The sequence below is a fragment of the Nothobranchius furzeri genome, chromosome 2 (genome assembly GCF_043380555.1).
Source record: "Nothobranchius furzeri strain GRZ-AD chromosome 2, NfurGRZ-RIMD1, whole genome shotgun sequence".
Lineage (NCBI taxonomy): Eukaryota > Metazoa > Chordata > Actinopteri > Cyprinodontiformes > Nothobranchiidae > Nothobranchius > Nothobranchius furzeri.
The window spans coordinates 65,989,040-66,049,987 of record NC_091742.1 but is presented as its reverse complement, the minus strand read 5'-3'; the positions used below and the strand labels follow the sequence as shown (position 1 = coordinate 66,049,987).

The 60,948-nt window shown below is 46.1% G+C and overlaps 1 protein-coding gene across 10 annotated transcripts; it reads left to right on the top strand.

Moving 5' to 3' along the window:
• Positions 1-4,072: 4,072 nt before the first annotated feature.
• LOC107373486 (NACHT, LRR and PYD domains-containing protein 12) lies at positions 4,073-39,800 on the top strand. Of its 10 annotated transcripts, none has more exons than XR_008560691.2 (11): positions 4,073-4,181; positions 4,304-4,515; positions 11,423-11,539; positions 11,763-11,866; positions 11,952-13,812; positions 14,546-14,728; positions 21,571-21,744; positions 26,160-26,333; positions 28,519-28,692; positions 28,787-28,860; positions 29,181-29,307. XR_008560691.2 is itself a non-coding variant. In XM_054736754.2 (11 exons), the coding sequence occupies exons 2-11, from the start codon at positions 4,391-4,393 to the stop codon at positions 38,314-38,316; spliced, it is 3,093 nt and encodes a 1,030-aa protein (XP_054592729.2). In that variant the 5' UTR covers positions 4,073-4,181; positions 4,304-4,390; the 3' UTR covers positions 38,317-39,800. The 10 variants fall into 10 exon arrangements, 7 of the variants coding, with proteins under 7 accessions (XP_054592729.2, XP_054592728.2, XP_054592730.2 ...); XM_054736754.2 differs by lacking the exon at positions 28,787-28,860 and adding an exon at positions 38,307-39,800 and having other exon boundaries at positions 11,955-13,812; positions 29,181-29,354; XM_054736753.2 differs by lacking the exon at positions 28,787-28,860 and adding an exon at positions 38,307-39,800 and having other exon boundaries at positions 29,181-29,354.
• The last annotated feature ends 21,148 nt before the right edge of the window (positions 39,801-60,948 follow it).

Sequence of the window (60,948 nt, the reverse complement as noted above, 5' to 3'; positions counted from 1 at the left end):
AAAACAAGTATCCTCTGCCTCTGTTATCCTCCACTTTTGATCCTGTCCAGAAAGCCACCATTTTCACAAAACTAGATCTCCGTAATGCTTATCACCTGGTCCGTATCCGAGAGGGTGACGAGTGGAAGACGGCATTCAAGACACCCTTGGGCCACTATGAATATCTGGTAATGCCCTTTGGCCTCACCAACGCCCCTGCTGTTTTCCAGTCACTAGTCAACTCAGTTCTCCACGATTTCATTGATAAGTTCGTTACAGTTTACCTCGACGATATCCTGATATTCTCCAGCAACCTCTCAGAACACCGCCATCACGTCCGAGCTGTACTGCAACGTCTTTTGGAAAACCTCCTCTTTGTTAAAGCCGAGAAATGCGAATTCCATGCCTCATCCGTGAAGTTTCTTGGATTCGTCTTGGAGAGCGGGCGGTTGAAGACAGATCCCGAGAAGATCCAAGCAGTTCGTGATTGGCCCACTCCCACCACCCGTAAACAGTTACAACGGTTCCTAGGGTTCGCTAATTTTTACAGAAGGTTCATCCGCAACTACAGCCAAATAGCATCACCTCTCACCAAATTAACATCCACTAAGAGAACTTTTGTATGGACCCCTGAGGCAGACACCGCTTTTCTGGAGTTAAAGACTCGTTTTTCACAAGCTCCTGTCCTGTCTCGTCCCGATCCCACTCTTCAATTCACAGTTGAAGTGGACGCTTCAGACTCCGGGGTGGGGGCTGTTCTCTCCCAGAGGTCTCCTTCCGATAACTTGCTTCACCCCTGTGCTTTTTTTTCCAAGAAACTCTCGCCTGCAGAACAGAATTATGATGTGGGTGACCGGGAGTTGCTGGCAGTGAAACTCGCACTGGAGGAATGGCGCCATTGGCTGGAGGGAGCTGAGTACCCCATCATAATCTGGACAGATCACAAGAACCTCGCTTATCTGAAGGAAGCCAAAAGACTTAACCCCAGACAGTCCCGTTGGTCTCTGTTTTTCACTCGGTTCAACTTCACTATCTCTTTCAGACCCAGAACCAAAAATGTGAAACCAGATGCCCTGTCCCGTCAGTACTCCACAGACAAAGACCAGGAACCCGCTACCATACTTCCTCCATCCTGTGTTCTGGCATCAATCACCTGGGATATCTCACAAAAGGTAATAGAGGCGCAACGAACTGACCCGGACCCAGGGAACGGTCCTCCCCAGAAGCTCTATGTTCCACAACAGGTCCGAGGGTCAGTCATCCACTGGGCACATACAGCCAGATTTTCAATACATCCCGGAGTTGGCCGTACCCTTGCTCTGGTTCGTCGGTCCTTCTGGTGGCCCTCCATGTACAGAGACATAAAGGAATACATCAGCGCCTGTCAGGTATGTGCCCGCAATAAAGGTACTAACCAACCTCCCTCTGGATTACTTAAACCTCTGCCAATTCCTTCTCGCCCTTGGTCCCACATAGCCCTGGATTTTGTCACCGGTCTGCCTCCCTCTAAGGGTTTTTCAGTTATTCTATCCATCATCGATAGGTTTTCTAAGGCCTGTCATTTCGTCCCCTTAAAGTCTCTTCCTTCCTCCGCCGTCACCGCCGAACTTCTCATAAAACACGTTTTCCGCCTACATGGCATCCCAACAGAAATCCTCTCAGATCGTGGTCCCCAATTCCTCTCCAGGGTCTGGAAGGAATTTGCTACCTCTCTAGGAGCCAGCGTCTCCCTGAGTTCCGGATATCACCCCCAAACCAACGGCCAATGTGAGCGACAACCAGGAGTTGGAGGCCATGCTTCGTTGTGTGTGCTCCTCAAATCCAACTAGCTGGAGCACCCAACTTCCCTGGACTGAGTACGCTCACAACACCCATGTTTCCTCTGCTACTGGTCAATCCCCGTTCGAATCTTCTTTAGGCTATCAACCTCCACTCTTCCCGTCTGATCTCCCTACAACAACCACCGTGCCACAGTTCATTCGACGAGCAAGAAGAACCTGGACCCAGACTCGTGCCGCTTTGCACCGCACAGCCGAACGGAATCGGCGACTGGCGGACCGCCATCGTCGTCCGGCTCCTCCTTATGCTTGTGGACAACAAGTGTGTCTTTCGACCAAGGACATCAAGCTCAAAGACACCAGCAAGAAACTCTCCCCCCGGTTCATAGGTCCTTATACCATATGTGAGGTCATCAGTCCCTGGTCTGTTCGTCTCTCTTTGCCTCCCTCGCTCAAGGTCCATCCAGTCTTCCATGTCTCTCTCATCAAGCCTGTGTCATCCAGTTCCCTGTGTCCCGCTTCTGCCTCTGATCCTCCGCCGCCTGTCCGTCTTGCTGATGGTAGTATGGGTTACCGGGTTCGTCGCCTGTTGGATGCCAGACCCCGTGGCCGAGGTCGCCAGTTCTTGGTTGATTGGGTGGGTTATGGCCCGGAGCACCGTCAATGGATCCCCGGTTCTTGGATTGACGACCCATCCCTCATCCGGGAGTTTGACGCTTCTCGTGCCTCCTCCGCCTCCGCCTCCTCCTCCTCTTCGCCGCCGGGTGGCGGCCCTTGAGGGGGGGGGGTACTGTCATGGTTTGCTGAATCTAACTGTGTTGTGCTGAGTCTTCTGTGTGCAGGTGGGTGTGTCTGGAGAGCAGCTGGAGAGCAGCTGCTACCTATCTGTTCATCAGTGGTCAGGGGATTTAAGGAGCGTTGGGACAACTCATCAGTACCGGATGATACTCAGCATTGGGTAGAACTTTGCCAGCACCTAGCTCATGTCTGAAAACTTGTTATTTTGTGTATCTCGCCGTCCTGAGATTATCTGTCCTGTTCTCCTCCGACCTCCTCAGGAAACTTCTCCTCCACCAACCAAGCCTCCATCAGCTGCAAGAAAACTCATCGGATTCCAACCCTGTCTGCCAGTCCCGTCGCTCACCCCTGACCGCCTGCTCTCCAAATCCCCACCTGCCAACTCGGACACCTCCAACTCTGGTACTCAGCTCCCAGCCTCACCTGACTCTCGCTCTACCAGCTCAGCCAGCCGTGACTTGCCCACCCCTCTCAGCCTTACCAACAACCAGGAAACTGTAAGCTACAAACTCATTTCTTTCACAGTCAAACCTGCATATACTCACTCCAGTCTCTGTTCTAGAACCCCACCGGAACCATCGAATCTCAGACCATCATCTCCTTCGTACATTATAATAAACCTTTTTTACTTACCTTTGTCTCCGTGCATGATTCTGCATGTCGTGGGTCAAAAAGCTGCAGCCCAGCATGACAACTTCAGCTTCATCTGTGTTTTATCTACTTATTATTATTTGTAATAATTTAATATCTTGTTTTTCAGTCAAAGAAATAGGCTAAATGGGCACTTACATCCATAACCACGTCTGAGCTGATACACGAAGAGGTGGTGCACCTTCACACCTGATTTGGCTTCCTCAAGTACCAAATGTTGGTTTGCGGAAGAAGTTTGAGCTCATGGAGGCTGCAGCTCTGTGAGATGATCAGAGCGTGGCGTGTGCGAGCTAACGAGCACGTGTGTTTTTGCCGCTTGGGCGGTGTGGAGCAGGTGTGGTGAAAACACACATCAACTACAGAACCGACGGCTAAACCGAGGGGAAACTGATGTGACACAGGTGTGCAAAGGTGCAAGTTTCAGTCACCAAAGGGGGAGGGGCTAACAGCCAGCACCTCTCAGAGGGACCAGACTGATGATGCAGTTTATGAGCAAAGTGCATTAAAAGTGTGGGCGTTAAAACCCTCACAACCCATGGCTGTGGTGTTCGATTCTTCAGTATGAGATATCAGAGGTGTGGCGTGAGAGCGTGTGGACAGAGTCAGATGCTTGTGTTTCACACTCAGTGTGTGAGAGTTGCAGCCGTACTTATTAGTAACAATATGAATAGAAACACTATACAGTGTTCAGCTGCACCAACAGCCTGTGCTCGTGGATTCAGTTCTGTCATTCTGGAATCCAGGGCCACAAAAATCTCTCTGAGGACCACAAATGGCCCACGGACCAGACTTTAGACTCCCTGAGCTTTGAGACTTTGACACGATTCTTATCTCTGATGGCTGACTGTAACTGGTTTATGGTTGAGACTTTGGGTTGTTTATCAGTTCTCACCAGATGAAGAAGAAACCTAAACCGGTTGAGACTGGATCTAATGTGGACAGAAGAGAAGAAACAAACTAAAGTGTGTGAATCAGGTGAGTTGTTCTTGTTCTCCTGTCAGAGAGAACTTTCCTCTCTGGATTGTTGCTTTGATCCACCTTCAGATCAAACTGCTGCGTCACGTCTCACCGTCTCACTTCCTGTTGTTTCTCACTAGAAAACACACTGGCTGTTGTTTTCTTTGGTGGAGAATCCCAGTCTGTCTAACTGGTTCATGTCTGGCTCTGACTGACTGAAGAGGAAGATGGACGTTTATGCAGAAGGAGAGGAGAACAGAGCAGAACCTTCAGGATCCAGCTGTCCTATGAAGAGCAGTTCCTCCCAGCCCAGACCTCCAGACCTCAGTGGACCTGGACCTTCAGACACAAAGTAAGAAACGTGTTGATGAAGCTAACTGACCTTCTTTAGGGTTCTCCTCTCTGATGTCCATCATCTAGAGAAGCTTTCATCTGACCTCAGTTACAAATATGAAACCTTCTGATTCTCTGCAGCAGTTTGTGTGTTCAGAGCTTCTGAGATGGTTTCATCAGATCTTCTCACTGACTGATGTGATCTGAGTTACAACATGTTTGTGTTTCAGAGGAATGCTTACTGTGTGAAGAGCCTTGAGACGACTCGTGTCGTGATTTGGCGCTATATAAACAACCTTGAATTGAATTGTGGAGTTGCTAATGTTAGCCATTAGCTTCTACTAGCAGAGATGTTGCCTGCTGTTTCCTGGACTTTAAACCAACAGCTTTTTACGTCGTGAGTCAGGATGGGTGAGTCCATGAACGTTGGGTGACAGGGTCACCATCCATTTTCTATCAGAAGCTAATGCAGAAGACAGGTGTAGGAGACTATTGTCATGTTCAGCCTGCACAGTGACTGATTATCAGAAATAATCATTAAAATATATGTTTTCAGTGAACCACAGCTGTATTTATTATAGCCTTATACCATTTTGAGTTGCTGTAAAATGACTAAACTGTTTAACTGACAGCAGGACAGGGCACCGAAGGATGGAGACACCTTCATGAATGAAGATGCTAAAGTCCTACTACCCACTGTGCAACGACCTAGTCTGAATGTTCTTCAGGCGTGGTCTGGACCAACGGACTCAGTTTAGACATGATCTGCTCGTCCATTTGACGTTGATTGTTTGCAGGGTAGTGCAGTTGTTATTATAAATATTACTTATTACCTAAATGTTATTTCTACTTGTTCATATATTTTCTAATTTCATTAGTAAGAATATTATTAGGACAAAGATAAATGTTATTATTGTTATGTAGAACAGGAATCACAGAGAGGTGTTGCTGATTAAATATTAAAATGGCTTGCCGTTCCAGCTTGTTGTAGACAGATACGGGTTAATCCTTACAACCCTAGTTGGGACCGATACGATATTAATGTGGGATCTCTAATTTTAGCTGCTAAAATAAAAGATTGTGATTTTATTCTAGAGAACTGTGATGATTGTAGCGTCCAAGTGAACTTGATAATGATTGATATCATCACTACATATTAATTATGACCAATAAGATGTGATGAGTCCATATAAATATGAAATATCAACCTGATTGATCTTTGAATGTTTAGTCAGAAGATTCTAGTTTCTTTGCTTCTTCAGAGGCCATAAACACACTTCGTATTAATTCAGACAGTCAGTAAATAGTTAATAAAATAATTTAATTGTTTTTCATAAACTATTAATTATACATGACAATATATGTATAATGAGATGTGGTGTAGTGGATATGGAGAGATTTAATGTGATGTGTGCAATGTGATGGAAGCTAGATGTTTAGCAAAACCATTCTTTGTATCTGAGAAAGTTGTGAAGTCTGGGTTTTAAAAAAAATTTGTTGTTGTTTATACCTAGAGAGTTGTTTATTTAAACACCATCTGACACAACCTGTGCCAAGTCTACATGTCACAGAGTGGTAATGTTGCACTTATGTTATATTTTATATTGCATGTTTTACTTGTTTTTATTCTGATGTGCATGTTTTTATTGATGGTGTGTTTTTAGTTTGTTTGGAGCAACATTGCGTGTTCATTCTGTGTAATCACCCCGATCATCTACACCTGTGGCAGAGTGTTGCCTGGACTGCCAATTAATGAACAGACGCAGGCAGGGCAGGTTTTATTTAAAGGGAGGAACGCGTGGACCAGGGAGACAACCAGGATGGCAGACAGAGCCAGCTAACAGGCAGAGACGTACCCCGGATGGTGTGCCTGAACACCCACCCCAAACCCCCCCCCCCCCCCCCCCCCCGCCGAAACAGAGGAGCACCCGGAGTACGGTCCTGGAGGATGGACGGCGGCCGAGTGCGGAGGAGCGTGGGTGTCCCTCCCTCCACACATGTGCGGCGCTCGTACAGGTGCCACTGAGTCCGGTCGGAGTCTTGGACAGAGGAGGGGGTTCACCAGCGGCACGGACAGCAGCAGCAGCGGAAAGCAAGATCTGCGGCCGGAGAAGCCAGGGCACGGAGCACAACACGGCAGGCGGGCAGAGTTACTCTGCCCCAGGGGAGGCGTTAGGCCCGGCTACTTGGGCTGAAGCCCCGGATGTTTTATGAAAAGCTCTGGATCTAAATCGCGGAAGTAACATGCAGTACCAAAGTCCAACAGAGAGGGACTAGCTAGCAGTAGTTTGTATATACAGCCTGCCTGAGCCTCCACCACTGAAGAAGAAGCCCTTTAGCAGCCGGGTTCTTCTACAGTCTCTGCCTGAAACGCATGAGTGAAGATGGACATAAGGACATTTTTTAGACCAAAAGTACAACGACAGAACCCCAGCTTTGATGAGACTGGTGTTGACTCAGGTTTGTGAGTCTTATTTGAAAATATTTGTTGTGCTGCTGGTTTGCCTAAAGTTAGCTTATTATCAGGTAAAGTTGATGGAGAAAGAAAGGGAACATTTACTATCATCTCACTCTAAACACCAACAGGAACAATACTCTGCCCTGAAAATGCTCAATATGGAGCTTCAGATTAAAAATTATGTGGTACAAGACATATATATGATGATGACTAGTGCGTGGCATGTGTGTGTGTGTGCGCATGTGTGTGTGTTAAGCCCCGGATCTTCTTCAGTCCTAAATCCGCCCCTGCTCTGCCCCTGCGCGTAAGTAACTGAGCAGTGCCTGGCAGTGTTTGGAGTTTGCTGTCTCTCTGTGCGTGGTCTGGTGTCGGGGACCTTTTACTGCCGGAGTTTTGGTGTGCCACAGGGGCCGGCCCGAGGAGGAAGAGGATTGGATCCACCTTGCAGTGACCCTGTGGTTCCCTTGAGGATGACGCGCACCGCAGGAGGGCGGGGTCGTAAAGGCTTCCCTGTCGCGCTCTACAGGGCCGGACTGGACTGCTTTGTCCCCCGAGGCCCAGCACAGATTTATTTTAGTTTTATTTTGGGCATCATCATCCGTGAACTTTCGGAATAAATTCCCTTTATAATTTGCTTTTGTGGTTGCACTGCTTGCCTTGTTTTAGAACCTATTTTATTCTTTTAATATTAGTGGCATCATCCAGTCCACCTCGATCGTGTCACATACGCACCCTTTGTGTGGAGGTTCTGGTTGGGTCCAGGGGGTCGTGCTGGTCACTGCCGGTGGAGTGGACCTCTGATATCAGGAACCTGTAGATAGCTCCGATAGGACCCGTCCAGTCTGAGAACCCTCCAGGTGAAGGCAGGAAGCTGGAATGCTTGTTTGCGTCTAAGGTGGAAGTTTGCTTGGCTCAGAAAAGAGCTGCTTGGCTGTATCAGCTGCAGCGTCGCAGAGAGGCTTTTGACTGGAGGTCAAAGGAGTTTGTTTCAAAAGAGGCTTCTTTCCTGATGTGGCCAAATCAGGAGTCAGCTGGAAACTGAATTAATCGGGAAGTAATTCTTGTTTTAATAAACAATGATGTTGTGTGTTTTGGCCAATCAGGATTTGACATGTTTTTTACTATTTACCAACATCCCTCAGAAAGTCACGCCTTCTTCAGATACAAGATGTTGTAACACTTTGTGAATGAGAATGTTTAAAACGCTTATGTGAGGTGAATATTAACCCTAATGATTATCTTATTGTAATGTGTGTGAGTGTAGACAATGATTAACTTGTTAAATCAACACACACTGATCATAAGATCTGAAATGGATCATTGTAAGAACAATATTCATTTCTAAGCCATCATTGGTTAAAGCACACATTATTCAAACATTTGATTGAAACATCTTGTTCATTCATCATACATGATAATTGTAACCTATGAGTTGTAAAAGTCCTGCAGGCTTCGAGTAGATAGTGAGGAATCCAGCAGTCTGACTTTTACGCAGAGAGTACAGGACCTTGGGAGAGAATGTTTATGCCTGGATGTTTTGTCTTCTGGTATGTAAACAAGCACTGAGCAGAACCTTCTGGATTTGGAGCCCAAATAGAAAGTGGATTTATATTTGTAGATGAAAGGTTGTCCTGTGGTCAGGTAGATGGTGAAAATGGACCCTTCTGGTACGTTACATGATGACACTGGTTGTTGTCTGCATGAGAACCCTAACCTTAACATCTTAGAGGCTTTATGGTGGAGCCATGCATGGACTCTGTTGTGTTACCAAATTCTGATGGATCAAGCAGAAACTGAGAGGGACAGGATGAAATGAGGAAACATAAACAAATGACTTATTTGCTGATGTAAGAACAAAATGATCCCTCATGGATGTTAAACTGAGTTAAACTCCCAGAGATGTTTCTGAGCAGAAGTCCGAGACTTTCTACAGACACCATGTTTTCAAACAGCCCAAGTCCCCAAACCAGCCTCTTCAAGCTAGCTAGCCGGTCTCCACCCTGGACCACAACTCCCAGCATGCTTCTCGCGGGGATTCCCTCTACGTCACACTTACGTCACTAACCGTGACTATATACGGAAGTCGCCTCTCCAGCTTACAACTCAGTCATCGTTTGTTCAGATCCATGATCAGAGTATCCAGTCAACCTATCCATCCGACGAACTGTCTACTCACAGTAAGAGCTCTTACTTACCTCTGGAAAAACCCAGCATCTCCGTGTCACTTCACTGACGCTCGGGGATTCCTAGATCAAACCGCGAACAGGTGTTGTGCCATAAATCGACTGTCTGTCAAAAAATGATTAGCCACCGAGGGGTCGCGCACGGTTAGGGTAATTGCATTTCTAGACGAAATTCCCCAGGATTTCGCTTTAAAATTCAGCATATCTAGCAATATGGACATTGAGAAGGCAGAGATTTAACCTCTTCCGGTACTTAAACAGATGTTTATCGCGAATATTAGTTTTTCCAGTTCGGAAGTTGTTTTAAGTGTTGCTATTTGTCTTAAACGTTCACAATGAGGATATATTAATCATTTTTGCAATATTTGTGATTGAAAGATGGTTTGTGGTAAGAACTAGCTATCTTTATGTTACAGCCTTGATACTAAAAATAAATAAACAATGTAAAATGGCGCCCTGTATTGAATGTAAACGTTGTATAAATGGAAATAAACAATTCTCCAGCTATTTGATTTTCCCCCCTTCCTTTTAGTCCACTTGACATGGAGCCACAGTTAACTAGTTTGGGGCACATTTTTACTTGAAAAATAGTATTTTTTTTTGGCAGCCAGTCGATTTATGGCACAACACCGGCGTATCACCGACGCTAGAATTTCCGCGTCTGTAAAGCCACGTTCGCTACAGCTCAACTCCCTGTATCCAGCCGGCCAGTCTGACAAGCCATGGATGGAGAGATGCTGGGAATGTGATCCTACAAAATAAAAGCATGTGACTTGTCCCTATTTGACACCAAGTCGTCTGAAGGTGAATTTTGATCTCAGGAACATTTACCAGAAACCAGCAGCTTTACTTTATTTATAAACCAAACAGTCAGAGGCTGAAGATGATGGAGTTTAGATTTCTGATTCTGAATAGTTGAATCTCAGATAGAGGAGGAGCAATGCGGTTTTCGTCCTGGCCGTGGAACTGTGGACCAGCTCTTTGCCCTTGCAAGGGTGATGGAGGGGGCATGGGAGTTTGCCCAACCAATCCACATGTGGTTAGTGGATTTGGAGAAGGCTTATGACCGTGTCCCCAGGGGCACCCTGTGGGGGACGCTCCAGGAGTATGGGGTGGGTGGCTTTCTGTTAAGGGCCATTCAGTCCCTTTACCAGAGGAGCGTGAGTTTGGTCCGCATAGCCGGTAGTAAGTCAGACCTGTTCCCGGTGAGGGTTGGACTCCACCAGGGCTGCCCTTTATCACCGGTTCTGTTCATTACCTTTATGGACAGAATTTCTAGGCACAGCCGTGGTGTGGAGTGTGTCGAGTTTGGTGGCAGGAGAATCTCATCTCTGCATTTTGTGGATGATGTGGTCCTCCTAGCTTCATCCAGCTCTGACCTTCAGCTCTTGCTGGGTAGGTTCGCGGCCGAATGTGAAGCGGCTGGGATGAGGATCAGCACCTCCAAATCTGAGACCATGGTTCTCGACCGGAAAAGGGTGGCTTGCCAACTCCGGGTCGGGAGAGAGGTCCTACCTCAAGTGGAGGAGTTTAAGTATCTCGGGATCTTGTTCACGAGTGAGGGTAGGAGGGATCGGGACATCGACAGGCGGATTGGTTCGGCGTCTGCAGTGATGCGGACGCTGAGCCGATCTGTCGTGGTGAAGAGGGAGCTGAGCCAGAAAGCCAGGCTCTCGATTTACCGGTCGATCTACGTCCCAACCCTCACCTATGGTCATGAGCTTTGGGTAATGACCGAAAGAACGAGATCGCGGATACAAGCGGCCGAAATGAGTTTCCTCCGTAGGGTGGCCGGGCTCAGCCTTAGAGATAGGGTGAGGAGCTCGGACATTCGGGAGGGACTCGGAGTAGAACCGCTGCTCCTCCGGATCAAAAGGAGTCAGTTGAGGTGGTTTGGGCATCTGGTAAGGATGCCTCCTGGACGCCTCCCTGCGGAGGTGTTTCGGGCACGTCCTGACGGCAGGAGGCCCCCGGGTCGACCCAGGACACGTTGGAGAGGTTACATCTCCAATCTGGTCCGGGAACGCCTTGGGGTCCTGCCGGAGGAGCTGGTGAAGGTGGCCGGGGTGAGGACGGTCTGGAGCTCCCTAGATGGGATACTGCCCCCGCGACCCGGACCCGGATAAGTGGAGGAAGACGACGACGACAATTCTGATCATCTGAGAGGATGTTACAGACATTAAAGGTCCAGTGTGGAGAATTCACTGACCTTCATCGGCGATGGTTTCATCAGACATCTTCTCACTGACTGATGTGATCTGAGTTACAACATGTTTGTGTTTCAGAGGTCGGAACCACAGATGGAGAGCAGAACCTCCAGGACCCAGCTGTCTGTCTATGAAGAGTGACCGGTCCATCGGTCTTCCTGTAAACCTCAGTGGACCTGGACATTCAGACCCAAAGTAAGAAAACAGTTCTAACTGGTTCTTCTGACTCCTCAGACAGAAAAACAGGATTTCTGGTAGAACTGATGAACTAGTGGAGCTCTGACCAAGTAGAGCAGGTGAACATGCAGCTGTTATCAGAGCATCAGAGCTTTTATTGTTTAGTCTGAAGATGTTTTTCCGGAATCACAGCAGGATGAATGTTTCATGTGAAAAGTCCCACATCTGGAGCTCTATGCAGGCTGTTTGCTGCCAACAAGAAGCTTCCAGAACATCAGGAAGAGTCCAGCTGTTTGTCGGTGATGAAAAGAGGGCTGATTAGAGGGAGGAAGAGAAATTCTGTTGGTGAGAAGGACCAGCTGTCCTGCTGTTTTTGTTCCAATGAGGTTCTGCTGCAGCATTCAGATCTGCTCTGTGCCTCATGTCTCAGCAGATGTTGGTCTGCAGGAGGTTCTAGAAGAACACCGGCTCAGTCTGAGGAGCAGATGTGAACATGTGACTGAAGGAAGTGATGAACCAGGAAGTAGAACCCTCCTGAACAGGATCTACGCTGAGCTCTACATCACAGAGGGACAGAGTGAAGAGGTTAATACCCAACATGAGGTGAGACAGCTGGAGACCACTTCCAGGACCAAGAGGCTCCATGATGCTCCAATCAGGTGCCAGGACATCTTTAAAGCCTCACCTGATGAAGACGAAGACACAGACAAAGACCAACATAAAGATAAAGTTAAAGCCATCAGAGTGGTTCTGACCAACGGCGTCGCTGGAGCTGGAAAAACCTTCTCAGTGCTGAAGTTCACTCTGGACTGGGCTGAGGGCTTGGAGAACCAGGATGTCCATGTGGTGCTTCTGCTTTCCTTCAGGGAGCTGAACTTGATCAGAGATGAGCAGCACAGTCTTCTCACGCTGCTCCGTGTTTTCTATCCAACACTCCAGAAGCTCCCAGCAAAGAAGCTGGCTGTCTGGAAACTTCTCTTCATCTTTGATGGTCTGGATGAAAGCAGACTTTTACTGGACTTCAGCAGCAGTCAGCTGCTTTCTGAGGTCACACAGAGGTCATCAGTCCAGGTGCTGCTGACAAGCCTCATCAAGGGGAACCTGCTTCCCTCGGCTCTGGTCTGGATCACCTCCAGACCTGCAGCAGCCAATCAGATCCCTCCTTCATGTGTCCACAGGGTCACAGAAGTACGAGGCTTCACTGACTCCCAGAAGGAGGACTACTTCAGGAGGAGGTTCAGTGATGAAGAGCTGTCCAGCAGAATCATCTCCCACATCAAGACCTCCAGGAGCCTCCACATCATGTGTGGAATCCCAGTCTTCTGCTGGATCACTGCTACAGTTCTGGAGAACATGTTGTCTACAGAGCAGAGAGGAGAGCTGCCCAAGACCATGACTGACATGTACTCACACTTCCTGTTGGTTCAGACCAAGAGGAAGAACAAGTACCATGAAGGACCTGAGACCAGTCCTCAGGAGCTGATGGAGGCTGACAGGGAGCATCTTCTGAAGCTGGGGAGGCTGGCGTTGGAACATCTGGAGAAAGGAGACATCATGTTCTACCAAGAAGACCTGGAGCAGGCTGGTCTGGATGTCTCAGAGGCCTCTGTGTTCTCAGGAGTTTGTACAGAGATCTTCAGAAGAGAGTGTGTGATCTTCCAGAAACCAGTCTACTGCTTTGTTCATCTGAGCGTTCAGGAGTTTCTGGCTGCAGTCTACATGTTCCACTGCTTCACCAGCAGGAACACAGAGGTGATGGAGGACTTCCTGGGAGGAGACTACAGAGACTCACCTCTGGAGGACTTCCTGGGAGGAGACTACAGCGACTCACCTCTGGAGGACTTCCTGAATAGAGTAATGGAGAAATCCCTCAGCAGTGAAAACGGCCATCTGGACCTGTTTGTCTGCTTCCTTCATGGCCTCTGTGTGGAGTCCAACCAGAGACTCTTAGGAGGCCTGCTGGGTCAGACACAAATCAGTCCAGGAACCATCCAGAGGACCATCAACAACCTGAAGGAGATGAACAGTGATGGAGTCCCTCCAGACAGAAGCATCAACATCTTTCACTGTCTGATGGAGATGAAGGACCTCTCAGTTTATCAGCAGGTCCAAAAGTTCCTGAAGTCAGAGAACAGATCATGGAGACTGTCAGAGATCCAGTGTTCAGCTCTGGCCTACATGCTGCTGATGTCAGAGGAGGTTGTGGATGAGTTGGACCTACATAAGTACAACACATCACCAGGGGGACGACTGAGACTGATTCCAGCTGTGAGGAACTGCAGAAAGTTCAGGTGAGTCCAGATGTTCTGATGATGATCATCAGTAGTTATTAGAGCTGCTGAGTTTAAGAAAATAAGTTTAGTGAATGAAAAAGACAGAAAAGTGAATCAGAAGGTTTAGAGTCTGATTCTGGACAGATCATCTCTCTGCAGCCTCTTTCTCTTTGTTGAGTTAGAACCTGGTTTGTTTGGTTCCTTTTTCAAGAACAAACAACAAACACATCCCTGCTTTCTGATGGAGTGTGTCCACACACACACCTCACTGTTCCACTCTAGAGCTCCGAGTCCCAGTCCTGCTGGAGCTCCGATGGAGTAAAGCTGGACACCAGCAGCATGTTCCTGCGTGTGAACAGTTGGAGCTGACGGGAACAGGAAGCTAAGAGATCATCTCTGTTCACTGAGCTGAACTCAGTCTAAAGGCTCTGAGCTCAGATGGAAACTAGAAGAGTCCAAGTGTTTTTCTACAGCAGACATGTTGATTCTGACTCTGGATCAGATCCTGCTGACAGACTGTGGACATGATGGATGTTCCCTCCTTCATCTGCAGATTAAAGGTGTGAAAGACACTGAACAGATTCACTGGCTCATGTCAGACAGTCAGATGGAGCAGATGAAGCACAGATATGAAGAGCAGATGTTCATCAGATGATGACATCACTGTTTAGTCATCATCTGCTTTCAGGCTGTTTATCAGACAGATTCTCTGATTTTATTACAACCGACTTTAACTTTTCTCTCATCACAGAGTTGCTGGTCCTGGTTCTGGTTCTGGATTCTCCGAGACTGACTGTGAAGTTGTGTCCTCAGCTCTGAAGTCCAACCCGTCCCATCTGACAGAACTGGACCTGAGTTACAATGGCCTGTCTGGTTCTAGAGTGGTTCTGAGTTCTGGACTGGAGAGTCCTAACTGTAGACTGGAGGTTCTGAGGTCAGTTCTCTGCAGCTGTTGGAGGTTTTCTGTGTTTGACCTTTAACCCCTTAGCCCACATCTGCTCCAAATGCAACCAAAATGCCGCATGTACCTGAGGGATCATCCACAACCAAAAAAATGATTGTTATGGGAATCATCTGTGCACGGCTCTCTCAGGCCTTGAATCAGGTAGAAAGAGCAATCCTGTCTGTAAATCCCAGCAAGCTTCATTCACCACACTAATATAGAAAGCATTAATCCCACGTGTCCATCAGAAGCTTTTCCCACTGGTAACAGACTTAGATTAGCTGGACTACAGGAGGCCATTAGGGGGCGCTGACACCAAGCCTGCACCTTTAGGGTGGCTCGTCCCCAAGAGACACACTGAAAGCATGGATCATGTATGAGCTCACCATGTTCAGGTCAACACACCTGCTTCTTACTTTAGATCATCTGGGATTAAAAGCAGGATGTGGCACAAGATCATGTTCAGATGATTAGTTTCATTTGTTTTAAAGCAGCCATAACCGTCCTGTTGTTGCTGAGTAATAAAATATTCATTTAGTTTATTTAGATGTTCTGTAAAACTTTACAATAAGGGTCCCTTTATTCATACTTTTAGTGCATTATTAAGCATGAATAAACTATTAAATACAGTATTAACAGCTGCTTAATATGAATGTTAATATGAAGTCATGCATTACTAAACAGATAGCAGCACTGACACTCGTCCCAGTGTGTGTGTGTGTGTGTGTGTGTGTGTGTGTGTGTGTGTGTGTGTGTGTGTGTGTGTGTGTGTGTGTGTGTGTGTGTGTGTGTGTGTGTGTGTGTGTGTGTGTGTGTGTGTGTGTGTGTGTGTGTGTGTGTGTGTGTGTGTGTGTGTAACTGGGATCACTACTGAGTGGTTTAAGGACGTTTTTACCCACAATGCTAGCGTGTCCCATTCACTTACAGTGTTTTATGCTAAGCTAAAGCTAAAGGAGTACAGCCGGGTCAGGAGAATGACTGGGCTGGTAACGTTGGTTACGTATTGTAACCCCAGATTCTATGAGTCTAGTCGCAGCCCTTAAGCTAGCTGCTATTGGAAGGATGATCTCCGCATCAGCCAATCATGAAGAGCTTAAATGTACGCCCACCAATAGTGGGCCCCCTCGTGGTATATAACCGCAGTGACCCCACTGCTCACCTCCAATGGCTCTTATTCCCATCATAACCAGTGGGGCCAGTGGCTTAAGGGCTGCGACTAGACTCATAGAATCTGGGGTTACAATACGTAACCAACGTTCTATTTCGTCTAGTCTTAGCCCTTAAGCTAGCTGCTATTGGAATAAGGCGCAGCTGGATGGGTTTACGCCCCACTGGTTAACACAACCAATGGACACACCCAATCAAATCTCCTCTAGTGGGGGACGTTCAGCCTCAGACCAGGCCTAAAGACTGAGGCAGGCACGATAAGAGAGGGGCCCCCACTAAAAAACATCATCCACAAGAGGATAAAATCCATCTCAGCAAGGCCAATGAGGTGCCATAAGCATTCATTTAGCCTGCTGGGGTCCAAGCACTGAACGAGTGATGGAACCTGAAGACACATCTCGTAAATAATAACGAGTAAAGGAACAGGGTGAAGCCCATGAAGCAGCCTGACAAATGTCTTCCATTGACACACCACTGAGGAGCGCCATCGAAGAGGAAATCCCTCTGGCCGAGTGAGCCCTGAGTGCTTCAGGGGGATCCCGCCCTGATGATGTGTAAGCGAGGGAATTGGCGTCACACAGCCAGCGTGAAAGGCGCTGGGCCGACAGCGCCTGACCAAGGGAAGACTCCCTGTAGTGCACAAACAGGTTTTGTGAGCGACGAATCCCTGAAGTGCGTGACACATATCGTGCAAGCGCGCGCACCGGGCAGAGAAGGTGAGAAGCCGCCTCCTCCTCAGAATTATGGGGAGGAGGAAAAAGTCCAGCCAATGAAATTGACCTGGATTTGAAGGAAGCATTAATGCTTTTGGGCACAAAGGCTGGGTTGGGGCATAAAACAGCAGACCCGCCATCCTCCCGGATCCTGAGGCATGCGGGAGCCACTGAGAGGGCGGTTAGGTCACTCACTCTCTTAACTGATGCTAGCGCCAGCAGCAATGCAGTTTTAAGCGACAGGAACTTGAGTGAGACCTGGTCCAAGGGTTCAAATGGAGCTTCAGATAAGCCGTGCAGAACCACCGTTAGATCCCATTGGGGAAAAAGCGGGCGGGACACAGGTCTGTTCCTTCTGACACCTTTTAGAAAACGTTTTGTGAGGGGATGATTGAAAACAGATCTATCTCCAAAACCCTGATGACATGATGAGATAGCTGCAGCATATGTCTTAACAGTGCTGAATGCGAGGCCCCTGTCCATCAGTATCTGCAAAAACGATAGAACATCCGCCAGCTGGCAGGAGAGCGCTTGAACATTCCGTTCTGCGCACCAGTTCTGGAAAGCTGCCCATTTAGCAGCGTAAGAGGCAATGGTAGAGGGCGCCCGCGCACTCTGAATCGTGGCCACCACATCATGCGGCAGCCCAGAAGCCTCTAAGCGTGACCGCTCAGCGGCCAGACCCACAGCCGTTGGCCTATTTCCGGAGGATGTTTGATTATCCCATCCGCCTGGAGAAGGGCGTCCGCCCTCCACGGGAGCCTCCACGGGGAGCCGGACACTAGCGCTTGCAGGTCCGGAAACCATGACGCGGACACGCGCCTGGGAGCCACCAGAATCACCGAGAGCTGTTCCGACCAAATTCGGTCCAGGAGATGGGGAATCAGAGGGACTGGTGGAAACGCGTAAAGGAGCGTTCGAGGCCAGGGCTGGTGTGAGAAGGCGTCCGCCCCGAGCGGGGGTCCGTCCCGGGGACTCAGGGAAAACCACAGGCGACACTGAGCGTTTTCGCGAGCCGCGAACAGATCCACAGACGGTTCCCCGAACTTGATCCAGATCTGTGATATCAGTGCAGGATGTAGACGCCAGTCGGAGTCGCGGGGTCCCCCTCTCGACAGGATGTCTGCCGCTACATTCAGTACCCCCGGAATGTAGATGGCTCTGATGGACAGCAGGTGGACATGTGTCCAACACAGTAAATCTGTGGCGACACGCAACAGTGGGAGGGATCGAACTCCCCCTTGGCGATTTATGTAGGCTGCCGCTACCCGGTTGTCTGTGTGAACTTCGACATGACGGCCCTCGAGAAGGGCAGCGAAGTGTCTGATCACATTCCTCACTGTCATAAGCTCCAACACATTTATGTGCTCGTGCGTGTGGGAGGGCCAGCGATCTGCCACCGTGTGGGACAAGCACGTGCCCCCCCACCCCGACAGTGACACATCCGTAAACACAGATACGTGTGACGCAGGACGTCCGATGGGAACCCCGCGTGAGAGGATGCAGGGGTTCCCCCAGTGAGCGAGGTCCCCGCCCACTGAAGGGGGAATCCTCAACATACGTCTCTTCTGACGTATTGGGTGTACCCGGAGGCGGACGAACCAGCGTTGCAAGCGCCTCGTGCGCAGCAAACCTAGCGGCACTACTGAATGGGCTGCGGACATCATGCAGTTTCATGACTAACCGGGCTCTCACGATCTTGCGGGGTTGAACACGGGAGATCACTGTGGAGAGATCTGCCGCTCTTGCAGGCGACAAACGTGCTCTCATTAGGGAGGCGTCCAACTCCACCCCGAGATACACAATCGACTGGGATGGAAGGATGGAGCTCTTTTCCCAGTTTATAGAAAACCCTAGGGTTGACAGATGCTCTGTCAACCTCCTGGTTTGATGTGACGCCTCGTCCTCGGACCGAGCGCACAGGAGAAGATCGTCCAGGTAAAATAAGACCCTCATTCCCTCCGTGCGCAGTGGCTGCAGCGCGGTCTCCAGACATTTGGAGAAAGTGCGCGGGGCTAGCGAGTAGCCGAAAGGGAGGCGATTGAACTGATATTGAACTCCCTTGAACGAAAAACGCAGAAACTTCCGGTGGTTTGGAACTACTGGTATGTGGAAGTATGCGTCTTTCAGGTCGATTGACGTGAACCAATCCCCGGGGCGCACATATTCCAGGACTTGTCTCATCGTTAACATGCGGAAATGCATTACTGCTATGGAGCAGTTGAACAGGGACAGGTCGAGAATCGGCCTCATTCCTCCCGACTTCTTCGGTACTACGAAGTAGCGGGAGTAGAAACCCGAGAGTTCTTGTCCGCGAGGGACTCGGGAAATAGCGTCTTTGGACAGAAGTTCCCGCAGCTCCAGCTCTAGCGCCTGAGACTGTACTTGCGATGTGAACGTCGTCTCCACGATCCCGTTGAAGGGAGGTGGAGTGGCCTGAAAATGAAGTGTGTGATCGCAATGAATGGTGTCCGAAATCCATTTGCTCATGATGCAAAGGCGGCGCCACTCGTGCGCGCGTTCCGACAATGGACGCGTGTGCGCGGTCACGTGAACAACGTCTGAGGGTTGTGCATGCGCCCTTACCGCCGTCGCCCGTACCAGAGAACTGGGGGCGACCCATGGAGGGCTGCGCTCGAAAGGGCAAGTGCGAAACAGCTGGAACAGGCTGGTCCACACCGCGGAGCGTGGAGTCCGAGAGTGAAGGACGAGTGGGAGCCGGGCCTGTGCACGGGGGCGACGGAGTGCTAGCGGATGGAGCCGCGCACTGTGCCGCCGCGCGTAGTCGAGACAGCGACATGACATCCCGCCCCACCCAACGGCGTGGGGAGAGCGGGACGAGTTGGGCCTGGCCGGATGCTGGGGCCAGAGCGCAAATGGAGTGCACCCTTACGGCTGGCCGTGTATTATGACTACCTGCAGGAACATGTGTGCGTGCAGCAGTGCTTGGTGTGGGGAACATGTGTGAAAACTCGGCAGAGGATTCTGCGGAGGACTGTAGGATTGTGCTCTTTGAGTGACGTTTTTTGGGTTTTATTTCAAAACCAACAACATCAGAACAATCAGCAACACACACATTCCCCCCAAAGAGTCACTTCCGTGGCTGCTTTCGGCGAGGCTCCTGCACCTGGGACTGCCAAGACGGCGTCTGCTGGCCCCGCCGGAACCGTTGTCCGCCATCTCGCTGGTCCCGCTGATGTGGAGCCGAAGCGGGAGGCCGGCTCCGTGGAGCGGGCGGTGCAGCTGGACGTCCGAAGCTTCCGCGCCGTTCGTCCCATCCTCTGGCTGAACGGCCGGAGTGCGAGGCTGACCGAGGGTGGACCAGGTCTCGCACCGTAGCCGATAGTTCGGCCGTCTTCTGAGCCCTCTCAATGACGCCCCTAAGATGGGGACCAAACAGAACATCGGTGGTGATGGGGCCATCCAGCATCTCCCTTTGCAGATGTTCCGGAATGGAGGGCAGGGCCTTCAGCCAGATCGCTAGCTGGATGAGGGTCTGCCAGGCAGCGATGCGAGCAGAACCGGTGAGCACAGCAGCACACAGATTGAGGATGGCATCAGCAGTCTTAGTTATGACGGCTTTCGACTCCTCGGGAGCTTCCAGCTCCTCCATCATCTTGGAGACGCCGAAGGCAAGAAGGGCGATGTTATTCCCTGCAGCGCCGGTCTGAAAGGCACACTGATGTGCGCGGTCGGTGAGCCGCGTCAGCAGCTGGTCATGTTTTGAAGCGGGAACAGCTCGCGGGCCAGCGAGGTGGTTCTTGGCGCCGAACAGCGAGGCCAAATCCGGCTCTAGTGGAGGAACGGACGGCCAGCCTTGGTCGGAAAACCCCTCGACCTTGGTGATGGGCGCAGAGACTGGCGCCTTGAGCTTGGCAGGCTCGGAGAAGGCGGCAGACCAGCAGCTCATAGCAGCGGGGAAGCGCGGCCAGACAGGGTCTGGACAGCGTGTCTGAGTTGCCCCGAAAATTCCCGCCAAATCATCCGCTTCAGGCAGGGCCGGTTCTGGCACAGCTAGCCCCTTGCGGGCTGCTGACGCAGAAATGATGGCGGGCAGCTCCTGGAGCAGTGCTCTTACTGCTGGCAGGGAGGAGCGAGAAGCCACTGGGGCAGAAGGACCCGCTGAGCGAAGCTCGTCGACCTCCGTTATGTCCAGGAGGGATTTCGCCTCATCGTAGTTTTCGCTGTCAGTGACGTCATCCAGCCGGTTGAAGCCAGCCGGCTCCTGACCGGTGTCGAAGAAAACCAAAGCCTTGTCCAGCGGGTAGGAGTCAGCCACCGGAAATTCTTCGTCAGCGGCGGGAGTGAAGTACTCGACCCGGCGAATCTTCTCCGCCACGGGCAGAGCGGCACAGAACGGGCACGAGGCCTGCGGGGTCAAGGCCAGGCCAGCGTGGTGAGCCCCGAGACAGACCTCACACTTAGCGTGCAGGTCGCCGCTGGAAATGGAGCCCGTCTGGCAGGTCGGGCAGGGTCTGGTGTCGCTGGACATGGCTGGTAAGTCGTCTTCGGATAATTTGTTCTTTTGAGATAATATTTGCTCTTTAATAAAGCTCTCAAGCTTGGCATGAAGAGAAAAAGGAGGTGAGCAGTGGCTATATACCACGAGGGGGCCCACTATTGGTGGGCGTACATTTAAGCTCTTCATGATTGGCTGATGCGGAGATCATCCTTCCAATAGCAGCTAGCTTAAGGGCTAAGACTAGACGAAATAGAACAAATAGTTTTTTCCCACTTATCTAACTCTGGGAAATATGGCAACAGACAACATTTAAATTTTGGGTGCCATAGGACAGTTAATAGTTAATATCAGGAACATTAATAAGGGATCCTTGTTTATTAATGCTTAATAAAACACTAAAAATATTTCTAAAGGGCCTCTATTGTAGTTCATGTTTCTGTTTTAACCTGCATCCTGCTGGCTTCAGCTCTCTGCTTTTATTCTTTGTTCAGGTTGAGGAGATGCTGGTTGTCGGAGATCAGCAGTTCTTCTCTGGTCTCAGCTCTGAAGTCCAACCCGTCCCATCTGAAAGAACTGGACCTGAGCTGGAACCACCTGTCTGATTCTGGACTGAAGGATCTCTGTGGTTTCCTGGAGAGTCCAGACTGTAGACTGGAGGTTCTGAGGTCAGTTCTCTGCAGCTGTTGGAGGTTTTTCTGTGTTTAAGAAACTAAAATCATTCACTGATTCTTCAGAATTTATTTATTTACAAAAACTTTTTTACTCCAAAACTTTAATCTGAACTTTTACTTTTGTTCAGAACTAGTGAGGTAGATTTATGCTACATGCATTAAAATGATCAATAAGATGTGATATTCCATATAGATAGGAATTATCAATCTAAATGGTCTTTGAATATTTGATTTAATATTACCTTTAGGTTCTTTGTCTATTCAGAGAACACACACTTCATATTATTTCAGCCAGAGTCAAGAATATAGTTTATAAAATGAATATAATTCTATATTTCTAAACTAATGATTACATGACAATGAATGATTGACTGAATGCAAGCTAGTTGTTGTAGTGTGTTTCAGTACATGAAATGACCTAAAGAAGACTGGTGCACCAGCACAGGTGTTCTCTTTGTCCAGCTTAATGATGACACATCCTTCTGCACTCACCATCCAGCAGGGGGCAGTCACAAACTCTTACCTAAATGGGTAAAAGCAACACTTTGTCATTCTGCAACATAAAATCATTACAAAATTCACACTATATTTATTCTTTATTACCAATAAACACCTCGGGGTACCTCCGGCCTCAGGGCGACCCTGGCTCAGCAGAAAAACCATCACCCTGAAACACAGAGGTTGTGGGTTCAACTCCAGCTTCAACTGCTTTTGTCAAATTACCCCCCCCCCCCCAACACACACACACACACACACACAGAAACAATCCTTACAGTTTGACTCTAGCAGGTGGAGTGTTGGCTCCAGCTAGAAGGTCCATACCTACCTGCCTTTACCTGGACACAATGACTGCACAAATAACAGCTTTAAGCAGGCGCAACCATTGTGGCTGTAAATAAATCACCTTGTTTATCAGGTTTAAAAAAATCTGGGAAACGTTAGCTGTAGTCTCAGATTTCATGATCAATTCTGTGTCCATTTTGCAGCGTTTCAATGAAACTCACAGCCATAGTTGGTTAAAAAGCCAAAACAAGCAGTGAGGATACTTACCAGGCTGAACAACTTGTACCAAATCAACACGTCTCATTAGGAAAACGAGTGTAGACCATGTTTTATTTCTTCTTGTTTTTAAAAGTGCAAGACAGCGATCGTGCTGTTTTTTCTTTACCGATCTTCATTGAACAATTACAAACTCTTCCCGCTGTTGTTTTGAAAGGGAACATCCTGGCTTTTATTTGTCTCCGGTCACCTGTGTTGCATCCAGGTAAAAGCCATGAACTGGGGCTGCGCGAGGCCAAGAGACAAAAGCAGGCAGCTGCAGCCACAGACCTCATCATGTAGACCCGGAAACCGCAGATTCACTCCTGCTGCAGATTCATGCTTGTTTTTCAGACAGCGCCCTCTGAAGGATGAGTGTTTAGCTGCAACTGTTGTTTCACAACATACCTATTCACGTCAAACTTTAGATATTAAAAGGTAGACATTTACAGTCGACATTTTATTACTGGTGAAGATTATTACATCCAACTAGTAAAAGTTTTTTTTCCATTGAACTGAAATAAGTTTTTGGCGTTCCTTAGCGACACATAATGATACTTTTGTAAAGCACACCTATAGATCAACCACCCTATAACCCAGTGGTGGTTGAAAAACCAAAGATATCTAAATGGTGTTGACTGAATAGTGTCTGAATAATTCCCAATTGTTGTATCTGCTGTATTTTACATCTGCTTCCATTAGAACAGTGAAATACTGTTAAAATGATGTGATGCCATTAAATGTACCCAAACTTACATGTAAATGACATGTTTTAGAGGTATTTTACTGCTGATTTTACGTTAATGTGCTATGGGAATTACAGCAAAGGCTGACAGTGCAGAGAAGTTAGCTCTTAATGTTCAGTGAGAATGTTATTACACATTTATGTGCAGTGAGAATGCTATTACACATTTATATGAAGTGACAATGTTATTACACATTTATGTGCAATGAGAATGTTATTACACATTTATGTAAAGTGAATGTTACTACACTTATTTGCAGTGAGATTTTTATTACACATTTATATGCAGTGAGAATGCTATTACACATTTATGTGCAGTGTAAGGATTTAATCTACATCTATTTAATGAACCATAAGACATGAGATTCCATAGTGAATATGAAATCAATCTTATGGATCTTTGGGTACTCTTAACCAGAAGATTGGAACTTTTTATTGCAGGGATTATGTAACACTTCGTATTAACTGAGAGACAAGAGAAGAGAGAGTCTCCTTGAAAACGTTTAAGAAGATTTATTTCTAAACAATTTTAAACAAGACTAACTCTAAACTCTAAGTGATTAATGTATCTTGGTGTGAATGAAACGTGAGATGAATGGTGTATGTGTGAGTGATGTTGTCATCAGAACTCTCGTATCCGGAGAAGCAAGTCTGAGTGATGAAGTGATGTTTTGCTCTTAAGCTATGATCGCAGGTTCATAAACACATAAGACACCATTTTGTCGCTCCACACATACCCTTCAGGATGAGACCTCCGTACAGATTCAGAATGCCAGGTCCTCGGACCCCCCTTTGGTACCGGAGCCGATGAAACAGCGTCAGCAGTACAACAGGGATTCTTGGGAGTCTTGGGATTATCTCCAAGTAAAAAGCGACAGATGGTTGACAGCGTCAGATGGACCCGGAGGGTCAGTGAGTTCAGCTTGTATTCTGAAAGGAACCATTGCTTGGTTGGTTGGGCTGCATGGTGGCACAGTTGTTAGCACTGTTGCCTCGCAGCACGAAGGTTGCAGGTTCGAAACTCATCTGCAGCCTTTCTGCGTGGAGTTGCGTGTTCTCCCCATGCATGCGTGGGTTTCCTCCGGGTACTCCGGTTTCCCCCACAGATCACAACATGCCCTATAGTTTATAAAATTGTAAGTTGCTTTGGATAAAAGCGTTTGCCAAATAAATTAACATAAACATAAAGTGCAACAGATTTTATCCAGCTTGTTGGTTCTGTGCTTAAAAAGGAAGTCCGGGTGGCCGGTCCGATACTTCTCTTAGAATGCGGTGAACTGAACTTAAGATGGCGTGGGACTGGTTTTATTAATCTGGATGTTTTGATTTACAGTCGAATCAGAGTTGGACAGATTTAGAAACACCACAGAGACTATGCCACGCTTCAGAAAGGAAGGTTCCGATTGGATGAGTAAAAGCAATGTGTCATGCGTTTACATTACGTGAATCAGGATGTCTAGTGCAGCTAGATTAAAGTCATATTACTCATTAAAATTTACTAATCATAACATTGTCATTTCACAGATTGGTCAACATCTTATTGGCTAACACTTTGTTTGATTAGCTTTATTAAAAATAGAAAAAGTTCTTCTTTCTTCTCTTGGGCTGGAAAGGAAAACAGTTTAGAAGCAAATGCATGAGACCTTGAACAATATCTCATGCAGATTAGTTCCTGAGGAGAGGGGGTAAATGACTTTTAGGCGGAAAACAGTCATTTCATTCCCCCTTTTTATTAATTTTTTTAATGATTGCTATTACACATTTATATGAAGTGAGAATGTTATTCCACATTTATGTGAAGTGAATGTTAAAACATGAATTCAACAATTATTACGATGTGTGAATACACTGATAGATAAATTATTAAAATCAACAAATATGATTATATTAACTTATGAAGTTGTAAAGTAATTTATGAGCCAAGGAAGATGAACTTTAATTCAAAGAGGATAGATAAGAAGTCCAGCGTCTTTTTGCAGCCTTGATGATGTTCTGGCATATGCAGGATAAGTTAAAAATATCTGCTCAAGTTCATAGACCATGTCGGCACCACGGTGTCAGACTGGCCTGTACAAAGCAGTTCGGGCCTTAAGTTACAAGTTAACTTTGGTCTTTTTGATGAAATACTTGGCCTTTTGGTACGCTACAACAGTAATACTTCAATAATGACTACTTCACTTTAACTTGGTTTATGTAGAAAAACTGACAAACAGAAGATGATAAAGACTGGAAGTGAACAAGTATAGGAGGAGTAATAATGAAATAAAGTAAACACTTGGGATGGACTAAAAACATAAGGATAAACTAGGGAGCATTAAAGAAAAAACAGAAGGATGGCCGACTACTGGAATAAATCCATATAAAGACAAGGGAACACAGAACTGGAACTGGAAGAGAAGATGGAAATAGGGAGGACAACTAAAGGATTGACTCTAAGGACACTAAATCATCTATTTGCATTTAAAAATTAAAAAACTTTTACTGAATAAAATATTAAACATCAGTTCATCATGTTTTTGTTTCTGACATGATAAAATAATTTAGTTTATTTAAATTATTTAGTTCATGTTTTTGTTTTAACCTGCATCCTGTTGGCTTCAGCTCTCTGCTTTTATTCTTTATTCAGGCTGAGGGGCTGCAGCTTGTCAGAGATCAACTGTTCTTCTCTGGGCCCAGCTCTGAAGTCCAACCCGTCCCATCTGACAGAACTGGACCTGAGTCAGAACCACCTGTCTGGTTCTGTAGTGAAGGATCTCTGTGGTTTCCTGGAGAGTCCAGACTGTAGACTGGAGGTTCTGAGGTCAGTTCTCAGCAGCAGTTGGAGGTTTTCTGTGTTTAACCCTTTATAGGGCCAACGTCCATATTTAGACACTTCCTCTCACATTATAAATAATGTTGATGTGCTTTTACACGAACTCTTAGAATTACGAGATTTCAACCAAACAATCATCAGAGATCAAGCTAGTCACAGTTTGCGCCACGGCGCCATTCCACCAATCAGGGCGGAGCTATAACGGGTCAACTGTTGGTGTGTCTGCAGAGCCAGAAAACTGCTCGTCTCCTCTCGTGTTTACGGTCAGATCTCTAAAACTAACAACGCTAGATTTAAAAAAAACTCTCACATCACCAGGTTGACTAGTTCTGCTCAATAAGGATACATGTGTTGTAAATGTTAAACTCAATAAAGTTGGTGAAATCTTAGAATAAAAATCAAATCTGCCACATTTGTACACTTTTTGTACTGTTACAATGTATTTTGCAGTTTTAAGCTAAGATTTCTCTGGAAAATGGAGGACAGTTATTGTACCAACCAACCTCACCATCAGTGATGATGATGATGAACAGGAGGAAGATGATGATGAGGCAGATCCTCACATATAAAATATTCTAAATGATTCTAATAATCTATATTGGATCAGAAATAGTATCTATTGTTCAATAACGTATCAAAAATATTCCACAGTAATTAAATTTTATAAAAATATTCTATATTGTTTAATAATTGTGATATAATCTGTATTATTGAACAGTGATATAATGTTCTAAAATCATCTCTAAAGTGTCTTATAATTATCTATATTATTCAAAAATAATGTTTATTTCACTTGTTCATGTGTTTATTGGGATTTCTTTTACCAGAACAGGACCAACATCCATATTTCATCTATTTATTTTCTCTGGTTTTCTGCATGAAAATATTTATGAAAATTGTAACAACAGAAACACACTTTGGTTATGGACTACAATAACACCCTGGGGTTGAAATTTAAACATTAAAACACTTCGATGAGTGTCCTATAAAGGTTTAACAACTAAAATCATTCACTGGTTCTTCAGAATTTATTTATTTATTATCATTTAAAAACTTGAATTAAAACTTTAATATTTTCCAGGAATTTCTCAGTTTTTCTAAAATTTTAAATAAACTATTTTAGAACAAAAACAAGTTTTTGTTTCTGCTGGTTTAAAAACTTTTACTGAATAAAATATTAAACATCAGTTCATCATGTTTTTATTTCTGACATGATAACATAATTTAGTTTATTTAACCCTTCTGTTGTTTTAGGGTCAAAATTCACCCGTTTTCAAGTTTAACTCTAAAAAGTACACTTTCCTTCTTTGTCCTGGAATGAGGCTTCATCTAATCCTCAGACACACCTATTTAAATGCAGCAAAATCAATTTTCACAATTTTAGAAAATTCTAAATGTCTCAAAAAAATAAGTTACATCTGTGGTGTAACGGGTCCAAAATGACCCGGCAGAGAAAACAGCAGTTGTATGCATCACTTAAAAGCTATGGGTTCCTCTGAGGATCAATTATGGCCCACATCACCAACACACACACACACACACACACACACACACACACACACACACACACACACACACACACACACACACACACACACACACACTGTTGTTTATCTTTGTTCATTTAATGGTTAAATAAAAGTTGGTTTTATGGAAAAACAAATTTTACTTGTCTTTATCCTACCATTTATCTATGTGGGTTTGTTTTGACCCGAAACACCAAAGATGTCACTGTTGTTAATAATTTTAAATAGTTTAAAAAATTATGAATTTTTGTGGGTAGGTGTACTCTAATTTTAGTTTATAACACATTTATAGTTTATTACTCATTCTATAAGAAAAGAAATATATTTAGTGAATTTAAACAGTTTTTGCAATCCAAAACGAGTGTTATATTTTAAAATACTGTCTGTGGAGCCTACTAAAAAACAATTCACACACTGGTTCCATTTATATGACTAAGCCAGCAATTAGCTGCAAAACAACATTTGAAGAAAACTGGTGATTTTAAGCCTTTTCAAGCATTTTTAAATCATGGGTCCAAATGGACCCGGTAACACCACAAGTGTAAACAGCTTTCTAACACAATACAAGGGTTAAATGTTTTAGTTCATGTTTCTGTTTTAACCTGCATCCTGTTGGCTTCAGCCCTCTGCTTTTATTCTTTATTCAGGTTGTGGAGCTGCAGCTTGCCAGAGATCAGCTGTTCTTGTCTGGGCTCAGCTCTGAAGTCCAACCCGTCCCATCTGACAGAACTGGACCTGGGCGATAACCACCTGTCTGATTCTGGACTGAAGGATCTCTGTGGTTTCCTGGAGAGTCCAGACTGTAGACTGGAGGTTCTGAGGTCAGTTCTCTGCAGCTGTTGGAGGTTTTTCTGTGTTTAACAAACTAAAATTATTCACTGATGCTTCAGAATTTATTTATTATTTATGTGACAGGGTGAGTGTCGCTGTGTCCTGATCGGTCATGCGCCCTGGCTACTTGACCGAGGGGGTGTCCCTTTGGCTGACTGGTTAGCTCGTGTGACTCTCACTCAGGAGTCTGGGGGTTGAATCCCTCGTTTCTCCACCTTGCCACATTTATTTCATTTCAGAACTTTCTCAGTTTTTCTAAAGTTTTACATAACTTAATTGTAGAACAAAAATGAGTTTGTTTTTCTGCTACTTTGATCCTTTAAACAACTTTTACTGAATAAAATATTAAACATCAGTTCATCATGTTTTTGTTTCTGACATGATAAAATAATTTAGTTTATTTAAGTGATGTAGTTCATGTTTCTTTTTTAACCTGCATCCTGTTGGCTTCAGCTCTCTGCTTTTATTCTTTATTCAGGTTGGAGAGATGCAGCTTGTCATGGATAAGCTGTTCTTCTCTGAGCTCAGCTCTGAAGTCCAACCCATCCCATCTGACACAACTGGCCCTTAGATGGAACAACCTGAAGGCTCCAGATGTTGAACAGCTGCTGGGTCTTGTGGAGAGTCCAGACTACAAGCTGCAGACTCTGAGGTCAGTATCTGGGTGGAGTGAGTCCAGGCTGCTGTCAGCGGGACTGGACTAAACCCAGTTAGCATCAAAGCAAAGAACCAGTGTTTCCAGTAAAGCTGCAGCTTCCCAGTGGCTGGGAGAGGAGAACGGTGACAGGCTTCATAATTGGACACCAAGGAGCCAATCAGAAGAGCCAGAAGCTTGTTGTGCTTGTTGCTTCCACATGTCTAGAGACAGTGGTCCTCATCCATCAGATCTGATCTCAGACTGCTGGTTGTCTCATTTCTACAGGAAATCACTGATCTGTGTCACAGATCTGAGATCAGTCTGACTGCAGCCTGTAAATCACTGGCTCTGGTTTCATACAGCAGGCTTCCATTTAGGAACCATGTGGTGTTTTTACAGAGCAGAACCTCTGCTGAAATCCACTCAGCACATCTGTCCAGCTGTCCTCCTGTCATTAGTCTGATCCAGATGTGTTCAGGGACAGCCTCCATGTCTCTGACTCAGAAGCAGATGAGTTAGTGTGTTTAGATGTAGCAGCAGTAAAGCATCACTACATGTTTGTGTAGTAATGAAGCCTTCAGGACTCTCAGCTGTTTGTTTCCTCTGGAGTCACACCTGCAGAGGTAACACACCTGCAGAGGTAACACACCTGCAGAGGTAACACACCTGCAGAGGTAACACACCTGCAGAGGAAACACACCTGCAGAGGAAACACACCTGCAGAGGTAACACACTTGCAGAGGTAACACACTTGCAGAGGTAACACACCTGCAGAGGTAACACACCTGCAGAGGAAACACACCTGCAGAGGAAACACACCTGCAGAGGAAACACACCTGCAGAGGAAACACACCTGCAGAGGAAACACACCTGCAGAGGAAACACACCTGCAGAGGAAACACACCTGCAGAGGTAACACACCTCTAGAGGTAACACACCCGTAAAGGAAACACACTTTGGTAACACACCTCTAGAGGTACAGTGGGGCAAAAAAGTATTTAGTCAGCCACCGATTGTGCAAGTTCTCCCACTTAATATGATGACAGAGGTCAGTAATTTACATCATAGGTACACTTCAACTGTGAGAGACAGAATGTGAAAAAAAATCCATGAATTCACATGGCAGGATTTTTAAAGAATTTATTTGTAAATCAGGGTGGAAAATAAGTATTTGGTCACTTCAAACAAGGAAAATCTCTGGCTCTCACAGACCTGTAACGTCTTCTTTAAGAAGCTTTTCTGTCCTCCACTCGTTACCTGTATTAACTCATTATCTGTATAAAAGACACCTGTCCACAGCCTCAAACAGTCAGACTCCAAACTCCACTATGGCCAAGACCAAAGAGCTTTCGAAGGACACCAGGAAAAGAATTGTAGACCTGCACCAGACTGGGAAGAGTGAATCTACAATAGGCAAGCAGCCTGGTGTGAAAAAATCAACTGTGGGAGCAATTATCAGAAAATGGAAGACATACAAGACCACTGATAATCTCCCTCGATCTGGGGCTCCACGCAAGATCTCATCCCGTGGGGTCAAAATGATCATGAGAACGGTGAGCAAGAATCCCAGAACCACACGGGGGGACCTGGTGAATGACCTGCAGAGAGCTGGGACCACAGTAACAAAGGTCACATCAGTAACACACTACAACGGCAGGGAATCAAATTCTGCAGTGCCAGACGTGTTCCGCTGCTGAAGCCAGTGCATGTCCAGGCCCGTCTGAAGTTTGCCAGAGAGCACATGGATGATACAGCAGAGGATTGGGAGAATGTCATGTGGTCAGATGAAACCAAAGTAGAACTTTTTGGTATAAACTCAACTCGTCGTGTTTGGAGTGTTGGGGTTATTCGGTAGCGAACAATTAGTAAGTGTTAACTTACTTTTGGATTCTTCAATAAATTCTGTAAATATGGGAATATTTACTTATTTATTAATTAAGATATTCTTAGATATCTCCGGGGCACCACCCTTTAATTAGAAAGGGAAATGAATCCAAAACCTTATCAGTCTTTCTTGAAGTTCGTATAATCCTTGGAGCAGATACTTCTCTTCGACACAACAAAGCTACTGGACACAAAAATCTGAATTTTATAACATTTAATTAAACAATTTGTCAAATGAATAAACAATGAAATAAATGAATAATAACCGTGTGATATGATTGAAGATGGATGTGTTTGCGTGTGATGGAGGATGTATGAATGGGGTCCTTTGTTCTCACAAAGGAGTAGTGTGTGTGTGTATGTGCGTGTGTATGGATTCAAAATGGAGTCTTGAATACAAGATGGCTGACCCCTTTGTCTGGCTAAAGTGTGGGTGGCAACTTGCACTAGGGCTGCAACAAACGATTATTTGGATAATCGATTAATCGGATGGGGTCTCGACACGATTAATCGATTAATCGGATTACATGGGGAAATTTTTAAAAACTGCTAGGGAAACGTTATTTCTCTCCTTCCTTCACTTTATTTAACACAACATTATTAGAAAACAGTTCAATAGCAGAAAAACAACATGCCATCACCTAAATTGTCTTATAAGGTGTATAGACAGAGACCCTAAGCTACATCTATCTGTGACCTAAAATGCTTGGTCCAAGTTAAACAGCTTAAGGGCAATTCTCATCTGTTTTGTTTGATCTCATCTGTTAACATTTATTTTAAATGTAATTAAACATAGGCTGTGAATTAATCAAAATTGATCACTATTTCCAAAACTGACTGAAAAAATACCAAATAAAACAAAAGTAAATGAATGCCATCCTCCTTGCGATGATGCCCTGGGCAACTGCCATAAAGTCACATCAAGAAATGCTGCTGATCATTCCAATGATCCCAAATAGACTCACATTAGGCCACATGAAAGCAACTGAACCCAAAAATATATTAACCAGTATATAACTGCACTCTCACACAACACGCCTGCAGCAACAGTTAGGACTCCTCCCTCCCTTTTAAAAGCGTTTTTGCTTCCGAGGACATTGTGGTTGTAAAACCACATGCTAGTAGTCTGGCCCCGGTGTGATCAACCAGTTTCTGCGGGAATGTGACGGCGGAACCAGGGCCAGATTAACACTTTGTTGTACCCTGGGCAACAATATTCAAGGGCTCCATCATCACGACCCGAGGATCACCATAATGTGGTCACATACAGAATATTTTACTGTGATATGCAGTAAATATACTCAATACTTGAATGCCTGACAACACGTAACCCACCCAGAGTAACCTTTGACCCACCTCGTGTGGACTGACCAATGAGGAGAGGGTCTTAACTTGAGGCCCTCTCTTCATTGGTCAGTCTGCATGAGACTGACTCTCAACTGACATTCAGTCGTAGGCAGCGAAGCGTCTCTGTGCAGCGCAAAAGCCCGGGTGGACAGTTTGTTTAATGTAGGGTGACCATATTTCCATTTCCAAACAAGAGGACAGGGGATCTGTGCCTATGACGTCACACTATGGCAACGCCACACAAACCATGTTGGGACCCATTTTTTGTAAGAACTAAATTAATATCAGATTCTGCCAATTAAAGGGCTCTAAAACAATTCATATGTAAATATTTTGCATATTTAATGCAAAATCAAATTTTTCTGCTTTAGTGCTGCAACAAGGTTTTATTAATAATAAATTATTATACCTTTTGTTTTACTACAGCATCGGTAAGCTTCCTGTGCACAGATGATTAAGGATGCTTGTTTCAGCTGTGAGATTAGACGATAGGATCAATGAAAAAATAAGTTGTCACACACTCCATGGAAACTTTCAGAGAATCCACAAATAGTGGCTTTCAAATGGTTTTGTTACTTTTAGCAGGTTTAGAAAAGCAGCAGATGAGACAGCATGTCTGATAATTTAGTTTTTCATCTGATAATATTAGAACATGTCAGTAATGTCTGAGGGGCTTTTATAAACACCATATAAATAACACTACTGGAGAGGGCATGAATTACACAGAGGCTTCTGGGGAGCCCAGTTATGGGGGGGGGGGGGGGGCATTTTGCCTTCGCCCCCAAAATGTCTTGAAACGGCGCTGGGTGTGTGACTGAGTTTTGTAGGTGATCTGAATTGTATCAGATGTATAAATATGACATGTGTATAACTTATTGTTTTTTACTGGTAAAAACGTGTCATGGAGATAAATCTACCTACATTTGACTTTTCAACACTTTGTTTTGTTTTCTTGTTTTTATTTAACTATTTTCCTGTCCTGTCTGTCTCTCATCTTCCTGCATCTCCTCATAATTCTCCAGAAAATCTGTTGCCTGGATTCTTACCTTTTCACCTCATCAGTTACTTTTGAGCAGATCAAAGGGATCTCCTGACCGAAAAGCGCAGAGCGCGTTTTCGATGCTGCGTGAGGTGACATCACCACAGCAGAGGTGATGAGCTCCACAGTAGCGAGCTTCAGGCACAAATAAGACAGAAAATAGAGAATATGTGCGGACATGAACGATCGTGTGCTAATTATAGTTTTTTGGTTGCGCCACTTTGAGAATGGACCGTGCGCTGGAAGCAGCTGCCTGGATCGCTGCGCGACAATGCGGAACCGGTTCGCAGCAGCGCAAGTCTGCCGGCTCTCCCTCGCGCTGATCTGCGGCTCTCCCTCGCGCTGATCTGCCGGCTCTCCCTCGCGCTGATCTGCGGCTCTCCCTCGCGCTGATCTGCCGGTACCGGCTCTCCCTCACGCTGATCTGCGGCTCTCCCTCGCGCTGATCTGCCGGCTCTCCCTCGCGCTGATCTGCGGCTCTCCCTCGCGCTGATCTGCCGGTACCGGCTCTCCCTCACGCTGATCTGCGGCTCTCCCTCGCGCTGATCTGACTTGCTCTGGTCTGCGCGCAACGGCGGGCATGAGGGGGGGGGGGCGCTTTTGGAAGAGTTGTGCGACACAACGAATCGATGACGCAATTCGTTGCCAACGCTTTTAGTAATCGATTTTCATCGAATTTATCGATTCGTTGTTGCAGCCCTAACTTGCACTTTAACTTCCAAAGCACTTAGAATCAGTAGTAACTTAACCTTAAATCACTCAAAACATTTCAAAGGATCATGAAACAACACAAAAGATTAATCACAAATTATATCTTTTTAGTTTAACTGCTTGGCCGTAGCAGAAAACATTTAAAGATACCAAACAATGATCAATAAGCAGTTTATTCTTTCAAAATGACCCGACGGACGTATTGGGAGCGAAAGAGGAAAACACGTCTGGTAATTTGAAGCAATAGCGCGGTTTTATTGCTTATTCTGGACTATAGAGGAAACGGGAGAAGAAGGAGAGAGAGAAAGAGATGAGTTTCTGATCACCAGAAGAGCGAGGCGTCCCTCACTCTTTGAGTTGACGGTCCTCCGTGTTTCTCCACAGTTCTCTGCGTCGTCCGTCGGCTTGATGGCTTTCTCCGCTGTTTTCGCGTTCTCCGTGAGTTTGACAGAGTTGCTGATTTTTCCAGCCCGGTTCTGTGTTCTTCCCTTCAGCAGCTAGAGCAGCGAGCGGTTGAACAGACCTGATGGCTTGTAGTTTAGTTTTCCAGCGGTTGCGTGGCTCAACTTGGGCACTTAGAGCTTCCGCGTGCTCAAGGGAGTCGGAGCGTTCGACAAGCGTGTCCTTACCGCCAGGTATCCTGGGCAAAAGAACAAGGTTCCTTTGTCTTTCCTGATGATTTATAGTCTGAGTTCGCGGGAAAGCTCCGTGACTCCCGCACATGCACAGAATGTGTTTCTGGTATTAGGCGGTGATGTCATCACAATGCTTCCGTGTGCAAAGCATCATGGGAAATGAAGTTTCTTGGCGCTGATGTGATTATTTGCTTTTCAGAGCAATTTAAGCACAGTCATGTTGGAGAAAATCACTGCATAGTAATTTCCTCATGAGGTCAGACCCTCAACAGGAGGAAGAAGAATACTGAGTTGCATCCCAAGAACACCATACCTACTGTGAAGCATGGGGGTGGGAACATCATGCTTTGGGGCTGTTTTTCTGCTAAGGGGACAGGACGACTGATCCGTGTTAAGGAAAGAATGAATGGGACCATGTATCGTGAGATCCTGGGCCAAAACCTCCTTCCATCAGTGAGAGCTTTGAAGATGAAACGTGGCTGGGTCTTCCAACACGACAATGATCCCAAACACACCGCTCTGGCAACAAAGGAGTGGCTCCGTAAGAAGCATTTGAAATTCCTGGAGTGGCCTAGCCAGTCTCCAGACCTCAACCCCATAGAAAATCTGTGGAGGGAGTTGAAAGTCTGTTGCTCGGCGACAGCTCCTAAACATCACTGCTCTCGAGAAGATCTGCATGGAGGAATGGGCCAAAATACCAGCTACTGTGTGTGCAAACCTGGTAATGACCTATAGTAATCATTTGACCTCTGTTATTGCCAACAAAGGTTATGTTACAAAGTATTGAGTTGAATTTGTGTTATTGACCAAATACTTATTTTCCACCCTGATTTACAAATAAATTCTTTAAAAATCCTGCCATGTGAATTCATGGATTTTTTTTCACATTCTGTCTCTCACAGTTGAAGTGTACCTATGATGTAAATTACTGACCTCTGTCATCATTTTAAGTGGGAGAACTTGCACAATCGGTGGCTGACTAAATACTTTTTTGCCCCACTGTAACACACCTGCAGAGGTAACACACCTGTAGAGGAAACACACTTTGGTAACACACCTCTAGAGGTAACACACCTGCAGAGGTAACACACCTGTAGAGGAAACACACTTTGGTAACACACCTCTAGCGGTAACACACCTGCAGAGGAAACACACTTTGGTAACACAGCTCTAGAGGTAACACACCTGCAGAGGAAACACACTTGCGGAGGAAACACACCTACAGAGGAAACACACCTCTAGAGGTAACACACCTGCAGAGGTAACACACCATACCAACTTGTTTATGAAGCATTATTTAAAAATAGCACGGCAGCTAACCAAAGAGCTGTACATAAAAGAGCCAAATGCTCGAGCATATCAGCAAAACAAAGTAAAAACATGGAAATCAGGTAAAATACATAAAGACAGCATACATAATAAAGCATATAAATTCCAGAATAAGAGAACAGGTAAAAGGTAACAGCACTGTCCAAAGTAAAAAAAATTGCAGTGAGTGACTAAAACCATTTGAAACAGCACAAATAAAACCAGAAAAGCTACAAGATAGTGAAAGGTGTTAAAAAGTGAGCTACCGAGTCATGAAAACTAAATGAAGAAAAGTAAAACTGCTGCTGGAGTTTCGTATAAAGTGTCACAGAGGGAAGGCGATGCTGATGAAGTGTGTTTTAAGGACAGACTTGAACCTGCTCACAGAGGGAGCCAAACGCACAGCGAGGGGTAGATTGTTCCAGAGTTTGGGGGCTGCACGAGAGAAGGCACGCTCCCCCATGGTCTGTACCGAACCTTTGGAATGACCAGCAGCTGAACGAAGGGGACGAGTGGGAACATATGGAGACAGCAGGTCCGCCAGATAGGATGGAGATGGGCAATCCAAAGCCTTGTATGCATATAACAAGACTTTGACATGAATCCTAAATTTGACCAGGAGCCAGTGTAAATCTGCGAGAATAGGTGTGATGTGCATGTCTCTGTCAGTGTTAGTTAAAACTCTGGCTGCAGCATTTTGAACCATCTATAGTCTGTTTAGGGCAGAAGCTTTAATCCCAATTACGACAGAATTTGCGTAATCCAGACGGGAAGTAATGAAAGCATGAATGATTGACTCAAGATGCGGACGTTTGAGGATTCATTGAAGGCATCACACTGAAGACATGTGATGCGGTGGAGTTGGAACAATCAGGAACTGACAGAACACACCAGCTGCGAAGCGCCATGAAGTGGATCGCTCACCAAATTCATGCGCTGTCCGCTCCTCCTCTGTTCACGTCGATGAGCACTTCTGCTCACGCCTATTGTTTTGCTCTGACAGTACAGCTGACTCACCAGGAAGAACCAAAAGTCTCATGCTGGAAAAAATAATCCCTTAAAATGGCAGTTTTGTTCCCAATTGACCAGACGTTGAGGAGAGCAACCCTAAAGAGCTTTGAAAGATCGGAATCAGGTGACTGGGCCACTTGGGCCACCGTAGGATAGCAGATGTTAGCTTGGTTCACACCCAAAAAATCCACGGGTTGGTGAGGGAAGTATTCCGGCGACTGGATTCCCCAGAGAATCTGTGGCAGAATGATGGAATGCAAAAGGTCCGATGACTTCCATGTAGCAACTCCAGTGGCAGGTGAGGGTTTCATCCGCACGAGAAGCCAGAGGAGGATCTGAGCGGCACTATGGAACCCCGCGTTTTCCAAGTCTGCGGCATCTCCTAGGTAACCCAGGCTTGTTGGTTAAGGCTGGAAGCCTGGAGTCAGAAACTGTAAGCAGACTTGTGAAGGCATTGGGTAAGGTACTCTGATCATGGACCGCTGGAATCTTCAGGCTCCACCTTGGAATCACAGAATCTGATGGCTGCAGAATATGGTACAACACCGCTTGTGACACACGAGCAGTTTCCAGAACCAACTCCAAAGCAAACCTCTTCCCCTACCTAGGAAACACCATGCCGTGCGGGGAGAGCGAAGCAGCAGAGCTTGGACTGCCATAAACAGCAGATTAGAACACAGTCTTAGATTAGAACAGCAGTGATAGGCAAATCCAAGATTATGCCGAAGTTCAATGAGGGTGAGACGATCATAGCGGCACCATCTTGGTTTTCACACTAGAACTAAAGATTGGTTGCACCGGCTTTGGTCCTACTGTGTGTGTAACAAACCTGCAGAGGTAACACACACTTGTAGAGGTAACACACACCTGCAGAGGAAACACACCTGATACTAAAAGTCTCTGCAGGTGTGTGAGCTCCACTCCAACACGTTAACATGAAGCTGCTGCTGATGGAGAATGTGCTGCATCACTGACTGAAGCTGATGGAGAGAGTCTGGAAACAGGAAGTCACCTCCTCTCTTCTCTCTACAGGTGGAGGTAATGATGACCTTTGACCAGGAGAGAAGATGAGCCGAGTCCTGATGGTCCTCAGAGGCTGAAGCAGCAGTTTGTGTAGAAAGAGACTCAGACTGGATCATGAAGATGAATGTTTCATTTTTCTGGATTTTAGAGCAACATCTGCTGCTTCTGTGTTTTTATCTCTGGGAGAAAACTTCAAGTGATCGATAATTTAAATGTAAAACTTGAACAACAACAATAAGAGCAGCTCCATGGGAGCTTCATCAGGAAGGAACTGAGACTTTTTTCATCCATTTCCTGTGAACTGATGATCTGTTGATGTTAAAACAGAAACGCTGTTGGATGTTTTCTGTCGTTTATCTCCAGATCCAGACTGAATCTTGTAGCTTTTCTGTTTACGCTGAACCTCTGTTAGATGAACATCAGGTGTGAAACTCCAGTAATCATGTGATGAAGCTGAGGAACAGCTAGGAGTTCTGCTTCTGAGGACTTCAGTCTGTCATGAGTTCCTCTTCATCCTGGAGTCTTCTCCACTGGAACCATTCAGGAGATCTGATGGGAATGTTGTCTCCATCCTGTCTGGAACACACACACACACACACACACACACACACACACACACACACACACACACACACACACACACACACACACACACACACACACACACACACACACACACACACACACACACACACACACACACACACACACACACACACACACACACACACACACACACACACACACACACACACACACACACACACACACACACACACGTACGTGCTCAACCTTCTCAGGGTGGACTGATGTTTGGACATGTCCTCTGTAGTTTGTCCTCTCTGGACACTCCTGGTCTGTAGATGTGAGCTGTGTCCACATCTTGTCTGTCTCCACCGTGTCCAGACTGGGACATGGTGGACTTTTTAAATCTAAACAGAAGATGTGTTAAAAATGTCAGCAACCAAATCCAGTCTCATGAAACGATGAAGCGGCAGCTAAAGAACCGAGAAGAGCTCAAAGCTGTCATGAGACTAAAAACAACTAGAGACAAACGCTGAGAGGAAGTGAGAGCAGGAAGCAGACGTTACCATGGAAACTCTCAGCTGATGTTTTATTACTGGGATGAATTCATGTGACCAGTTCTTCCTTTAGTGGAGAAGATCAACAGCAGCTGGAACAGAAGCAAGTCAGAGATCAGATGATGTCACAGACTAGATGATGTCACAGACCAGATGATGTCATAGATCAGATGATGTCACAGACCAGATGATGTCACAGACCCAACAGGTGAACTACCGAAACTTGCTGACTGGCTCTAAACACAACTTTTCTTTTTATGAACTGTTTTTAGTGGCTGAAGATTACAACAAGGTTGTTATTGTAACCTTCAGTTGTGTGTTTACCTGTAATCTTGTTATTATTTTTCTCTAAGTCTTTGCGCTGCTGTAGCAAGCGAGTTTCCTCACGGTGGGATTAATAAAGACGATCTAAAACCTCAAAGGGGCGTGTGTTTCTGCTCCTCTTTGTTATCAACTGCACCAACACAACACCAGATCAATCACCACAGTCTGTTCATATCCACACAGCTCTCATCCAGATGTTGTGAGTGGAGCAGATGTGCTGTGGTAAAAGTAACTGCTGTGTTGGAGGTGATTGACACCAGCGTAGATGATCCTGCTACACAAACATTTACTGTTACTGCTTCATCTCTACGAGGCTGAAGCAGCTTCACACGACAGCTTCTGCTTCAGTTTAAGGCTCCTTCTACACATTTGTGTTCATCCTTTGATCGGAGCTGCTTCTAGAACTACAACACCTAGACATTCACACCTGCTCTCAGATCTTCTACAAGCAGAATCAGGAAAAGGTTGTTTCCGAGAGCCTAACCTGAGGGTCTCAGATGGAATAAATGTAGATGTGAAATGATTTTCTTTTCTCTAATAAAAGCTCTGAGAGATAAAACATGTGAACCTTCAGACTCTCTAGGTGGACATCTTCTCTAACATCTTCCCTCTGACTGGTTTCCAGTCCAACAGCTCAGGCTGCTGCTGGAACTGATGCAGCAGGTGGAGCAGGAGGAAGTCTCTGGAACTACAACAGGTTTCTTCTTGGAACAATGAAAAACAACCTTCTATTTCCTCCTTCCTCTCACGTCTGTCGAGTAAAGGCATTTAAACTGTTTCTAAAAACTTCAACATTTCACTGAGATGTGGTGATGTCACACCGGAGGTGACTAGAGGTCTGTTTCATGGTTCAATACAGCTGCACTCCACTCCTGCAGCAGTGCACGCTGGGTGTTTTTATCAGAAGTGGAATGCAGCCTCTTTTCCTATACTCAGTCAGGTGTATTATCAGCATGTTGGCCCACAGCCAGCTGCTCCTTTAGTGCACCAGGAGGAGTGTTCAGACCTTCTGCCTCCATCTTTGAACCAGCAGCTGTTGTAGTCTGGTCTGACTGCTTTTTGCTCTGAGCTACAAACCAGTTGTCTGTCAGCAAAACCAGTCCAGGTTCAACTTCCTTCCTTTTGACTCCATTCTGATCATTTATGATGAAACTTCACTTCTTCAGTAACAGGTTAGATTTTAGGGGTTGAGACTTTTTTCCAAAGACAAGAACAGAGAAGTAATTCCCTAAATCAGCAGAAATAATAAAAAGGTTGTTTTACATCGACCCAACCTGCTTACATGTGAGCTGAACTCATCCAGGCTCAAACTAAATCGTCTTTTCTGTCTGCTCTAACTACTTTTGCACCAACAGCTCTCTCTGCTGGACGGAGACGTCCTGAACTCTCTACTAGAAAAGCATCACAGGTGTCAAACTCAGGCCCTCGGGCCAAATCTGGCCCATGGTAGATTTAGATTTGGCCCACTAGATCATATATCAGTGTTGGGGTTATTAGGAGCGAACAATTAGTAAGCTTCAACTTACTTTTGGATTCTTCAATAAATTATGTAAATATGTAAATATTTACTGATTTATTAATTAATTAAGATATTCTTAGATATACGGGGCACCATTCCCCTTTAACCGGGGAAAAATTGAATCCAAAACTCTTATCAGTCTTTCTTGAAGTTCGTAGAATCCTTGGAGCAGAGACTTCTCTTCGACACAACAAAGCTACTGGAGACGAAAATCTGAATTTTATAACGTTTAATTAACAATTTGTCAAATGAATAAACAGTGGCATAAATGAATAATAACCATGTGATATAATAAAAGGATGTATATTCAAAATAATGTTCAAGGTGTTTGTGTGGTGTGTGTGAGTGAGTGTGTGTGTGTGTGTGTGTGTGTGTGAGAGATGAATGGGTCTTTGTTTCCCCAGAGTAGGTGGGGGAAGTGAGCTGTGAGTGTGTGTGGGGCTCTTCCCCTCCCCTCGCATTCAACAGGAGACCTGGATGTGTAAAGTTTTCTACTTTCCCGAACACTTAGTGGCTTAGAATCACAGTAAAACTTAACTCAAACACTTCAAAAGTTAACAAGCAACAAAAGGTCACTTGTAAATTATTTAATCTAAAAGGAGTCGGCAGCCTGGCCAGAGCTGACGACTAAAGATATTAGCGATGATCAATAAGCAGTTTATTCTTTCAAAATGACCCGAAGGACGAATTGGGAGCGAAAGAGGAAAACACGAAGCTACTTTTTAAGCAATAGCGCGGTTTTATTGCTTATTCTGGACTATAGAGGAAACGGGAGAAGAAAAGGAGAGAGAGAAATGAGTTTTCTGATCACCAGATGAGCGAGGCGTCCCCCGCTGTTATGACTTGACGGTTCTCCGTTTTTCTCCGCAGTTTTCAGCGTCATCCGTCGGTTTGATGCTTTCTCCGTTGTTTGGCTCCACGTGTGTTTCTCCACGGCTGGACACAAAGAGAACGAAGTTTCTTTTGTGCTGAGTTTGACAACTTACAGCGTCTCTGAGAGCTGAATGGAGCTCCGCTCGTTCCCAGTCAGGTCGCGATGTAGTTGAGTGTAGTTTCCAGCGGTTGCGTGGGCTCAACTTGGCACTTAGAGCTTCCGCGTGCTCAAGTTGTCGGAGCGTTCGACAAGCGTGTCCTTACCGCCAGGTATCCTGGGCAAAAGAACGAGGTTTCTTTGTCTCTGCTGAAGATTTATGGTCTTAGTTCGCGGGAACAGCTCCACGGCCTCCCGCACATGCGCAGAACGTGTTTCTGGTACTAGGCGGTGACATCACCCAATGCTTCCGTGTGCAAAGCATCATGGGAAATGAAGTTTCTTGGCGCTGATGTGATTATTTGCTTTTCAGAGCAATTTAAGCACAGTAATTTTGGAGAAAATCACTGCATAGTAATTTCCTCATGAGGTCAGACCCTCAACATTCCCCCTTTTGGTTTCGGGGATCGCGCCCAAAGCTCGATCGTCGGAAGCACAGATGGGTTTGTTCCTCATGAACGTAGGTCGACTTGATTGTCGGAAGCACAGGTGGGTTTGTCCCTTAGGACGTTGGTCTCCTTGGACGCCTTTGTCTTTGGTCTTTGTCTTGGATCCTGGCGCCTTTGGTCTTTGATCCTGGTCAGGCACAAAGAGGATAGGAAACGGGATAGTCCCCAACGCGCATAACGAGAAGAAGCCACTCACGCAGGTGGTACGCAATGATGATGTCGTCCATGCGAGAGGTAGTAGTGTAGAAGGAGGAAGGTCGGTGGGCGGTTAACTCCACGAGTGGACACAAAGGCATCTCACCGCCGGCCATACAGTTCAGTTTATGGAGCACGCGGTGATGTACGAGGTCCATAGTTCGCAAACGCGCATTGACCTATGTGGTCCCAAGATTCCCCCCTTTTTGGTCCAAAGGGTGGATCAGGACAGTCTTTGGGCTAAAACAAGGACCATAAAACTAAGAGGTACTACAATGTGCTGGTGCGTCAGACAGAGTCATTGACAGACTGAGCTGGGCCGGCACATAACCACTAGTTAATATGTGACCAAGTACGAAACAAAAATACAGAAAACCCCCCAAAAAAACATATAACATCCAAGAAAATTCATAGCAACCTTGAGGTCTCATAAAATACATTCTTAGGTCATACAGTCAGTGTGTAGCTTATAAAGAATGCGACATACTGCAACACTCAGATAAATATGTGAGGTAGACTAAAGTGAGAACTACTCTTCGGGTTACAGAATAACAAAGAAAATGTTGCTCACCCCCTTTAGACAGGTGTGGTACATTCACGCTTGGAGTCTCCCCGAACGCGGTTACGAGGCACACCGTAGGTGAGCAAGTGCATCTTATCTTGGAGTTTATTAACACGCCTGTAGGCGGAATAAGCTATCACGGCCGTGATGAGCCATTCCATCCCCAGGGCGACCAATGTGCAGATTAAAGTCGTATAATCTGTGTCAATGTAGCATCTTGGGCGTCAAAGTAAGTTCACGCGGGTTTTGTGTGAACTTAGCAAATTTGGTTCCTTCAATCAGTAATTGTTGGTCAATTTCTAAATCGAAGGCAAAGTTATAACCCTGGAAAACGTCCATGATCTCAATCTCTGAGTCATGCTGTTCGAGGTTGAGATGATGGAGTGCCAGGTTTCTAGTTCAAAGTGGAAATGCCTACCGTCCTTTCAAATACCAATGTTCAGCATCGACTTAAACCTATAGATGTGAGTTGTCACAATTATGGGAACATGTAACAGGAAACCGAGTTCTAATTTTTTTCAACGTGAATGGGCATTGCACTACTTAGGCTGTACGCTAGGTGGATTTGTGAAAGGTGCACAGCAGAGGGGTAGCAGCTGTCAAGCTATCTTTGAGCAGGTCCAGTGGTACCAAGTACGGGGAAATACGACTTTCAACCAAGCTGTCCAGCGTGGAACTTACTTCCCTGAGCAGGTCCTACATCAAATCTCTCACCACTCGTGTGTACACAATATCCTGAGGTATGGTTTCAGACAAAGTCTTGATTGCACGTAGACATTCATTAATCAGAGCCTAGTGTAGGTACCAGAGTACTCTGTAAGGTTTTAGTAGGTACATCCTGTTAGCGGTCTAGGAAGGAGTTTCTCTTGGTTAGTGAAAGTGACGGCGGGGGGGGGGGGGGGGGGGGGGGGGATTGGGGGGGGGGGGGGGGGCTGGTTCTTTGTCGGTTAGTACATGTTAGTGGGTTAAACGTGCACTTTCCCCCCTTTCCATTTCCATGCATAGAACTATGTAGCGACTACGTCTACCTCCTGCGGGGAGTCTGGTCTCTGTACCCGCGGGGATGGTTTGACGTAGGGTTTGATTTGGTTTTTATGTACCCATTTGTAGACAGGCTCCTGTCTCGCTTTGGTGATGCGTAACCTGTATGCAACTGGAGAGAGTTTTGCCACGATCTCAAATGGTCCTGACCAGCAGGGCAGGAACTTCTTAGCTTTGCGTGCCGGTTGGGCGAACCGAAAGTAGAATACTTTGTCACCCACCTCGTATTCGCGGCTGGTTGTCTTTTGGTCGTAGTAGGCTTTAGCGCCTTCTACGTTGGTCTCCAGTTTCTTCTGAGCGTGCGCGAACGTAGCTCTGAGGTGTGTTTTCAAGTCTGCCACATACTGATGGGCGGTATAGGCAGTGGCAACACTGACATCCTCTGGGTGATACAGGAGGTGCAGTGGTAGAGTCATCAGTCTGCCGGTCATCATCTCAAAGGGCGTAACCCCAGTGGATCGCTGTGGAGTGGACCGTATGGCCATCAGGACCAGAGGGAGCTTGACGTCCCAGTCCTTCCCAGTGGAGCAGACGTACTTTTTGAGCATGGAGACGACCGTGCGGTTCATCCGTTCGACCTGTCCGGATGACTGTGGGTGATAGGGAAGGTGGAATCTCACTTCCACTCCCAGAAGTTCAAACAGGGACGTCATTACACTGGATGTGAAATGAGTTCCTCGGTCAGAGTCAATGCAGAGTGGAAGTCCCCATCGACTGAAAACGTGGTTAATCAGCAGTACAGCGGTTGTGACGGCTGTATCGTTTGGCGCTGGAAGGCACTCAACCCACTTTGTGAAACTGCAAGTTACAGTTAGCATATATTTGTTTCCTCTTGCCGATTTGGGAACCGGTCCAACCCAGTCGATCTGCAGGTGGGACCAAGGGAAGGTTATTCCCCTGCGTTGCAGTGGTGCTCTAGCAAGCGGCTGGGAGGGTTGAAACTGGGCACAGATGAGGCAGCCTTGGACATAGCTGTGTACGTCCTTGGACATCGACGGCCAATATGCTACTTCTGTCAGTGACGCGAGGGTAGCTTTTGCTCCGCGGTGACCTCCAACCGGAGTGTCGTGGGCGTAGGCAAGCATCACTCCTCTGTGGTCGAGTGGAACAACCCAGCGCGGCGGGCTGTGATCGTCACGCATATAAACTAACAAATTGTTTTGTAGTTTCAGGTGCGCGAGTTGACGATGCAGGGTTACCAAATCTCGGCTTGCGCCAGTAGGTGGTGACGGTTGTTTAGACATCGGGCCCTTTTGGAGAAGCTCGCGGATGAGCTTCAGGTCAGGATCTTGTTCCTGCATAGTGACTAGGTCCGCGTCCTGTGGTTGTCTGCCCAGAAACACGGGTACCCCAACGGTCCGAGGTTCGTCTGCTTGTTTAGCATGGCGACGAGTAATCGCGCAGACCTCGTGAACGGCCTTGGGTGGAAGCCACTCGTCTTTGAATTCCCAACAGGTTCCCTGGTCAGCACCAAGCTTAGCAAGGCGGTCAGCTTCGTCATTACCATCTTTCTCCGGACCTATGGTCCTGGAGTGACCTTTGACCTTTTTCCAGTAGACCATTATGCCTTTCTCAGTGGTGAGCAGATCACACGCTAGGAATAACTCCGAGTGTTTCACATCTCTGTTCCTGGCGTTTTTCATGTGGTTCTCCTTCCACATGGGGAAGTGAAAAATGAAGCTGTGTCTAGCGTAGTTTGAATCAGAGCAAAGGACGATTTGAGTGATGTCCAAGGCTGCCGCCTGCTGGAGGGTTATCAACACTGCAGCAATTTCGGCGTACTGACTAGACTTTTGGCCCAACCGGTAGTGATTTGGTTGCTTAGTGTCACAGTCCACCCAAACGACTCCAACCCCGGCACGGAGCTGGCCTTCGTGAAGGTAGGCGCATCCGTCAGTGTAAACTTTCGGAAGCCCTTGGCAAACATTCTCATCAAAGTAGCGATGATTGGATGCGGTTGGGTAGACTGCGGCAGGTGTGTCCAGGGGGCCCATGACGGAGTCAGAGTCACAGTGCTGGCAGCCTGCTAGCCCTTGTCCTAGCGCTAGCTTGGTGTTCTGACCATACTTGACCTCAATGTTGTATCCTTGGAGCACCATCATCCACGTCGCAATGCGGCTGTTTGACACTCTTCCTTCGCGCAGACGCTGGCTGTTTAGGAAGGTGACAGGCTGATGACACGTTTCAATGATCACTTTCTGTCCACCGATGTAACTACGAAAGTGTTCGACGGCCCAGACTGTAGAGAGGAGAGCTCTCTCGCAGTCTGAGAACTGGAGTTCCACCTTGCTCAGAGGCTTGCTGGCGTATGCCACAACTCTCATGTCCTGATCGTGTTTCTGCTTCAAAGCAGCGCTCAGGCAGTGAGAGGAGAAAGTAGCCTCTATGTAGAACTCTTTATCCTTGTCTGGGTAAGCCAGACAGGGTGCGGACGCCAACTTCTGTTTTAGGAACTGGAAGGAGAGTTCTTGGGGTCTGTCCCACACGAAAGGTGTGTCGTTCCGAAGCAGCTCAGTGAGGGGCCTCGCTGTTTCAGCGTACTCCTCAATGAACTGTCTGGAGTAGTTGCAGACTCCGAGGAAGCTCCTGAGTTCAGTCAGATTAGCTGGGGCTTTGATGTCCTGAATGGCTCTAATGCGTCCCGCTTGGGGCTCGACTCCATTAGGGCCAACCAGCAGTCCAACATACTCCACTTTGGTTCGACACCACTGTCCCTTGAGAATCGCCAATTTAGCTCCGGCGTCAGCGAGCTGTTGCAGCACGTGACGGAGTTCGGCCAGGTGCTCCTCGAAGGTTCGACTCCTCATCAAGATGTCATCGACATATATGAGGTTCCCTCTGGAAGCAGCATCTGACATGGCTTTATGGAGGAAGATGTTGAACTCGGCAGGTGAGTTAGAGTAGCCAAAGGGGCAGCGGTTCCAAGTATATTGGCGATTTCCAAAGGAGAAAGCCAGCTTATACTGGTCCGCCGGCTCAACCTTCATGGTCCAGAAGCCGTTGGCTACGTCAACCGTAGAGAAGAAACGAGCATCTCTGACTCTGGCTAGCTCCTGATCTAAATGGATCATAGGCCACCTGGAGAGAGGTACTTGTTTGTTCAGTGCACGATAGTCTATGGTGAGACGCCATTTCCCAGTCGGTTTCAGAACCGGCCAGATGGGAGAGTTGTAAGTGGAGTTACACTCTCTGATGATGTTTTTCTCCTTCAGCTGATCGAGGATCTCCTGGATCGACTCATAAGCAGCGAGGGGAATCTTGTACTGACGTACAAAAGTAGGAGGGGCATTCGGGTTCGTTGGAATGCGAACCGTATGCAGGTTTGTGAGTCCACAGTCCAGGGAGTCCCTGGATAAGATGGACTGAAACTCATAGAACAGGCTTCTAAGCGCTGCTCTCTGCTCCTCTGACTCCAGCGCATCCGCTTTGTCAAGCTGCTGGCTGACTTCGGCCTCGAAGCCGTCATAAGGTTCAGAGGAGGAGGGTCTCTGGTGTTCCGGGCTTTCAACCGGTGACTCAGAGGGTTGAGTATTTATTGCAAAAACCGTTAGACACTGACCGCCGTCAGTATCTAAGGTTGCACTGCAAATGGGTTCCTTAGGAAGGGCTTCATGCCGCTTGATGGTAATCATTTGTGAAGGGAAAGTACTGAATGTGTCTGCACCAACCTGTCTGTCGTTCAAGAACAACGGAAGTTGTCCGATCACGGGGACTGAAAGTTCAAAGTCATGGAATGAGCTATCTATCAGCATGCCCAAGGGCTTTCCTGCCGGCAGGTGGATAGGACTCTGGGTCGGATTTTCGACCAACAAGTACGCAGAACGATTGTTCAGCTCCAAGAGTGGCGTGCCACAGACGGCTAAGTTGAGCTCCAAGAAGTGTGGTGATGGCTGGAAGAAGGCCTGTGTGCCTGGCAGCTTCTGATGCTTCATCAGAGTCAGACGAACAGGCACACCTTTGACCAGTGGGGGCAGAACCGTGCTGGCCTCAACCACTGCCCGGCAGGCCTGTGGAATGGTCTGACCGGACAGCAAGTGTTCAGGGCCTTCTGAGCCAGGCTCAGAGGATGGTGTGGCCCGGGCCCAAAGGACTTGATTGCAAGTGTCCAGCTGGGCACAGAGTCGAACCAGCAGATCTGCTCCAATGAGTGCAGGTGGATCAAGCTGTGGTATGATGCTGAATGTATGTGTGAGCTGTCTTGCTCCAAGTTGGATAGTCAGAGAGCAGACCTCTGGCGCTTTCAGGAGCCTCTGCGGCCAAGTAGGTGACAAGAGCCGATGGCTACGTGTCACACTGACCAGAAGGGGGTCCTTCTGACGCAGATGTTCAAACGTCTGCTGGCTGATGGCTGACTTTTCAGACCAAAGAGCAAGGCGAGCATCTGAGATGTGGGTGCAGTTGATGGTAAGACAGCCAACTATGTGTGGTGCATATGGCTGCAGGCTGACGTTCTTCAGCGAGCAGAGAAAAGATGAATGTGTGCGGAACGGAGTTCCAGGAGCGGTTTCATGCCTTTGCAGGCGGACATCGTCTGTGGGAGCTGTAGGGAGGGGCATGACCTTGGAACAAGGGCTTTGCTGCTCACTTATGCTGACTTCAAGAATGGAGGATGGTCGGCTGCTATCTGGGTTCCAGGGCTTAGGTGTGTCCACCTGGGCCCACAGTTGACCCTTCTGGCAGTCGATGAGGGGAGCTAGACGTTCAAGCAGGTCCTGACCAATGAGAAGTGGTTCAGTGTCTAGCTGGCAGACATAAAACGGGTGAACCAGAGTCATGTCTTGGAAGGTGATATCCAGCCACGCCCGGTGAGTGATACACTCCCGGGTCTGGGTGTAGCTGGTGATTTTCAGGTCACAGGGTTCTACCTGGACTGGTTTCCCGAGCGACCGCATGGTGTCAGACACGCGATGGAACAGTGTGGAGCACATCAGGGTGATTTCTGAGCCGGTATCCAGCAGAGCATCAACCTGTATGCATCCACCTACGCTGGTGCTACAGTACAAACGGCGAGCATGATCATGGTTTGTTAAGTCACCAAGGAACTTCAGAAATTTAGTATCAGGTTTCTCTGGGGGGTAGATTTCAGGAGACTCCTGTGATCTACCAGTAGTGTTCCCCCAGCTGATCAGGTAGGTCCTGGCCACGCTGGGGGTTTGAGCCACGCCTAGTCATGCGGACGTTGGCTCTGGGTCTGGCTTCTTAGAAGAAGACTTTGGTGCAGGGGTCTCTTCTGCAGATCTCAGCTGTTCCTTCTGTTTAGCTAGGAACTGCTGAAACATCTACTGGAGGTCGGCTTTGGTCAAGTACTCACCTGCGGACTTGCGTTCAGGACTTACCTGTTGGCGGCGCTCCTTAAACCTTCCACTGTTCCAACCTGCCTGCCGTTGGTTTTGGTTGGGCCACTTCCTGTCTGATTGTCCAGACCTAGGCGGCCAATCAGCACCCCCCTTCCCCTGTTGAGGAGATTGGGACTGCTCTCGCGGTTTAACAGGTCTAGGTTTAGCAGATTTTGGCTTAGTGGGTGGAGCTTCTGTGCCTTCAAGCTCCAAACGCGGCTCGGCGTCGGGAGCTAGGTGCATGACGCGGTGATGTGCGTCAGGCTTTTGGGGCTTTCCGCCGGCTTCCCAAGCCTGTTGAGCGTATCTCCTAATCTCCTGAGTTGTCAGTTTCTTCATCCGACAATACATTGAGACTTCGGAGCGAACACACTCGTGCAGGTTGTGAATGAACAGGGATCTGAAGGCAGGGTCTTCCTCGAGCCCAGGGCCGTTTCGACCTTGGAAATAAGCACTTTTGAGTCGGCGATAATACTCTCTGGGGGGTTCGTTCCTCCCGTGTTTGATGGAGAAGGCCCCCATTGTAGCTGACGCAGAGTCTGCATACGTGGCGTATTCATCTCTCAACGCTCGGCAGAGCGAGGAGTACCGATCTCGAATGTCAGGTGGTAGAGTTTCCATGAAACCATGCACCGTTCTAGATGTGGTTTTCCAAATTAGCTTGAGCTTTTCCCTTGAAGAAGGTGCTGGAAGATCAAGCAGACAACGTTCTATCTCCCTGAGATAATCGTCAACATTGGATTCATTGGTGTTAGGATCAAAGCGTTCTATGTCTTTAGCTAGCGATTCAATTTGACGTACACGGAGCCCTGACTCACGGTACGGCGCGTCATCCTCTGACTCTGACCCACGGTCTGTCTCAGAGGGCGCTGGATATCGCTGGTGTGCTCTGGGCTCCCAATGTTGACTCCTGGGGCCCAAATCGGGGTCCGGCATGTTGTGGCGGGCTGCTGGCACGTCACGTGGGTGTCTTGGGAGGTCCTCCTCCCGGGGCACGTCTGCGTAGTGCAGCCTGCGTCTTTCAACTGGGGCTTCTGCGTAATACACTTGTCCGGATACGGACTGGCGTATGATGCTTTGTCCTGCAGCTGGTTACCGGCATGCCGAATACCGGAGTAGCTAGGATGGGTGGATGGTTGAGGTGCAGCTTGGGGTGCATAACCCCAATCGGCACCTTGCACCCTTTGTGGACTGGGGGAGCGGTCTAAATAGAGGTGCCGCTCAGCTGGTCGACTTCTCACTGATTGAGAAGGCCGTGAAGATGAGGGTGGTGGTCCAACCTGGGATTCGAGGGCGAACTGCCCTCGGCCCCTAGGTGGTCCTGAATGCCCTATAGTGTGTGTAGGGAACGGGGCCGAAGGTTGGGACAGATAAGCTTCATCTCTCCCCTGCGGCGTGCGTCTGTCCAGAGAGTCCCACACCACATACTGTTGATTATCGTATGGAGACGTATCAGGAGGTAGCCTACCTTTACGGCGGGACGGCGGTCCCTCGCTTCCTTGGGTGGAGGAAACCAATTGGTCTTTGGCGATCGTCCTGGGCGGACCCTGGTTGGCTTTGCCGGCTTGCTTTCGTACCGGTGTGGGAGAGCACTCTGGCTCAGCCTCAGAGTCACGGTGTTCCCCCCCTTCCCACTGTCTGTTGTCATCAGCAGAAGGGGGCGGGGCCTTCTCCCCATCTTCCCCAGAATCGGTGTTGTCTTCCTCCTCGTCATCCTTCTGCCTTCCATTTTGCTGCTTTTCAGCTAGCATGCTCTGGAGCTTCATGATCTCTCGATCATGTTGGAGTTCTCTCTGATAGAGGATCAAGGCTAACTTAGCTAAGTGAACCTGGATTGGTTTTGTACCATCCAGGTTTTCTATTTGGTCAATTACAGCTTCTAGCTCGTCGCTACGCTGTTCTTCAGTGAAATCCCTAGAAGGGTAGTCGGGTTCTCGAGCAACCGCGACCAGTTTGGACAATATTTGTCCAGAAAGTAGGCCAGGTTCATAGTCGTGGGCCGCAGCGCCACCTGGTTGCTGGGAGTTGGTCAGTTCACTACTCTGTCCCTCCATTTTAACAACCGAACCAAAAATAGCCTAGTAGAGCTTCTGCAGATAGCTCAAACTGCACCTTTTGGCAGCAAACTGCTAGCTTTGTAGCAGAAAAACACTAAATTAACCTTTGTGCGCACAGGTTTTAGCGTTTAAAGATTGCACGGAATGCCGTGACTGACGCTTAAAATACTATTCCTTTCAGTATTTTAGCAAAAGCTGGTGCGTTGCCGTAGCAACGTCTTACAACACTTGCAGTGTTAAATATGCTAGTTATTCCTTCAGAATATTAGCAAACAGGGTGTTATCAGTCTTTGAGTGAAGGTTTCAGTTAGTTATAATAGCCACTGTGAGTTAAAGTCGCTAAATTAGCAGTTAATTTTAGCCTAAAAGGGTTAGTCAGAATTACTTACACACTGCACCTTTAATGAAGAACTGAATTTTAACCTAAAAGGTTAACCAGAATTAATTACACGTTGCACCTTTAAGGAAAAACTGAATTTTAACCTAAAAGGTCAACCAGAATTAATTTACACGTTGTACCTTTAAAGAAGCACTGAGTTACTGGTGAGAGTTCGATGCAGCTTCCTGCTCAGCGAAATCAGCACCACTCTGTTGCTGGTTCAAGGCTGAACAACGGATTATTTTTAATTCAAGCTCTTTGGATTTATTTGTTTGTTTGTGCCGGATAGAAAGTCTCTGTGTATCCAAGCCTCACACGGCCGCACCAATTAATGTTGGGGTTTTTAGGAGCGAACAATTAGTAAGCTTCAACTTACTTTTGGATTCTTCAATAAATTCTGTAAATATGTAAATATTTACTGATTTATTAATTAATTAAGATATTCTTAGATATACGGGGCACCATTCCCCTTTAACCGGGGAAAAATTGAATCCAAAACTCTTATCAGTCTTTCTTGAAGTTCGTAGAATCCTTGGAGCAGAGACTTCTCTTCGACACAACAAAGCTACTGGAGACGAAAATCTGAATTTTATAACGTTTAATTAACAATTTGTCAAATGAATAAACAGTGGCATAAATGAATAATAACCATGTGATATAATAAAAGGATGTATATTCAAAATAATGTTCAAGGTGTTTGTGTGGTGTGTGTGAGTGTGTGTGTGTGTGTGTGTGTGTGTGTGAGAGATGAATGGGTCTTTGTTTCCCCAGAGTAGGTGGGGGAAGTGAGCTGTGAGTGTGTGTGGGGCTCTTCCCCTCCCCTCGCATTCAACAGGAGACCTGGATGTGTAAAGTTTTCTACTTTCCCGAACACTTAGTGGCTTAGAATCACAGTAAAACTTAACTCAAACACTTCAAAAGTTAACAAGCAACAAAAGGTCACTTGTAAATTATTTAATCTAAAAGGAGTCGGCAGCCTGGCCAGAGCTGACGACTAAAGATATTAGCGATGATCAATAAGCAGTTTATTCTTTCAAAATGACCCGAAGGACGAATTGGGAGCGAAAGAGGAAAACACGAAGCTACTTTTTAAGCAATAGCGCGGTTTTATTGCTTATTCTGGACTATAGAGGAAACGGGAGAAGAAAAGGAGAGAGAGAAATGAGTTTTCTGATCACCAGATGAGCGAGGCGTCCCCCGCTGTTATGACTTGACGGTTCTCCGTTTTTCTCCGCAGTTTTCAGCGTCATCCGTCGGTTTGATGCTTTCTCCGTTGTTTGGCTCCACGTGTGTTTCTCCACGGCTGGACACAAAGAGAACGAAGTTTCTTTTGTGCTGAGTTTGACAACTTACAGCGTCTCTGAGAGCTGAATGGAGCTCCGCTCGTTCCCAGTCAGGTCGCGATGGAGTTGAGTGTAGTTTCCAGCGGTTGCGTGGGCTCAACTTGGCACTTAGAGCTTCCGCGTGCTCAAGTTGTCGGAGCGTTCGACAAGCGTGTCCTTACCGCCAGGTATCCTGGGCAAAAGAACGAGGTTTCTTTGTCTCTGCTGAAGATTTATGGTCTTAGTTCGCGGGAACAGCTCCACGGTCTCCCGCACATGCGCAGAACGTGTTTCTGGTACTAGGCGGTGACATCACCCAATGCTTCCGTGTGCAAAGCATCATGGGAAATGAAGTTTCTTGGCGCTGATGTGATTATTTGCTTTTCAGAGCAATTTAAGCACAGTCATTTTGGAGAAAATCACTGCATAGTAATTTCCTCATGAGGTCAGACCCTCAACATCAGATATGTATTAACTGGCCCACTGGCTGGTGTGCCACAAAGACTACAAATCCCATAGTGCTTTGCTGCATTAGTCCATCAGTCAAAGCGCCCCCTCCTTTCTGTTTACAGTCATTAGCGTCCATGCTAGCAGCCTCTGCATCTGCAGCATTATCCTCCTCAGTCTGGCTGACTGATGAAAGAACTGATGTAATCTGGTTATTCCAGATTTTGTCTTTATGCAGGAATAAGTTTGTTTCCAGATGAAAAGGTTCAACAGTAGATGTTCACGTTTGTCGTCTGTTTTAATAAATACTGAGTCAGTCCAGCAACTCCGTCCCAGATTTTCATTCCAGCCCAGTTCTAATGTGAGTTTGACCCCGCTGATCCAGATGTGTGAAAACCTTTCAGCAGCACATCTTAAACTCACTTTCCATGACTTTGTTCTGTTTTTATACAGAGCAGTAAAACAACTGTTGTTTACCTTGAAGATGACATGTTTTAGCGACTCTAGCCATCATCAGAGTTAGCCGGTGTTGGTGGCGTTTCGTGTTGGTGTGTGTGTGTGTGTGCTTTGTTCAGAATCTCTAGGCTGACGTAGCGAGTCTGGTTTGTTATGACTAGGCTACCACGAGGCTTCAGAAGCTGATGACATGAGCCGCCATTTTGCCACGTACCGTAGATGGAGTCTCCCTTGTAGATCAGGAATTGCCAGGTCCTAAGACCTCGGTTGTACTGGAGCTGGTTGAAACAGCGGTCACAGCACACAACGCCCGTCTGAGGATAACTCCAGTAGTAGTGGGCAGGCATCAGCAAGTTCACTCTTATTTTGAAGGACGGTTGTCTCGTTGGTACAAACGGCGGAAGTCTCCAGCTTGACAGATCTCAGCTTAAAACAGGAAATACAGATGGCCAGCCTGCATTCCTCTTTGCGGTGATGGATTGAGAGCTGGTTGAAAACAATGTTGAGAGTATGATGTAACTCCTTGGAGCTCGGATCGAACAGAGCTGATGTCAACGTGGAATTTAACGTGGAACTGACTTAAAATGGCATTGCCTTCTTTTTATATCTCCCAGTTGTTCATGAATCTTAGTAAACTGGATTGGACACATTAAGTAAACATACCAGATTCTCTCTATGACAGACGAAAGTTCTGATTGGTTGAAAACAATGTGTCATGCGTTTCCATGGTAATGCATATCAGTGTGTCTGGTGCAGCCCTGTTTATTTATTTAAACACATAACTCATGACATCTTTATTTCACAGATCATTCACCTGATTATTAATGATCAACAAATGCTTTGATTAGCTTATCACAAATAAAGTACTTTGATTAATCAATGAAAAGCGTTCTTCTTCTGTTCTTCTGTCTCTTCTCCTGGAATGTAAACATACTGAACCAAGCGTCCGACCTTGGCGATGTTACTGTGTGAAGGGGCAGCTGTTAAGGGCAGACCATTATAAACTTCCTAACGCTACACCTGCTTCACCAAGAACTCTGCTGAGAGTTTCACTCCAGGAGAACACATGACCATTGATGAACAGCAGTTCCCTACTTAAGGTTCGTTGTCCGTTCACCCAGTATATTGCAACCAAGACTGACAAATTCGGGCTCAAGTTCTGGATGGCCACAGATTTGGAGACCAAATAGGTGTGCAATGTATCCCCTTACTTGGGAAAGGACACCAGTCATCAGAAGGGTGAGAGGCGGGGAGAGAATGTGGTCATGAAACTGCTGTCACGACAGACAATTTTGTCACCTCACTGGCGCTGTCGCACAGACTGCTTCAGTGCAAAACAACGACATTGGGTACGATAAGCAAAGTTCGCCGTGAACTTCCTCAGCTTACATATCACACTGCACCACGAGAGGTATTCTCCACTTCAGTGCTTAGAATTGGAAGTGTCTCCAATTTATGCACCAAGGAGGAGGAGATGTCACTATCTCACAATAATGTTCTGATCCTTCCAAAGACATGTACATCAGGAGATTTCTCACAAAGAAGCATAAAGTAAGTGAAACAGTCCCACAGGACAGGTTTCAGTGGAGTTAGCTGGTCAGTGTTGTTCACCAGCTTGGCCCTCTGGCTGTTTAAGCTAACATGTATGCTCCCCAGAAACACAAGTCAGCTGAAAAATGTTGGTGTAGCTGGACATTTTGCTCAATTTTATGGCTTTTTGTCAGACTCTGAACCAGGAAATGGCTGCAGGCAGTGAAGGAAAAAGAAAAAAACTCTGGAGCAACCAGTGACTCCACCCCCTAGCCAATCAGCGGCTAAAATCACGATGCCTGTCCGACTCAGCCATGCCAGGTACCTCAACGGAGCAGGAACTAAAAATATGAGGAAAGTAAAGGGAAAATACCAAACTTTGCTCTTGGAAACAGTGGTCGGGCCAAGCTGCTTCGGTCCGAGTTGCTCTGAGTAGAGTTCCTGGAAAACCACCTTAAGACACGTAATTAGGTGTTGTTAACATAACATCTACACTTACGCTCCATTATTTCCTTCTTTGTCTCAGTTATCCTGTTTCATCATAATTTGTAGAAATATAGTATTAAATTGATTTTTATAAACTATATTTTTGCCTCCGACTCAAATTATTATGAAGGTGCGATTTCCCTGGACTAGTAAAAAGACCTGGTTTCACCTTAAATCAAATATCATTAATATTGATAATTCATATCTATATGGAATATCACATTCATTAAAAGTAACCACATACATCCTGTTACAACATGAATGGGAAGTTTGACATCATTTGTCCAATATCTGAAGTGTTCGTTGTGGATGGTAAGAACTGTAGCGTATTACAACATACTAGAATCAACACTGTTTGCTATCAGTTGTTAGATTCTGAGAATGATCAAGCAAATTAGCATATGAAGCTTATATCATGTATTAATATCCACGATACTTATATAATCGATAGAAGTTCATACACCCACCTGCTTGGTCTATATTTAATCCAAAGATTAATATTTAGTTTAAGATAATTAAATTTAATAGCAAAAGATCATTTTTTTAATCAGAAGTTAGGAATCCTTGCTTATTCAATAACCAAGAATATTTGTACCATTCTGTGTTTCATTTCAAAGATGAGGCAGAATTTAAAAATTAAGAATTTATTACTAACAATTTTAAACTTGACAATTTGAAACGACAAATCAGAAGTGACAATTTAAATGACAATTAAAAATGACAATTCATGGTTTACCAGCTTTGATATTAAACTTGGTATAAAAGCTTTACCTGTGTCTGGATGGAAAGCTAAAATGAAATGAGAGCTTGGATGCGTGAATGGATTCTCAGAAGGTTTCTGTCAGAGAGAGGAACTCGTTCTGGGTGAATGCTTGTTTTGCAGCTAACTCGGTCGTTACTTAGAGAAACAGCATCAGAAGTCATCTGTCGAAAGTGTCTACCTCACCCAGTTTCAGGAGACCTCCTTCTGGATCCAAGATGTCAGGTGGAGATGATTTCCTCCTGGCACGAGGATGGTAGAAGGACCTCAATGCGACCAAATCAGTCCTGGGATGTCTCCGTGGGTCACACGACTAATGAAACGTCTCTAAATCAATAACTCTGAAGGAGTTTTGCGTCTTACTTAAAAATCAATAACTCTGAAGGAGTTTTGCGTGAGCTGGTTACAGGTGCGTTTATTCGAAGCTATTCTATCGGCGTGACAGAACAGCAGGTGGAGGTTCAGGCCGACTGTTCCCTTATCCTCAGGATGGTGGTTGGTTCACGAACTGAAGTTACAGCTGCGGAAGATTTAGTTTTAACAAAACCCTCACAACACGCCCACTCTCAGCAAGAAAGCTTTGGTCATGAGTCAAAGACACGTGATGGCAGTTTACTTTTACCCTGGATACCCTCTGCGTTGGGTGGATAAAATGGAGGATGACCTTCTGGTTTACTGAACACACATAACCGATTATCACAATAATAAGTATTATGCCCAAAGCATAATAATTCATTTCAGTAATTAAAATACATTTACTGAACCAAGTGATTATTTATGATGATTATAATAACAGTAATGAAGTCAAAGGGTTTATTAAAATTATTATTTAAAATTATTATTGTGATCTTGAAGTGTCCTTCATTCTGGGACGGAACAGCAGCAGATAAAGATGATATTCAGCAGACATCATGGCTCCTCGCTTGTTTAATCTGTGGGGCAAAGTTACAGTCGACCCAGCTTGACCCAGCTGGGAAAATGTGACCTTTGTCACAAATTAGAGGCCCTTTGTGACGCTACAAAATTATTATGGATATCTGGAATATTAACATTTCCTTGGAACAACAGATTCATATATATCTGGAACACATCCAATCTGCCTAATAAACGTTGCTTAGGTTTTTCTAAGGATTTGGATAAGTCTCAAATCAGTGCATTTGTTGGACATCCTTACATAAAATTTAATCTCCTAACAAAATACCTGCTGATATCTGTATTTTCAATTTGACTAGTAATAATACTATCGACTGTGTTAAATTACATTCATGCTTTGTAAAATAGATAAAACATAGAGGTGTGGTTGTTTTTTAAATGTTAAAATGGTTCATCGAATTCAAGTTCAGTCCGCAGCCACCTGCTGGTATTATTATTATAGAGATTGGAGGGAGGATGCGCTGAAGGCTGATCACCGGACACACGGCAGCGTTTGAAGCAGATGGCAGCTCGTTAACTAACTTCCACAAATAATTAAGACACATTTTTGCCTAATTTATTCGCTGACAACGCAAAAAGAAAAATAAATCTGGTAAATATAACTCACTCAACCTGGAGGTAAGTGGAGAAAATTAAGAAAGTTTGCAAACATTTATTGGTGAAGTTTTTGAGTGTCATGGGACTGAAGAAATCAGCAGCTGAGACAGAAACACCTGGGACCAACAGGAGCCGTCCCCAGGACTCGCCTGAGGCCTCATCTCCCCGTAAGGATGTCCTAGATTTACTAGAATCTTTAGATAAACGGCTTCTGGGATTTGAGGGGCGACTCCACCTCCTTGAGGTTCTTCGCAAGGAGTTCCAGAACCTCCGAACATCTCTGGAGTTTAGCCAGGAGCAGGTGGAGCGACTCGCAGCTGAGAATGCGTCTCTGCGGGAATCGATTCCTCCTTGACTGAAGGAATAGATCGGATCTCCCAGGACAACAAAGCTCTAAAGGAGACGGTGCTGGATCTCCAGGCACGCAGCATGAGAAATAACCTGGTGTTCGCAGGCCTTCCAGAGCAGACCAGAGAAGCGGAGGATTGCAAACAAACCATCAAGAACTTTCTCCACACCCAAATGAAGATACCTGAGGAAACTGTTAGAAACATTACCTTTCATCAGGTACAACGCCTTGGAGCCAGGAGAACAGACAGCAGAAGACCTCGTCCCATCGTGGCTAAATTTGAGCACTTCAAGCAGAAAGATCTTGTTAAAAGCCGCGGGAGGGAGCTTAAAGGTAAATAATACAGTGTGAATGATCAGTTTCCTAAAGAAATTCTGGATCGCCGCCGAGTTCTCTTCCCGCTGCGCAAGAAGTTCATCCAGGGCTGTGATCTCCGTAGATAAACTGTTTGTTGACGGTAAGATCTACAGAGAACGAGGAGTAACAGACTGGCTTTATTAGACAAACTTCAGGTACAACTTTTTTATTATTAACAGCACTCACTGGGTTTGAACATGTCAGGATTTATTAGCTGCTAGATCCGTGTTTAGATATGTTCACCTGTTCCCTCACTACCTCACACCCACAACACTTTTCCTTTTCTTTCTTCTTTTTTCCTTTTTTTAACCTTTATAGTTCCTTCCTTTCCCTTTTTTATCTGCTTCTGAATCTTTATATTTGCATGGCACAATTGGCTTTTTTTTCTACACTGCAGCAACATGCACACAATGTGCGCGCACACACACACACACACACACACACACACACACACACACACACACACACACATAGAATCCATACGCACAGTCACACACGATGATAAGACATTTCATTGCACAATCAAAAACAATGTTGGGCTTGTCTTATTATTATTATTATTATTATCTTATTATCATTATTATTTGTACTTAATAATTATCAGCATTAATATCTTTATATTAATATTGTTAAAATATGATCATTATTTTAATATCGCTACTATTATTTATTATTATTAATATTGCAAATTATAATAATGATCATAATGAGACCCTTATTATTTACTCTCTATTATTTACTATCAGATTAATGCATGCATTTAATTACTTATTTTATCTCATACACATGAAGGTGTGATATTCTATCAACTCACACACACATCTATGGGTGCACCCAGGTTTGTCTCATGGAGCGTACATGGAGCTGGCTCCAGAGAGAAGAAATTAAAAATTATTTGATCAGTTAAAAAGAGTGCAAGCAGACATAATATTATTACAAGAGACCCGTGGATCTGCTACATCTGCAGATGAACTTAAAAAACCTGACTTTCCCAGCATGTTCTCTGCCTGCTATGACTCAAGGCCAGGGAGTCGGCAACGCGCGGCTCTGGAGACACATGCGGCTCTTTCATCCATCTGATGCGGATCTCTGCTTGTAAACTAATTAATGAATATTTAATTACAATGTATTTTATTCTACTGAATTCATTTTTTATCTGTAACCAATTCTAAATTTAAAGATTGTCTGCGTTAAGCTGAACAGGTCACCTGGTTGTGTGTAATCAAATGTGTCTATAGGCGCTTTCTGAGCTGAAGAGGATATGAGATTCTGGACTGTTCCTCAGACAGGCTCATGGATGTGTCGCAGTGTTGGAGACAGGAACAAGCGCTATTCAGCCAAAGATTCATAATCAGGGAACATTTTTTAAGTGACAAGTCTCTGGGAGACTTTGTTAGGAAAACACAGAATCTTCCTGCATGGTTCTGGTTCTGCTATGCA

Excerpts from the sequence above, each read along its gene's own strand:
- LOC107373486 (XM_054736753.2), top strand. The coding sequence starts at position 4,391 with ATGGACGTTTATGCAGAAGGAGAGGAGAACAGAGCAGAACCTTCAGGA. Across the intron at positions 11,540-11,762 it reads CCTGGACATTCAGACCCAAA|GCTGTTTGCTGCCAACAAGA; the intron begins GTAAGAAAACAG and ends AGCTCTATGCAG. Across the intron at positions 11,867-11,951 it reads GAGGAAGAGAAATTCTGTTG|CAGATGTTGGTCTGCAGGAG; the intron begins GTGAGAAGGACC and ends CTCATGTCTCAG.